General features: G+C 38.4%; 1 protein-coding gene and 1 pseudogene across 1 annotated transcript; both read left to right on the forward strand.

Annotated features, from left to right (window-relative positions):
• Positions 1-16,865: 16,865 nt before the first annotated feature.
• Positions 16,866-22,532, forward strand: LOC132904085 (uncharacterized; annotated as a pseudogene).
• A 5,604-nt stretch (positions 22,533-28,136) lies between these two features.
• LOC132904086 (uncharacterized) lies at positions 28,137-50,003 on the forward strand. The gene is made up of 2 exons (XM_060954010.1): positions 28,137-28,683; positions 49,891-50,003. Exons 1-2 carry the CDS (start codon positions 28,137-28,139, stop codon positions 50,001-50,003), a joined length of 660 nt encoding a protein of 219 aa, XP_060809993.1.
• Positions 50,004-72,089: the final 22,086 nt, after the last annotated feature.

A 72,089-nucleotide genomic window follows, 5' to 3' on the forward strand; every position in this document is an offset into this window, starting at 1 on the left:
AGTGTGCGCTCCGTTTATCCTGACACAAGCACTCGAATCCTCATATAAGGATTTCAGTGCTCGTATCAAGAGACTGCTCACCCCATGCATAGAAAGTGCTGACCACAATTCATTCCTCTCAACTCTGTCATAGGCCTTTTCCAAATCCACGAATAAGCAATAGACTTTTTGACTCTTGGCCAAAAACTTTTCGGCTATGCACCGCAAAGAAAAGACCTGATCAGTACATCCCATTCCCTTTCGAAATCCCGCTTGAGCATCCCATATTTTATCATCAGTTTCATTCCTGACTCTATTAATCAATACCTTAGCATACAATTTGCCGACGACGCTAAGCAGGCTTATACCACGATAATTTTTGCAGTCCAGTTGTGACCCTTTTCCTTTGTAAAGTGGCACAATAACAGCCTTACACCAATCTTTTGGTACTCGGCCGCTTCTCCAACACAAATTGAAAAGGCAGTACAACTGTCTAGCTACGACGCCTTTTCCTGCTTTAAGCATCTCGACCGATACTCTATCATACCCGGCAGCCTTACCCGCTTTCATACTCTTAAGTGCTTCCACAATTTCAAACATTTCAATTTCGCCTTCCATCCGCCATCTCATTCTCTTTTTCTTCGCTATAGCAGAACTCTTTCTTATTTTCTTCCTTTTTTTCAAATAAACTCTCAAAATAGTCCTTCCATATCTTTAGCACACATTCTTCTCCTTTCACAACGCTACCATCCTGGCATCTGATCCTAGTCAGCTCTCTGGTTATAGTTTTTCCTCGGGCTGACCTTACGGATTTCCAGAATACTTTCAGATTTGACTGAAAGTCTTCTGATAGCCTTTTATCAAAATCCTCTTTATACTCTTCTTTCTTTCTAATCACAGCTTTCTTAACCAAATCTTTCATTTTTGTTTTAAATTCCTTACGTGCTTCATTCACATCCTCATCTATAACCTCTTGCATTCTTAAGTTAGCTTTTGCTGCTAACAAATCCAGCCATGCTTTTTTCTTTAATCGCACAAGTTCTTGCACATCTTTACTCATCCACGCATTTTTGTGACTTTCCTTCTTCTACTTACACCACACACTTCAACAGCTACTTTCACAATTCTTTCTTTAAATTCCTTCCATCCATCTTCAATATTGCTCCTCTCATCTAAATCTTCAATTTCATCCTTCAGTCTATTAATATACTTCTTACCTACATCCATATCTTGCAAATTTTCTACTTTCACTCTTTCCAAAGCGCTGGTTTGCTCCTTTACCCTGTGCCGCCAGCGATTGAAGATACCCCTTATCCGGGATATCACCAGTAAATGGTCCGAGTCAATGCCAGCACCGCGATATGCACGGGTATCCAGCACTTTGTTCTTCAATCTTTCATCTACAATCACAAAGTCTATCATACTTTTTAAAATACCTTCCACTCTTGTATAGGTGTGGATCTCTTTATGTTGAAACATTGAGTTCGACACAAAAAGATCCCACTCTAGACAAATTTCTAATACACTTCTTCCATTATCATTCACCTTTTCGTCACCAAACGCACCAAGCACCTTTTCATATCCATCACGCTTTACACCCACCCATCCATTAAAATCACCTAACATAATAATCTTCTCATTTGGCTTGGTAACTTTCAATACTTCTCTTACACTATTCCAGAACTCCTCGTTTTCGCTTTTTGCTGATGTTGTACCCCTCGAACCCACATCCCACGGTGCATAAACACCTAAAACGAAGATCCGAGTGATTCCAACTTTCAGCTTAATCCATAGAAGACGAGGGCTGACACACTTATACTCATTCACACACTCAGCCATTCGTGCAGAAAGGATTAGACCGACCCCTTGACAGCCTCGGCTGGTACTGGAAATTCCAGACCAATACGCCGTGTAAGGGCCGTGCTGCGTCGCGTCGCATCCTTTCCGCTTCGTTTCATTCACGCACAACACATCCAACCGTCTTTCACCCATCATCTGACATACTTCCTCAATTTTATCCTTTATTCCTCCTCTTACATTCATCGTCGCAAAGCGGCTTTCAGCAGACCGCATACCGCTCCCGCCGGGAACGAGACGTGATGGGGTGCGGACACCATCGCCGCCATTTAGGTGCTCTTTCAAAAAATTTGCATCCATGCGATTCCCACGAGACGCAAGGGAACAATTTTGTCCGCCCCAGCAGAGCCCCGCATGCCAGGGTAAGGCTAGCCATTACCTGGGGGTCGCCCAACCCCATGGCGGAAGTGGCACGCTCGAGACTAGGCTCGCCCCTAGCCATGCATCCATCGGCGCGGCAGACCTTAGATTGGCAAATTCAATGAACATCTTAGAAGATATTACTATTTTAAAGTAAAGTATCAGCCTGTAAGATCCTAAAGGTTTTTTTTCGGTAAATAACAACTTTGATTAGAAATAATATTTAGTTTATTGCAAACACAACTATAGTTCGGTTACAAGTACCGCGGAGAGAGAATACCACATGACAGACCATTTCTATCGTACCGTAGACAGTTGGCGCCACGTAGTGGCAGCTACATGAACTAAACAAGGGTTGCGTTCAATTACTAACAGATCCCACTACTGGGCAAAGGCCTCTCATCTCACTATACGGTCTCCGTTCCGTCGCGGGTAATGATGTGGGCCAAGTCGTCGCCAAGTCGCATAACAATTAGCAGCTATAATTGATAAAGCCGAGGAGGATGTTTGCAAAAATAAATATGATGCCCAAAATAACTATTCCACGCGGACGAAGTCGCGGGCACAGCTAGTCATAGATAATATTGTTTGTTATGAATAGAAAATATTTTTATCGCATAAACTATTCAACCGATTTATATAGGATATACATACATATGTATACTCACGTCCATATCTCTTTTGGGGTAGACAGATCCCACAATTTTTTCAAAATATAGATTATATAATTTATGAGAACGATGGAGATATAGGATTTATAATGATTACCATACCCCATTCAAAATCAATATTAATTAGATTAAAATGAAGAAATTCATGAATAAGGTTTTAATGTAAAATGTATGCGTTGAAAGCTTTGAGAAACATTTAATATTGGTATAAACAAAATATAGCGGACCCCGAGCTCCCAAGCCATACCCTTGAGGATGCAGCCAGCAACACGCTCTAATGAGAAATAGTCCATCCATCCATATAATCACGTCTACATCCCTGGCAGGGTAGACAGAGCCAACAACCTTGAAAGGCTGACAGGCCACGCTGAAGCCTATTTCTTACTCGCCTCTTGCGACATCCATGGGAAAGAGATAGAGAGGTCCTATTTTTCATTGGTGCCAGGAACCACACGGCGCATGAGAGATCGGTATAAACAAATTATGTATTTTGTTACAAAACTTACTTTGATATTCGATCACCGTCATTCGACAAAGCACATCCGCTAATGCTTAGACATAATTTTTATTATATTGCATTTGCATGTCTGCATATTGTTATTAGGACGACTACACACTTAATTTACTTACAAACTCAAAGTATGGTATTGATATTCTGTGTTACATACATACCTATGAAATCCTAAAATAGGCAGCGGTTGCCCAATTACATCTACAAGTTTCAATAGGGATTCATGTTATCCATACATCCATACATATAATAAAACTGTAACTGAACATTGTCTGTACATTGAAGATATTTAAGAAAAAATATTGTAAGGGGTCTTTTTCGGATCAATAGAAGGCAAAACAATTTTTTTTTTAATTTTTGTCTGTCTGTCTGTCTGTCTGTCTGTATGTTTGTACGCGCATCACGCAAAATCTACCGAACGGATCTGAACGAAATTCGGCACAGATATAGTTAGTAACCTGGATTAGAATATAGGCTACTTTTTATCCTGAAATTCTATCCCAAGGGGATGAAATAGGGGGTGCAAGTTTGTATGGAACTTCGTCATTTTTGAATCGATATAAAAAGCTATAAATAATTAATTATCATATTTATTATGATTGAAAAAATAGCATTTTATTGATTAAATTAATAATTATGCTTTGTTTATTTATTTAGTTCCCGTGATTTAGATATTTATTTTTTGCCCACCCGATACGAGATGGCGCCTCATGAGAATTTAACAAATAACACAATTGTAGCCGCTGGCAAAATTTTTAATTAATTATATAATTAAAACTTCTTTTATTCATTGATTTAGTTTCGCCAGCACTTACTGTTTCACCACATCTTTGAGAAGAATTTTTTTTTTATGTAGGTAGGGTTTGACGCGCCCCGCATCGGCGACGGTTGCCATGCTCCTCAAGATTAGCAGGAATAACACACATGTAGTAACGCCAGTACTTACCATTTCACCATTGATTTAGTTCCCGTGGTTTAGATATTTATTTTTTGACCATCCGATACGAGATGGCGCCACGAGAATTTAAGAAATAACGTGATTGTAGCCGCTGGCAAAATTAGATAGTACCGATGCTTGCAGCATCGGTACTTGTTCGGTATAGTTCCTTAATTCACTTTCGGCATCTGGACTGCCCGCGCATACAATTGCTCTAAAAGTAGACATTCCATTTTGTAATGGGACTGCCTTAAAGTGGTGTCGCTTCATAACATTATAGTAGAAGCTAAAATTCTTACTGGTTGTGCAGCGGGTGAAATTGTTTTTATACCGCGCATTCCGCTCATTCCCAACAATTTTCCATTTCAAATTAAGCGTGTACAGTTTCCAATGGCTATATGTTTCGCGATGACAATTAACAAATCGCAAGGTCAAACACTTGGAGCAGCCGGAGTCGACCTCAGGACGATTTGCTTCTCACACGGACAGCTCTACGTCGCTTGCTCGCGGGTCACCAGCTGTGACAGTTAATTTGTGATGTCTCCAATGGGCAAGACAGCAAATGTTGTAAACAAAGAGATAGGTACTTTAACTTTCCATTATTATAATTTCCTTTTTTTGTCTTTAGAATTTATTCGTTTTTCAACAGCTGCGCTTCCGAGCTTTGCTTTTGTAAGAAAAATAAACTATGTTCTATTCCAGGCATTATTCTTCCCGTGTACGTAAGTTTCATCAAAATCCATCCAATAGAATTTGCGTGATTGAATAGCATCCTCAAACAAGCACTCACGTAGGTTCATCAATTTTTTTGCATAATCTATACTAACATTATAAAGCTGAAGAGTTTGTTTGTTTGAACGCGCTAATCTTAGGAACTACTGATTCGAAATGAAAAATTATTTTTGCGTTGAATATACCATTTATCGAGGAAGGCTTTAGGCTATATAACATTACGCTGCAACTTTAACGAGAAAACAAAAAATGGACTATGTGAAAAAAAACGGGGAAAATTATTCATCCTTGTTAGTGTAATTAGTTCAATGATGCTCAAAATAACAATTCCACGCGGACGAAGTCGCGGGCACAGCTAGTGTTAGTATAGATTATGCAAAAAAATTGATGAACCTACGTGAGTGCTTGTTTGAGGATGCTATTCAATCACGCAAATTCTATTGGATGGATTTTGATGAAACTTACGTACACGGGAAGAATAATGCCTGGAATAGAACATAGTTTATTTTTCTTACAAAAGCAAAGCTCGGAAGCGCAGCTGTTAAAAAACGAATAAATTCTAAGACAAAAAAAGGAAATTATAATAATGGAAAGTTAAAGTACCTATCTCTTTGTTTACAACATTTGCTGTCTTGCCCATTGGAGACATCACAAATTAACTGTCACAGCTGGTGACCCGCGAGCAAGCGACGTAGAGCTGTCCGTGTGAGAAGCAAATCGTCCTGAGGTCGACTCCGGCTGCTCCAAGTGTTTGACCTTGCGATTTGTTAATTGTCATCGCGAAACATATAGCCATTGGAAACTGTACACGCTTAATTTGAAATGGAAAATTGTTGGGAATGAGCGGAATGCGCGGTATAAAAACAATTTCACCCGCTGCACAACCAGTAAGAATTTTAGCTTCTACTATAATGTTATGAAGCGACACCACTTTAAGGCAGTCCCATTACTAAATGGAATGTCTACTTTTAGAGCAATTGTATGCGCGGGCAGTCCAGATGCCGAAAGTGAATTAAGGAACTATACCGAACAAGTACCGATGCTGCAAGCATCGGTACTATCTAATTTTGCCAGCGGCTACAATCACGTTATTTCTTAAATTCTCGTGGCGCCATCTCGTATCGGATGGTCAAAAAATATATATCTAAACCACGGGAACTAAATCAATGGTGAAATGGTAAGTACTGGCGTTACTACATGTGTGTTATTCCTGCTAATCTTGAGGAGCATGGCAACCGTCGCCGATGCGGGGCGCGTCAAACCCTACCTACATAAAAAAAAGTTCTTCTCAAAGATGTGGTGAAACAGTAAGTGCTGGCGAAACTAAATCAATGAATAAAAGAAGTTTTAATTATATAATTAATTAAAAATTTTGCCAGCGGCTACAATTGTGTTATTGCTTAAATTCTCATGAGGCGCCATCTCGTATCGGGTGGGCAAAAAATAAATATCTAAACCACGGGAACTAAATAAATAAACAAAGCATAATTAATTTAATCAATAAAATGCTATTTTTTCAATCATAATAAATATGATAATTAATTATTTATAGATTTTTATATCGATTCAAAAATGACGAAGTTCCAAACAAACTTGCACCCCCTATTTCATCCCCTTGGTATAGAATTTCAGGATAAAAAGTAGCCTATATTCTAATCCAGGTTACTAACTATATCTGTGCCGAATTTCGTTCAGATCCGTTCGGTAGATTTTGCGTGATGCGCGTACAAACATACAGACAGACAGACGGACAGACAGACAGACAGACAGACAGACAAACAAAAATTAAAAAAAAAATGTTTTGGCTTCTATTGACCCTAAAAAGACCCCTTACAATATTTTTTCTTAAATATCTTCAATGTACAGACAATGTTCAGTTACAGTTTTATTATATGTATGGATACAATGCCTTAAAGTGGTGTCGCTTCATAACATTATAGTAGAAGCTAAAATTCTTACTGGTTGTGCAGCGGGTGAAATTGTTTTTATACCGCGCATTCCGCTCATTCCCAACAATTTTCCATTTCAAATTAAGCGTGTACAGTTTCCAATGGCTATATGTTTCGCGATGACAATTAACAAATCGCAAGGTCAAACACTTGGAGCAGCCGGAGTCGACCTCAGGACGATTTGCTTCTCACACGGACAGCTCTACGTCGCTTGCTCGCGGGTCACCAGCTGTGACAGTTAATTTGTGATGTCTCCAATGGGCAAGACAGCAAATGTTGTAAACAAAGAGATAGGTACTTTAACTTTCCATTATTATAATTTCCTTTTTTTGTCTTTAGAATTTATTCGTTTTTTAACAGCTGCGCTTCCGAGCTTTGCTTTTGTAAGAAAAATAAACTATGTTCTATTCCAGGCATTATTCTTCCCGTGTACGTAAGTTTCATCAAAATCCATCCAATAGAATTTGCGTGATTGAATAGCATCCTCAAACAAGCACTCACGTAGGTTCATCAATTTTTTTGTATAATCTATACTAACATTATAAAGCTGAAGAGTTTGTTTGTTTGAACGCGCTAATCTTAGGAACTACTGATTCGAAATGAAAAATTATTTTTGCGTTGAATATACCATTTATCGAGGAAGGCTTTAGGCTATATAACATCACGCTGCAACTTTAACGAGAAAACAAAAAATGGACTATGTGAAAAAAAAACGGGGAAAATTATTCATCCTTGTGGGCTTCAATGATGCTCAAAATAACAATTCCACGCGGACGAAGTCGCGGGCACAGCTAGTTCTTAATAATTTTTTATTTTATGAATCTTATTATATTATTTTTTCCGCTTTAGTTAATATTGAAATCCACTACTATTTACGCTACTCTATGAGTGATTTCCTTTTATTTTTCTTTTGAGAAAGCGATGTTTCTCAAGGCGCCGGAGGATGAACGCGCCGCTTTATTTTACTGTTCCTATCCCTTTTCATTCCGCACAATACGATAGTGACGTCGTATGTGGTTTCATCGGAGCTCGACAACACTCGACGGCTTACGAATGGAGCCATAGAACATTTCAATTCAAATTTGAAGACTAGTGATTGAAGAAAAAATATGGCCGCAAATTGACCGCTCAGCTCATATAATAAAAATTGAAAAAGTGCGCATCTTTGAAACAAGAAGAACCCTGGCCAGGGCCCAAGAAGCCAAAGTACAAGAAATTAAGGTAGGTGTTGTGCGTTTACATTCCCGCTTCCCGCTTCTTCCTTTCACAATATTCTCTTTACCAAAAATCCAGCGACCTACATAATTATTTGTTCCGCTATCCCACCTTGCCTTTATTTATTACATTCTTATTCTCTAATAGCCTCTACTAATAATTACTTACTAATTTAACTTTGTGTGTTTTAATCTTATTCCTATTTTGTTAACCTATATTTTATAAAATGATGCGTACTTATATTTTGCAAAATATTGTGCCATCATGTTTTGTTACAGTGTCTTTTGTTTACTACATCTACTATCTCCACACAGTAATCCAAGAATCTATTATATTTGTTTCCTATTATTATTTTTTGTAAACTGTCCTTCGTAACTTTTGTGTCTAATATGTACTCCAAGTCCATTCTTTTATTTGCAAAGATGGGGCACTCCGTCAGCAGATGTATCACATTCTCATCCTTATCTGGGTCGCACAAGCATGATGGTCTATTCAGTCTCTTGAATCTGTGCAGATATTCTGCGAATCCACCGTGTCCCGTGAACACTTGTGTGGTTTGGCTGCAAGCTTCAATTCTTTTCATTGCTTTGTATGCTAAGGTGGCTGTGGGGAAGAACAATTTCGTGACTGCTGCCGTTTCTCCCGTTCTGTATCTTTCCTCCCATCTGTCCAGTGTGCTCTCTCGTAGGGCACTCTTGACATACGAGACCGGGCACAAGTCATAATCGGCCTTTCTCTTGGAGTTCGCAGCGGCCTCCTTTGTTAGTCGGTCTGCCCTTTCATTGCCCTCCAGTCCAGCATGCGCCTTTATCCAGAACATTTTTAAGATTTTGTTTTGGCCACAGATATTACTAATATTTGTTTTGGCTGCTACTGCCAGCGGATGGAGGGATCTTGCATTGGCAACGGTTTGAAGGGCAGACATGGAGTCGCTGTAAACCCCAAAAGAACCCGCTTTATGCTTCCCCATTCTTCTCGCCGCCTCACTTATCGCCAGGAGTTCGGCCTGATAGACCGAGCAGTAGGGCGGCAGACAAAGCTTGACGGCCTGATCCTCTGTCCCTTTCCTCCATATGGAGAGAGCGGCGCCGACCCGTCCGTCAATCTTGCTGCCGTCCGTGTAGATCCTAATGTCGAAGTCGCTGTTAGCATCCACCTGCTGCTGATCTTCCAGACCGACGATGTCCAGGTCGATGCATTTGGCTGGATGAGGAGCCTCGAGTGCCGAAGTCGGTCGCTCGATCTCCCTTCCTGGTAGTTCCGGCAGAGGTCCCTCTTGATCCGGTACAATGAAGCAGTTTCTTGCACCCGGAGGTCAAGGGGGAGCAGCCCCGCCAGAGCCAGTGTCGCATTGAGGGAGACCGTGCGATAAGCGCGGCATATCTTTTGCGCGAAACCTCTTTGCACTGCATCGAGTTGTTTACGCACTCCGATTTTTTCGGCAGCTGTCGACCAGACACTCGCCGCATACAGTATGACGGGTTCCACGGCTGCATGATATATAGTGCGAATTATTCTTGGGTTCAGTCCCCAGGATACCTTTGCCGCTCTAGATAGCTGTTTGTATATATTAATAGCTTTCCTACAGATATTGGCAACGTGTTTGTTGAAGGTCAATTTCCTGTCGATTGTGACACCCAGCAGCTTTATTTCGTCCACAGTGTTGATGGCAACTCCACCCATGGTTAGGCGTGGTGTGTCATGTTTCAATTTCCTGGTTATGACTGATATGATAATTTGTTTCGGACACCCCACGCCCTTATGTGTTCCAATATTCCGCTTGCCTGTTGTTCAATGGCAAGGGCAGTGTCTCCGTGGAACGCCAAGGTCACATCATCAGCAAATGCTTGGCAGTGCACTCCCCTTTCTTCTAGACTTTTGAGTAAGGGGTCCAACAACAAGTTCCACAGGATCGGTCCAGCTATAGATCCCTGCACGCATCTCTTACCGGTTGCTGTTGCGACCTCCGTACCGCCATACCGAACTCTCACCGTTCTTTCTTCCAGGTAGCTGTTTATTAACTTTTTGATGTTGTCCGGGCACTCCTCCTCCGCGAGTCTAAGTTTTAGCGCGGGCCACCATGCATTATCGAAGGCGCCCTCTATGTCCAGAGACACCACGGTTACGATTTTCTTTTCTTCCAACTTTGCTCGTATGTGCTGCATCAAGACACAGAGGGCGTCCTCCGTGCTCCTTTGTGGCATGAAGCCATATTGGCGTTTGCTCATTCGAGGGAGGAGATGGTACTTAAGTCGGGCAACCATCATTTTTTCAAAAATTTTCCCCAGAATCGATAGTAGACCAATAGGTCTATATGACTTTGGGGATGTATAATTATCTTTCCCTGGTTTCTTTAGAATAATCACTATTGCTTCTTTCCATTTGACAGGGTAGTAGTGATATTCCAGACACTTGTTGAAAAACTGTAGGAAGAGTTCCGGATCGTTTTCTATTGCACCCTGACAGATGTCAGCCGTGAAATGATCTCCACCCGGAGCCTTTTTGGGATTAAAGGATTTTGTGGCATTTTTTAATTCTGCCATGGTGAATGCTGGGTCGCAATTTTTATAATGTTCTGCACCATTCGTTTTCTTGGCTCTTTCCCTTACTTCCCGATGGGAATCATTATCGTTTGCCACATCATCCTTTGGATAGAAGGTTCGAGCTGCTGATTCTGTCATGGTCAACGTTCTTCCCTCCTTCTCCAGCGGTACATCCTCCACCCGATGTGCCGTTCTCTGTAGGACTCTATATAGGCCATCCCATACACTTTCACCCTCTTGTTTCTCGCAAAACGCCTTCCAACTACTAGACTGGGCCTCCATAACCTCAATTTCATAATTCTTTTTCTTTTCTAGGTATTCCTCTACCACGGACGTTCTTCGTACTGGCGCAGCGTTCCTGATTCTTCGCTTCAGCGTCGCTACTTCTGCCTTCTTCGCTGCGAGATGGTCGGACCACCATGGCACGGTAAGTTTTTCTTTCTGTTTTTTTCCGGGTATTGCATGGTTGCAAGCTTCTGTTATTATTCTACTTATTCTGTGTACTGCAACTTCTATTTCCTTTGTTCCTTTGATTTTTTCTATTTCTGTTTTATTTACTTTGTGTACTTCCTTTAATTCATTTATTTTATCTTTAAATACTTGCCAATTTGCTTTACTTGTGTTATATAATCTAGTTGTTCTTTCCACTTGCATTCCTCCGGCTTTTCCTAATTTTATATTAAATGTGATACCATTGTGGTCCGATCCCGTTAAGTCCTCTACGACCTTCCAGTCATCTATTACCCCCAGCATATTTGTCGAGCAAGCTGTTACGTCGACAAAGCTCTTATACCTTTTGTTTCCTCTAATCGTGTCGAAACTTCGCCGTTTCGACACGATTAGAGATATTAACTTCGCCGTTGCCGGTCCCAAGCCCGGATGAGAAAGAAGGAGGGTTGGTATGGATAAGAGCTAACCAACCGTAAAATAGCAACGCCGAGTATCGGGCGGCGGTAAACTAACCCGACCCCTCTATGCACACCCGCTGCTGCACAGAGAATGGCCTATAGAGACCATGAGGGACTAAATCCCCTCACAAAGTCTACCGTGGAAGGACCCGGGCGCCCACCACGATGTTCCTGCCCAAGAAAACCCCCCAATGAATGAATGGATAACACGAAAGATAGTGCTAGCTCGTTGGGCGATCCGGCTAACCACCGGCGCCGTTCAGTTACCGGGCTGGACGGTGTGAAATTGACGACCGAAGCCGCTGCTAGAACGGGTCACCAGGCCCTGGCAAGTGGTCATGCTACTGGTGATACAACAGATCGGATCTCAATTAGGGATCACCGACGTATCGCCACCTGGAACGTCCGTGGACTGCTGTGCTCAGGAAAGCTGGACATAGTGGAGAGAGAAGCGGAATCTCATGGTTTGGCCTTGCTTGGAATGACCGAGACTCATATGAGAGGCCAAGGGCATCACAGAACACCCAGGGGTAACACCCTATATTTCTCAGGCCCCACAAACTCCAGCACCAATGGAGTTGCCATCTGGCTACCCCGTCACCTAAATAACTGTGTGATAGGCTACAACCCAATCTCTGACAGGATTATATCCTTGAAACTAAACACACGTCCCTGCACCCTTAACATAGTCACTGTATACGCCCCTACATCTAACTCGGAGGAGAGCGTGTGTGACAACTTCTACTCAGACCTTGAAGCAGCACTCTCTAAAATACCTAACCGGGAAATCACATTGATCATTGGTGACTGGAACGCAAAAGTAGGCAACACCTTGGAAGACGACCATATCAGGGCCATTGTCGGTAAACATGGCCTTGGCGCTAGAAATGCCAGGGGAAGCCGGCTTCTTGAGTTCTGTATCGGTAGGAAACTGACAATACTGAACACATGTTTCCAACATCATCCCAGACGTCTCTATACCTGGATATCGCCTGGCGATCGCTGTCGCAACCAAATCGACTATACACTAATTAACAGTCGGTGGAGAACATCAGTCACAAACGTGAAGACATTCCCGGGCGCTGATTGCGGCTCTGACCACAGTCTGTTGGTTGCAAATTTCGCCTTACGCCTGAAAGCGATCAGGAAAAAGTGTGCGGGACGACTTCCAAACTTGGGACCAACAGAACAACTGCACTTCCAATGCACACTTGACAATAAAATCACAGACAATCCCCTGCCTGCAGACGCAAACCCTAATGAACAGTGGGAACATCTAAAAGAGCAAATTTGCAGGTCAATGAATGACGCCACTGTCGCCAGGCCCAACACCAACTGCAAACAAACGTAGTTATCCAAAAGTACCTGGAAACTAATACAAGAGAGGAAAGACCTTAAAGCTCGCGGTCTCTCGAGCCAGGCTGACAGGGAGAAGTACTCAGAATATTGCAGAATGATCCAAAGACAATGCAGACATGACAAAAACAACTTTGTTGAACGCATTTGCCACGAGATAGAAGAACATGCATTCAAAATACAGACCTCAGACCTCTTCAAGAAGGTAAAGCTGCTTTCCAAACAGTTTAAACCCAAAACATGGCTGATTGAGGACGAGGATGGTACTCTCATACAAGACCTAAAGGCTGTAACAGGCAGATGGCGACAATACTGCAAAGATCTCTACGAAAATCCACATGAGCACCGATCACCGCATGACTCAACGGCATGGAGTGAAATGACTTTGGAACCTCCTATTCTTCGATCAGAGATCACTGCAGCCATAAACGCGCTCAAGTCCAAAAAAGCCCCTGGACCAGACCAAATCACAGCAGAGATACTAAGGGCTATGGGCCCTGGAGGTATAGACGCTCTACACAAAATATGCGAAAACATCTGGCGGACTGGAGAATGGCCCTCTGACTGGGCTAACTCTATTATACTGCCCCTTCATAAAAAGGGCTCCACCTCTAAATGTGGCAACTACAGAACGCTAGCACTGATATCACATGCCAGTAAAGTTATGCTCCATATCATCAACAGCAGAATTAGACACTTCCTGGACTGGCAAATTCCACAAGAGCAAGCGGGATTTGTTAAGGGCAGGGGCACTCGCGAGCAAATCCTAAACATACGCCAGCTGATCGAAAAAGCCTACGAATTCAACGTACCTATCATCTTGTGCTTCATCGATTACAGCAAAGCCTTCGACTGTGTCGTGTGGTCAGACCTCTGGAATATACTGGGAGAACTGGGAGTGCCTCAACATCTTGTGGCGCTTATCCGCTCGCTGTACCTACATAACCAAGGCATCGTCAAAATCGAGGATTGCACATCGGAGCCATTTAGTTTTGCTAAAGGCGTTAGGCAGGGCTGCATCCTGTCTCCGATTCTCTTCAACGTTTACGGAGAATACATCATCAGGCGGGCTTGCGAGGACTGGGACGGCGGAGTCACGGTTGGTGGCACCAGACTGACAAACCTTCGTTACGCAGACGACACCACATTAATAGCTGCAAGTGAAAGCGAAATGGTGGAATTCCTTGCCCGTATTGAGAACACCAGTTTGCAATTAGGTCTCAAAATCAACCACGCCAAAACCAAACTAATGGTGGTAGATCGTGCCGGAAGACTTGAACTGACGAATGCTCTCAACTTAGACATCGTCAATGACTTTGTCTACCTGGGGGCCAACATCAGTGACAGGGGATCCTGTGAGACGGAAATAAGGAGACGAATAGGGATGGCCAAAAATGCCATGTCTCAACTACAAAAGATATGGAAGGACCGAAGCATTTCACGGAAGACAAAAAAGAAACTTGTCCACACTCTGGTCTTCTCCATATTTAGCTACGGCGCCGAGACATGGGTCCTGAAAAAGGCTGATAGAGACCGCATAGATGCCTTCGAAATGTGGTGCTGGAGGAAGATGCTACAGATACCCTGGACTGCCTTCCGTACCAATGCATCTATCCTGCGTGAACTCCAAATCAAAACGAGACTGTCCACCACCTGTCTCCGCAGGATACTGGAATTTTTCGGCCACATTGCACGAAAAGACGGTCACAACATGGAGCAGCTAATGGTGACAGGCAAGGTTGACGGAAAAAGACCTAGAGGTCGCAGCCCTACAAGATGGTCGGATCAAATCCGATCGTCACTAAACACCGATCTCCATAAGGCCCTCCACGACGCAAAGGATCGCAACAGGTGGAAGGAAGAGATCAAAGAGAAAGTGATTCGGCGGGGGAGTCACGACCCTCAGCAATGAGGTATACGACGCGAGGAGGAGGAATCGTGTCGAAAGTGGGCGTTTCGCCTGAATTGAGGACATGAAGACCCAGCTCATGCAGTGTACTAGCCATGTCTTCTCCCCTGTGGTCTATCTGTAGGCTACCCCACCATAAGCTTTTGGCATTCGCGTCTCCTCCCAGTATCAGGTTCTCCGGCCTGAGCGTGTTAGTTATTTTATTCAGCTGTTCTAAGTATGGATCTATTGGCTTATCTGGCTCGAAGTAATAGGAGATGAGGGCTATTTTCCTAGCTTTGGTTTGTATTTCCACTACTGTAAAATTCGCGCTCCCCCGTAGCTCCTCATCCTACCCTCTCTACCGACATACGGTTCCTGCAGAAGGGCCACCGCAATGTCGCGCCTCTCTGCCTCGATCATTAGTTCCGTTGTTGCTAACTTTTTCCTCTGCAGGTTCGCCTGCACGAACCTACACAGGCCGTTCCTGCCTGGGGCGCCCTTAGGAGTATGCTACTGTTGATCTGGCCAATGCATCCCATTTTCGTCGCACTGGGCAGGCTTGGTCGAATGCGTTGTGTTCCCCGCGCTCGATCTTGCTTCTAACGCAGTTTTTGCATTTTGGTGGCTCTCCCGCCAACCAGTCCGCACATTCAGTTTTTTGATGTGGGCCGCCACAGTGGCCGCAAAAGTCCTCCTGCTCTGTGCAGAACCTTTTGCTATGTCCGTATCCCAAACAGCGCGTACACTGCACCAGGGGTGATTGGTCCTCCACTCTCACCCTCTGCAGGTCTATTAGCACTGTCTGTTTGGCCACAGCTCTCTGCCATATGGTCGGCGAGACGCTAATAACGATGTGACCAGTGTGCGGGTTCCGGGCTCTTTTCCTATACTTGACTTCGGCTCTGTCCTCCCCCTCGCCGAGGCCATGAAAAACGCCCCTGTTCTGGTTTCTCAGGGCCCTCAGGATCTCTTCATCTGTATGGACGTTGAGAACCCCCCTGAGAACCAGCAACGGGTCCCTGTTCCTGACCTCCTCAATGTTCAGGTCTACGGCATCCGTTTGTAGTCTCTTTTTGAGTTTTTCCCGTTCCTCTTCCGTGCTAAGTCCCACTATTATTTTCCTTCCTTTCGCTTTTCTCACCCTCTGGACCTCAATCCAACCCTCTTTCGCATCCATTGCTCAATACGCCGTCTCCCGTTTCTTGATCATTTTTGGAAGTAACGACAATAGAATGCAGCGTCCCTCTGCCATCGCGTGTTTTTTCCCCTTGGGATGTTCTAGAGTTTGCGGTGACACTGGCGTAGGTCGCTGTCACCCTCTGCAGTGTCTCCTTTTGTTCTCCCAACATTTCTTTGAGCTCCACCATCCTATTATTGTTTTCAATCAATAGTCTGGTGTGCTCCTCGAGTTTTGCCGTGTAGTTACCCATTCCCTTATTCTCGTTGGTACTAGTGGTACTGCACTGGTCACGACTTGACTCCCGATCATCCCCTTTACTTTTAGCCAACTTCCTATCCGCCTCTGATTCCTTTACCAAGCTAAGAAGTTGGTCCAGCAAATTGAGAACTTTTATTTTTATTTCTGTTCTCATGTTCCTCGCTTCATTAAGGGAATCCACCGCCGCTTTGTGTACCCTTTGTGCCTCTGCTGCTCTCTTTGAGAGGATCCTTGGGGACAGGGTCGAAGTCATCGCTGTTTTGGGTGAGGTCAGTTTTGTACCTTGGGGCGATGTTATTTTGGTATTAGCGAGGCCTGCCCGCTTTGTTATTGTTGTGGGCTGTGACGCAAAAGAGAAGGTCTTGTCTCTTGCAGCTTCCTGGACATCAGTATCCTCCCCTATACTGTGCCTTCCTGTCATTTTAGGAGATGTATTTTTCCCCATCCTTGTCTTGGCGGGAGTGCGGCTGGCTGCATACATAGTTGTAATAATATTTAGTAGTCAATGCAGTGTGTAAATGATTGTTGGAGGCTTCCCCGTGTTAGTTGGTTAGTGAATACAAACCAATGTCAATATTTATTGCAGCCCTGTATATGGGGGCTGTAATATGTGAGTGTATAATAATTACTAAAATATTAAAAGCTAGTAAGATTTCTAATAACGCTTAACTAATAGGTGTTTTTGTAATTTAACAATTCAAATGGGCTAACAATGCAGTCCTATATTTTTACTAATCTTCTAATTATTATGTCTGTGTACTACTTGTGATTTTACTACTATTTTTGCGGTATAGTAATTTGTATAATAATCAATATACCACCCAACAAAATGCAAAAAGTCAAAACTTAAAATTATCTTGTTAGGCTATGTCCAACCCGTAAAGGTCCCATGCAGTTCAACGCGCTCCGGTATCAAAACAAACGACGAGACAATGGCATTCCAACGGGCCGAGAACAATAGCCTCGTTCAATGCCGTGTGACGTCACAATGAAGGCGTGACCTACTTACCGGCGGACGACGGCCGCACTCGACCTATTATGTGTCTATTTAATATTTATTTCTAGCTTATTTAGCGGTTATATAATAAATAGATAGTTTCAAGTCAATATAGTACTACAAGCTACAAAATACAAAAATTTTTTCGTTAAGTTTATTATTTATATTTAAGTTTGTTAGGCTCTGTCTACCCCGCAAGGAAGGAACCCGCGCAAAGCAACAATAATACGGTTCAAGTGCACGACCTTGGCATTCCTTAGCGAGCCGAGAACAATAGGCTCGTTCGATGCCTTCTGTCGCTCACCCGTTACAAATTTGTAATTGCGGTCTAGGCCTATTTCGACTTTACACAATTTATCGATTTTCTTAAAAACTATAGACCTTCCTGTTTTAACAATTTGGTATAGTCAAGATATTAAACTGTTGTTTATATATTCGGTGTATTTTTATACCAGTCAATAAGTTCTCAGTGCAATTTCGAACGGTTTTTCCTTTATTCACTACTAGCTTTTGCCCGCGGCTTCGCCTGCGTTAATTTCGCTTCCATAAAAATATTGCTTAGATAAAGAGCCTTGCATTGACATCCATACATACTACTCTGTCAAGAAAGTAGCAGGAAAAGATCAATAATACACAAACTGTTTGTTATTCATCCAAATTTATTTTATCACCTTCAAAATATGCTCCTTTAGAAACGATACACTTACGCCAACGAATAATCCAATCATCAAAACATTTTTTAAACGCTGTTTCCGGAATTGAGGTCAGTTCTCGCCGCGAATTCTCTTTTATGTCTTCTACCGATTGAAAACGGGTGCCACGAAGTGGTAATTTGAGTTTAGGAAAAAGAAAAAAGTCGGCTGGAGCCATATCTGGTGAATATGGTGGTTGCTCGATGGTATTTGTTGAGTGTTTGGTTAAAAATTCGTTCACAATGATGGCCTTGTGCGAAGGTGCATTATCATGGTGCAAAATCCAAGAATTTTCTTTCCACAAATCTGGCCTTTTTCGTCGGATTTGCTCTCTTAAACGCCGCATAACACTCAAATAATATTCCTTATTTACCGTTTGACCTTCCGGCAAGAATTCCGAGTGCACAACACCGCGATAGTCAAAGAAAACAGTCAACATGACTTTGACTTTTGAACGACTTTGGCGTGGTTTTTTCGGTTTCGGTTCAGTTGGAAGGCGCCACTCCGAAGCTTGTTGACTAGTTTGCATGTCAAACTCGTAAACCCACGTCTCGTCACCAGTAACAATGCGTTTCATGAATGTTGGGTCGGAATTGACTCGTTCTAGCATGTCCTCAGCGACTCTCATGCGATTGAGTTTTTGAAAAAAATTCAGGTCTTTTGGGACTAGCCGAGCGGCAACATGTTTCATACCCAAATTATTAGTTAAAATGGTACGGATCGACTCGTGAGATACAGAAAGTTCGGTGGCTATCTCTCTCAAAGTTGAATGAGGATTTTCAGTCACTATTTCCTTCACTTTTGCGATGTTAACTTCAGTTGCAGACGTTGATGGCCTACCAGAGCGAGGCAAATCTTCCATCACATCTCGACCGCTTTTGAACGCTTTGTACCACTCATAAGCACGAGTTTTTGATAAAGTCGATTCACCGTAAGCCTTCTGTAACATTTTCAGTGACTCCGAACACGATATTCCATTGGCAATGCAAAATTTAAGACAAACTCTTTGTTCGATGTTTTTATCCATTATGAAATTAGCAATACACACTAGATATGATATAACTAAAAATAGCACTGTATTTAATGTAAACAACAGATGCAACTCAAACTCCGCGCCAAAATGGAAAACAGTTGTGCCAATCTAACAACAAAAAAAAAACAAAAATTTGAATTTGGAACCATAAATAAATAATCCATTCCCGATACTTTTCTGACTGAATTGTTGTATAATAAAACTGTAACTAAACATTGTCTGTACATTGAAGATATTTAAGAAAAAATATTGTAAGGGGTCTTTTTAGGGTCAATAGAAGCCAAAACAATTTTTTTTGAATTTTTGTCTGTCTGTCTGTCTGTCTGTCTGTCTGTCTGTCTGTCCGTCTGTCTGTCTGTATGTTTGTACGCGCATCACGCAAATTCTACCGAACGGATCTGAACGAAATTCGGCACAGATATAGTTAGTAACCTGGATTAGAATATAGGCTACTTTTTATCCTGAAATTCTATCCCAAGGGAATGAAATAGGGGGTGCAAGTTTGTATGGAACTTCGTCATTTTTGAATCGATATAAAAAGCTATAAATAATTAATTAAGTATCATATTTATTATGATTGAAAAAATAGCATTTTATTGATTAAAATAATTATGCTTTGTATATTTATTTAGTTCCCGTGGTTTAGATATTTATTTTTTGCCCACCCGATACGAGATGGCGCCTCATGAGAATTTAAGAAATAACACAATTGTAGCCGCTGGCAAAATTTTTAATTAATTATATAATTAAAACTTCTTTTATTCATTGATTTAGTTTCGCCAGCACTTACCGTTTCACCACATCTTTGAGAAGAATTTTTTTTTATGTAGGTAGTTTGACGCGCCCCGCATCGGCGACGGTTGCCATGCTCCTCAAGATTAGCAGGAATAACACACATGTAGTAACGCCAGTACTTACCATTTCACCATTGATTTAGTTCCCGTGGTTTAGATATTTATTTTTTGACCATCCGATACGAGATGGCGCCACGAGAATTTAAGAAATAACGCGATTGTAGCCGCTGGCAAAATTAGATAGTACCGATGCTTGCAGCATCGGTACTTATTCGGTAGAGTTCCTTAATTCACTTTCGGCATCTGGACTGCCCGCGCATACAATTGCTCTAAAAGTATATATAGACATTCCATTTTGTAATGGGACTGCCTTAAAGTGGTGTCGCTTCATAACATTATAATAGAAGCTTAATATTCTTACTGGTTGTGCAGCTGGTGAAATTGTTTTTATACCGCGCATTCCCCTCATTCCCAACAACTTTCCATTTCAAATTAAGCGTGTACAGTTTCCAATGGCTATATGTTTCGCGATGACAATTAACAAATCGCAAGGTCAAACACTTGGAGCAGCCGGAGTCGACCTCAGGACGATTTGCTTCTCACACGGACAGCTCTACGTCGCTTGCTCGCGGGTCACCAGCTGTGACAGTTAATTTGTGATGTCTCCAATGGGCAAGACAGCAAATGTTGTAAACAAAGAGATAGGTACTTTAACTTTCCATTATTATAATTTCCTTTTTTGTCTTTAGAATTTATTCGTTTTTTAACAGCTGCGCTTCCGAGCTTTGCTTTTGTAAGAAAAATAAATTATGTTCTATTCCGGGCATTATTCTTCCCGGGTACGTAAGTTTCATCAAAATCCATCCAGTAGAATTTGCGTGATTGAATAGCATCCTCAAACACGCACTCACGTAGGTACATCTATTTTTTTTTGCATAATATTAGTTTATGTCAATGCAAGGCTCTTTATCTAAGCAATCTTTTTATGGAAGCAAAATTAACGCAGGCGAAGCCGCGGGCAAAAGCTAGTATCTTATAATGGTGAGGTCCAATATAAACTTTGCTTCGAATCTATCTCGCGTAGTGTTTCCTGTGCTTCAACAGAAATTTTACGAGCTGATGAAGGTACTCAGCTTACACCAGCCGAGCGACAAGCGCTTGCTGGAGTCATCGCCAGGTACACTCACGTGTTTAAAGTAGAGGGAGGCCCCACACCACATGCAGAACATCGCATTGATACTGGTGAGCACCCACCAATAGCCGTACCGCCTTACCGTCTCAACCCCGCTACGAAGGAGTTGATGAAAAATGAAATAGAAAAGATGTTGCAAGACGACATCATCGAAGAGTGTGAATCAGCTTGGTGTTCACCGGCGCTAATGGTGCCGAAGTCCAATGGTGGTATTCGCTTCTGCGTCGATTACAGGCGTTTGAATGCAGTTACCAAACCTGACACATACCCAATGCCACGCATTGATGAATTGCTTCAGAGTACAAAACGAGACTGCTACATGAGCACGCTGGACCTGCGCTCATCGTACTGGCAGGTAAGTGTACGCAAGGCTGACAGGGACAAAACAGCTTTTGTCTGCCCCTTGGGAACCTACAGGTTTAAAAGGATGCCCTTTGACCTTCGTAATGCGCCAGCTACGTTCCAGCGTCTCATCGATCGTCTTCGTTCCTGCTCTGCTCTTAAAGACGTAACTGTTCTTGCATATTTAGATGAATTTGCTCGTCATTTCTCAAGGTTACCAACGCCATCTACAGGATCTTGATGCAGTTTTCAAGCGGCTCGCCGAATTCAACCTCCACGTTAACAGGGACAAGTGCTTTTTCGCTAGAGACAGCGTCATATCTAGGGCACGTAATAACGCAAGAAGGCGTATCCACAGACCCTGCTAAAGTGAGTGCCGTCCTTGAAATGAAAGAACCAAGTATGTTAAAACACTTGCGAACTTTCTTGCAAAAATGCTCATGGTTCAGGAACTTCATTCCGACCTTTTCTAAAGTCGCCGAACCTTTGACACGTCTAACTAGGAAAAGCCAAGCCTGGTCATGGGGCATAGAACAGATACAGGCATTTAATGAGCTTAAGCGTCTATTGACTACAGCTCCAATACTGGTTCAAGCCGATTTCAGTCGTCCTTTCATTCTGCGTACAGACGCAAGTAACTACGCTTTAGGTGCGGTTTTATTACAGGGTGATAACAATCAGGAAAGGCCGATCGAGTACGCTAGCCGTCTCCTTAACGCTGCAGAGCGGAATTACTCCACTACTGAACGAGAGGCACTCGCCGTAGTGTGAGAGCGATTTCGATCTTACCTAGACGGCCAACCAGTTATAATCGGCAGCGATCATCAACCTCTCCGCTGGCTGCTGTCTTTGAAATCGCCAGCCGGTTCATTAGTTCGTTGGGCCCTAAAGCTCCAATCCTTTGACATCAAATTCCAATATACTCCAGGTAAGGCGAATGTTGTGGCAGACACACTGAGTAGGCCGATATGTTCTGAGGAATTTCGCACTGACTGTGGTCTATGCTCTGTTATTTGTAATCTGCCTGCTAAATCACCCAGCCAGCTCCGCCAAGAACAGACTGCGGACCCTGAATTGGAAAAGGTTATTAAAGAGCTCGAGGGAACGGATGACGTCGCAGCGCAGCGATGGCTAGATAGAGGCTATTTAATGGATCAGGGAGTCTTGTACCGTTTTAATCCAGATTCTGACACTGAAACCCCTCCACTAGTCATTCCGGCCAGCCAAGTTGCAGATATTTTGAAGGAGTTACATGACTCCTCAACAGCTGGTCATCAAGGTATTGATAGAACTTATCAAAAGGTAGCTCAGTTGTTTTATTTCACAGGGATGCGGAAAATAATCACCGATTATGTCAAAGCCTGCATCCACTGTCAACGCTACAAAGCTAATAACTCCAAGCCACCTGGTTTACTTCAAACCCCCGTTATGAACCAACGTAACGAAGTGTTGGCCATTGACTTGTTTGGCCCGGAAGGAGACCAGGTCTTACCGGAAGAAGACCAGGGGGAGCGATTGATCCTATTAGTAGAAGACACAGCAACTCGATGGACTATATGCTTTAAAAGATGCCACAGCCGAAGCGTGTGCCAAAATCCTCATCGAGGAATAATTTCTGAGATTCGGACTACCTCGCAGGATCATTTCAGACAACGGAGTACAATTTATTTCCGCTGTCATGCGACAGTGCATGACAGTGCTCCATATTAAACAAAATTTTGTTCCTCTCTACCACCCGGAGTCTAATCCTGCGGAGCGTAAAAACCGCGATTTGAAGGCAATGGAGGCTCATCTCGTCGAAGAAGACCATACCTCCTGGCCCAAAAAGTAACCTTTAATCAGGTTTACCATGAACGGTGCAAAATGTCGAACCACTAAACAAACGCCGGTATACCTCACATTTGCCAGGGAAATGAGGTCTCCCACCGAGGTCATACATGACCTCCGCACAATTTTAGACAAAGGTAATTTTGTCCCACAAATTACGCCTTACCTTAGAAAATTTATCAGTTCGTTGTCAGCGATTCGTGAACGCGTGGAATCCCAACAGGACAAAACGAAACAATATGTTGATGCATCTCGCCGACCATCAGAAAATTTTGAGGTAGTTACTAAAATCTCACCTGTTGAGCAAAGGCTCACAAAACCTTACGTCTAAATGCTTCCCACGCCGCGACGGACCATATAAAATTTTTGAAACACTTAGTCCAACCACTTTCACTATCGCTAGTACTGAAAATCCTGACGTCATTATTGCTAAATACCACTCCCAGGATCTTACGCGCTATCGCAGTAATAGTGACTCTCTGCCTAAATTCTGAATTCTGCGCGGGATTGGTCCAGCAGGAGGTAGATAGCGCGACAACGCCTGCGCTGGCGATGAGCGCGGCAGAATGTGTTTACATAACGTTAAATATTGCAGGTGAGCAGTTACATATTATTTCTATTTACAGACCTCCAAAAGTTAATAAAAAAGATAAAACTGTACAATTCTTATCAGAACTTAATATGTTATTAAATAGTCTACCAACTAATTCCAAAGTAATATTATGTGGAGATATAAATATAAATTTGTTGAACAGTCAAGATAACAATGTGATTACCTACTTATTACTATTACTATTACTATTATTACTATTTAATGACAGAATATGGTTTTACTAATTCTACTATTCATGATATAACAAGAAAGGAAATACTTAATGGTAAAGTAGTAGAATCATGCTTGGATCATATATATGCTAGACATAGTTCAGCTGCAATTTGTTCAGCGGTAATTGAACATAAAATATCGGATCACTATTATGTGACTGTATTGATAAAATGCAAAGATAACGCAGGCGGGCCGGGCGCCGCGGGTCCCTCCACTGCTGCGCGCCGCGTGTTAGATAATCGCCTAGTCAGGGAAAAACTTTTAGCTACTGATTTTCAACACCTGTTAACAATTGACTGCCCTATAAAATTGTACACTGCTTTATGCGAAATTTTTACTACCATATATAGTTAATGTTAAAAAAACATAGTGATTAATAATAGTATGAGAAATAAAAACTGGGTGACAGAAATATAAAAAAAGACGATATTAGAAAGAGATAGACTGTTTAAAATATGGAGCAAAGAACCAAATAATATGATAAATAGACTAATTTATACCAAATATAGAAATAAATGTCATAAGGCGATAGCTAAATCCAGGAATAATTATGATAAACAGTGTATTATAGATTGTAACAAGAATATTAGGAAAATTTGGGAAAAAATAAATAGTATGCTAGGGAAGAGTAAAAAATCTTTAGATACAAATATAGTTAATAGTATGAGGATCCAAGGTGGTACTGAATATATATGTAATGAGTTTGCAAGAACTTTTTCTAAAGAGATAGACTCAATTAAACATGACTGTAAATATAAATGGCTAAATCGAACAAGTTATGTATATAAGTCGGACAGGTGTATGAGATGGCAACCAGTTGATGCAAAAATAGTTAAAGGTATTATAGATAAAATGGATGCGAAAAAATCAGCTGGAAGCGATCTCGTACGCATGTGTGACCTGAAGTTAATATCTGAAAGAGTAAGTCCCGTTATAGCTAGACTAATTAACTTATCTGTAAAACTAGCTGTGCCCGCGACTTCGTCCGCGTGGAATTGTTATTTTGAGCATCATTGAAGCCCTCAAGGATGAATAATTTTCCCCGTTTTTTTCATATAGTCCATTTTTTGTTTTCTCGTTAAAGTTGCAGCGTGATGTTTTATAGCCTAAAGCCTTCCTCGATAAATGGTATATTCAACGCAAAAATAATTTTTCATTTCGAATCAGTAGTTCCTAAGATTAGCGCGTTCAAACAAACAAACTCTTCAGCTTTATAATGTTAGTATAGATTATGCAAAAAAATTGATGAACCTACGTGAGTGCTTGTTTGAGGATGCTATTCAATCACGCAAATTCTATTGGATGGATTTTGATGAAACTTACGTACACGGGAAGAATAATGCCTGGAATAGAACATAGTTTATTTTTCTTACAAAAGCAAAGCTCGGAAGCGCAGCTGTTAAAAAACGAATAAATTCTAAAGACAAAAAAAGGAAATTATAATAATGGAAAGTTAAAGTACCTATCTCTTTGTTTACAACATTTGCTGTCTTACTCATTGGAGACATCACAAATTAACTGTCACAGCTGGTGACCCGCGAGCAAGCGACGTAGAGCTGTCCGTGTGAGAAGCAAATCGTCCTGAGGTCGACTCCGGCTGCTCCAAGTGTTTGACCTTGCGATTTGTTAATTGTCATCGCGAAACATATAGCCATTGGAAACTGTACACGCTTAATTTGAAATGGAAAATTGTTGGGAATGAGCGGAATGCGCGGTATAAAAACAATTTCACCCGCTGCACAACCAGTAAGAATTTTAGCTTCTACTATAATGTTATGAAGCGACACCACTTTAAGGCAGTCCCATTACAAAATGGAATGTCTACTTTTAGAGCAATTGTATGCGCGGGCAGTCCAGATGCCGAAAGTGAATTAAGGAACTATACCGAACAAGTACCGATGCTGCAAGCATCGGTACTGTCTAATTTTGCCAGCGGCTACAATCACGTTATTTCTTAAATTCTCGTGGCGCCATCTCGTATCGGATGGTCAAAAAATAAATATCTAAACCACGGGAACTAAATCAATGGTGAAATGGTAAGTACTGGCGTTACTACATGTGTGTTATTCCTGCTAATCTTGAGGAGCATGGCAACCGTCGCCGATGCGGGGCGCGTCAAACCCTACCTACATAAAAAAAAATTCTTCTCAAAGATGTGGTGAAACAGTAAGTGCTGGCGAAACTAAATCAATGAATAAAAGAAGTTTTAATTATATAATTAATTAAAAATTTTGCCAGCGGCTACAATTGTGTTATGTCTTAAATTCTCATGAGGCGCCATCTCGTATCGGGTGGGCAAAAAATAAATATCTAAACCACGGGAACTAAATAAATAAACAAAGCATAATTAATTTAATCAATAAAATGCTATTTTTTCAATCATAATAAATATGATAATTAATTATTTATAGATTTTTATATCGATTCAAAAATGACGAAGTTCCAAACAAACTTGCACCCCCTATTTCATCCCCTTGGTATAGAATTTCAGGATAAAAAGTAGCCTATATTCTAATCCAGGTTACTAACTATATCTGTGCCGAATTTCGTTCAGATCCGTTCGGTAGATTTTGCGTGATGCGCGTACAAACATACAGACAGACAGACGGACAGACAGACAGACAGACAGACAAAAATTAAAAAAAAAAATGTTTTGGCTTCTATTGACCCTAAAAAGACCCCTTACAATATTTTTTCTTAAATATCTTCAATGTACAGACAATGTTCAGTTACAGTTTTATTATATGTATGGATATGTATGGATGTATGGATTAAAAATTTTGCCAGCGGCTACAATTGTGTTATGTCTTAAATTCTCATGAGGCGCCATCTCGTATCGGGTGGGCAAAAAATAAATATCTAAACCACGGGAACTAAATAAATAAACAAAGCATAATTAATTTAATCAATAAAATGCTATTTTTTCAATCATAATAAATATGATAATTAATTATTTATAGATTTTTATATCGATTCAAAAATGACGAAGTTCCAAACAAACTTGCACCCCCTATTTCATCCCCTTGGTATAGAATTTCAGGATAAAAAGTAGCCTATATTCTAATCCAGGTTACTAACTATATCTGTGCCGAATTTCGTTCAGATCCGTTCGGTAGATTTTGCGTGATGCGCGTACAAACATACAGACAGACAGACGGACAGACAGACAGACAGACAGACAAAAATTAAAAAAAAAAATGTTTTGGCTTCTATTGACCCTAAAAAGACCCCTTACAATATTTTTTCTTAAATATCTTCAATGTACAGACAATGTTCAGTTACAGTTTTATTATATGTATGGATATGTATGGATATATGGATTAAAAATTTTGCCAGCGGCTACAATTGTGTTATGTCTTAAATTCTCATGAGGCGCCATCTCGTATCGGGTGGGCAAAAAATAAATATCTAAACCACGGGAACTAAATAAATAAACAAAGCATAATTAATTTAATCAATAAAATGCTATTTTTTCAATCATAATAAATATGGTAATTAATTATTTATAGATTTTTATATCGATTCAAAAATGACGAAGTTCCAAACAAACTTGCACCCCCTATTTCATCCCCTTGGTATAGAATTTCAGGATAAAAAGTAGCCTATATTCTAATCCAGGTTACTAACTATATCTGTGCCGAATTTCGTTCAGATCCGTTCGGTAGATTTTGCGTGATGCGCGTACAAACATACAGACAGACAGACGGACAGACAGACAGACAGACAGACAAAAATTAAAAAAAAATGTTTTGGCTTCTATTGACCCTAAAAAGACCCCTTACAATATTTTTTCTTAAATATCTTCAATGTACAGACAATGTTCAGTTACAGTTTTATTATATGTATGGATAGACAAAATAATTGAAAAGAGCATAACAACTCAACTCGGATCTTATTTATCACAAAATAATATTTTAAATGACTGTCAACATGGCTTTCAGAAGGGTAAAAGTACTAGCTCATTATTGTCCATTTTTACAGATGAAATCAATTCACATTTAGCAGATAAAAAAAATTGTTGTTGCAGTATTGTTTGATTATAAAAAAGCGTTCGACACCCTAGGTACAGATACTCTTTTGAAAGCTATGAGCGAATGTGGAGTCGACAAGCCACTTAACGACTGGTTCCGCGACTATCTAACCGGGCGCTCATATCGTGTCAGGGTTGGAGATGCGCTCAGCGCGATGACGGCGGTACGCTGCGGGGTACCGCAGGTCTCGGGGTGTGGTCCCGTGAGCTACCTAATGCACGTTAACAGCCTGTGTGGTGCACTGCAGCACTGCACAGCGCACATGTTCGCGGATGACCTCTGCATGCTGCTCGCCGGCGCTGACCTGGCGGAACTCCTATCTTTGGTACAATGTGATGTGGACGCGGTCGTTAAGTGGTCGCTCGACAACGGAATTCTATTGAATGCCTCTAAAACTAAATATATGATAATACACTCTCCCTATATTGATCTTTCCAAACAACCATCAGCATTGCCTATAACAGCTCATTCTTATTCCTGTATTCATAACAAAAATATATACTGTACTTGTGAACCCATAGATCGTGTAAATTATATAACCTACCTTGGAGTTATTGTAGACGATCGTTTTTCCTGGACACAACATGTCAATTACATATGCAGTAAATCCATACATATAATAAAACTGTAACTGAACATTGTCTGTACATTGAAGATATTTAAGAAAAAATATTGTAAGGGGTCTTTTTAGGGTCAATAGAAGCCAAAACATTTTTTTTTAATTTTTGTCTGTCTGTCTGTCTGTCCGTCTGTCTGTCCGTCTGTCTGTCTGTATGTTTGTACGCGGATCACGCAAAATCTACCGAACGGATCTGAACGAAATTCGGCACAGATATAGTTAGTAACCTGGATTAGAATATAGGCTACTTTTTATCCTGAAATTCTATACCAAGGGGATGAAATAGGGGGTGCAAGTTTGTTTGGAACTTCGTCATTTTTGAATCGATATAAAAATCTATAAATAATTAATTATCATATTTATTATGATTGAAAAAATAGCATTTTATTGATTAAATTAATTATGCTTTGTTTATTTATTTAGTTCCCGTGGTTAAGATATTTATTTTTTGCCCACCCGATACGAGATGGCGCCTCATGAGAATTTAAGACATAACACAATTGTAGCCGCTGGCAAAATTTTTAATCCATATATCCATACATATAATAAAACTGTAACTGAACATTGTCTGTACATTGAAGATATTTAAGAAAAAATATTGTAAGGGGTCTTTTTAGGGTCAATAGAAGCCAAAACATTTTTTTTTTAATTTTTGTCTGTCTGTCTGTCTGTCTGTCCGTCTGTCTGTCTGTATGTTTGTACGCGCATCACGCAAAATCTACCGAACGGATCTGAACGAAATTCGGCACAGATATAGATAGTAACCTGGATTAGAATATAGGCTACTTTTTATCCTGAAATTCTATACCAAGGGGATGAAATAGGGGGTGCAAGTTTGTTTGGAACTTCGTCATTTTTGAATCGATATAAAAATCTATAAATAATTAATTATCATATTTATTATGATTGAAAAAAATAGCATTTTATTGATTAAATTAATTATGCTTTGTTTATTTATTTAGTTCCCGTGGTTTAGATATTTATTTTTTGCCCACCCGATACGAGATGGCGCCTCATGAGAATTTAAGACATAACACAATTGTAGCCGCTGGCAAAATTTTTAATCCATACATATAATAAAACTGTAACTGAACATTGTCTGTACATTGAAGATATTTAAGAAAAAATATTGTAAGGGGTCTTTTAAGGGTCAATAGAAGCCAAAACATTTTTTTTTAAATTTTTGTCTGTCTGTCTGTCCGTCTGTCTGTCTGTATGTTTGTACGCGCATCACGCAAAATCTACCGAACGGATCTGAACGAAATTCGGCACAGATATAGTTAGTAACCTGGATTAGAATATAGGCTACTGTTTATCCTGAAATTCAATACCAAGGGGATGAAATAGGGGGTGCAAGTTTGTTTGGAACTTCGTCATTTTTGAATCGATATAAAAATCTATAAATAATTAATTATCATATTTATTATGATTGAAAAAATAGCATTTTATTGATTAAATTAATTATGCTTTGTTTATTTATTTAGTTCCCGTGGTTTAGATATTTATTTTTTGCCCACCCGATACGAGATGGCGCCTCATGAGAATTTAAGACATAACACAATTGTAGCCGCTGGCAAAATTTTTAATCCATATATCCATATCCATACATATAATAAAACTGTAACTGAACATTGTCTGTACATTGAAGATATTTAAGAAAAAATATTGTAAGGGGTCTTTTTAGGGTCAATAGAAGCCAAAACATTTTATTTTTTATTTTTGTCTGTCTGTCTGTCTGTCTGTCCGTCTGTCTGTCTGTATGTTTGTACGCGCATCACGCAAAATCTACCGAACGGATCTGAACGAAATTCGGCACAGATATAGTTAGTAACCTGGATTAGAATATAGGCTACTTTTTATCCTGAAATTCTATACCAAGGGGATGAAATAGGGGGTGCAAGTTTGTTTGGAACTTCGTCATTTTTGAATCGATATAAAAATCTATAAATAATTAATTATCATATTTATTATGATTGAAAAAATAGCATTTTATTGATTAAATTAATTATGCTTTGTTTATTTATTTAGTTCCCGTGGTTTAGATATTTATTTTTTGCCCACCCGATACGAGATGGCGCCTCATGAGAATTTAAGACATAACACAATTGTAGCCGCTGGCAAAATTTTTAATCCATACATCCATACATATAATAAAACTGTAACTGAACATTGTCTGTACATTGAAGATCCATACATATAATAATCCATACATATAATAAAATTGTAACTGAACATTGTCTGTACATTGAAGATATTTAAGAAAAAATATTGTAAGGGGTCTTTTTAGGGTCAATAGAAGCCAAAACATTTTTTTTTTAAATTTTTGTCCGTCTGTCTGTCTGTCTGTCCGTCTGTCCGTCTGTCTGTCTGTATGTTTGTACGCGCGTCACGCAAAATCTACCGAACGGATCTGAACGAAATTCGGCACAGATATAGTTAGTAACCTGGATTAAAATATAGGCTACTTTTTATCCTGAAATTCTATACCAAGGGGATGAAATAGGGGGTGCAAGTTTGTTTGGAACTTCGTCATTTTTGAATCGATATAAAAATCTATAAATAATTAATTATCATATTTATTATGATTGAAAAAATAGCATTTTATTGATTAAATTAATTATGCTTTGTTTATTTATTTAGTTCCCGTGGTTTAGATATTTATTTTTTGCCCACCCGATACGAGATGGCGCCTCATGAGAATTTAAGAAATAACACAATTGTAGCCGCTGGCAAAATTTTTAATTAATTATATAATTAAAACTTCTTTTATTCATTGATTTAGTTTCGCCAGCACTAACTGTTTCACCACATCTTTGAGAAGAATTTTTTTTTATGTAGGTAGGGTTTGACGCGCCCCGCATCGGCGACGGTTGCCATGCTCCTCAAGATTAGCAGGAATAACACACATGTAGTAACGCCAGTACTTACCATTTCACCATTGATTTAGTTCCCGTGGTTTAGATATTTATTTTTTGACCATCCGATACGAGATGGCGCCACGAGAATTTAAGAAATAACGTGATTGTAGCCGCTGGCAAAATTAGATAGTACCGATGCTTGCAGCATCGGTACTTATTCGGTATAGTTCCTTAATTCACTTTCGGCATCTGGACTGCCCGCGCATACAATTGCTCTAAAAGTAGACATTCCATTTTGTAATGGGACTGCCTTAAAGTGGTGTCGCTTCATAACATTATAGTAGAAGCTAAAATTCTTACTGGTTGTGCAGCGGGTGAAATTGTTTTTATACCGCGCATTCCGCTCATTCCCAACAATTTTCCATTTCAAATTAAGCGTGTACAGTTTCCAATGGCTATATGTTTCGCGATGACAATTAACAAATCGCAAGGTCAAACACTTGGAGCAGCCGGAGTCGACCTCAGGACGATTTGCTTCTCACACGGACAGCTCTACGTCGCTTGCTCGCGGGTCACCAGCTGTGACAGTTAATTTGTGATGTCTCCAATGGGCAAGACAGCAAATGTTGTAAACAAAGAGATAGGTACTTTAACTTTCCATTATTATAATTTCCTTTTTTTGTCTTTAGAATTTATTCGTTTTTTAACAGCTGCGCTTCCGAGCTTTGCTTTTGTAAGAAAAATAAACTATGTTCTATTCCAGGCATTATTCTTCCCGTGTACGTAAGTTTCATCAAAATCCATCCAATAGAATTTGCGTGATTGAATAGCATCCTCAAACAAGCACTCACGTAGGTTCATCAATTTTTTTGCATAATCTATACTAACATTATAAAGCTGAAGAGTTTGTTTGTTTGAACGCGCTAATCTTAGGAACTACTGATTCGAAATGAAAAATTATTTTTGCGTTGAATATACCATTTATCGAGGAAGGCTTTAGGCTATATAACATCACGCTGCAACTTTAACGAGAAAACAAAAAATGGACTATGTGAAAAAAAACGGGGAAAATTATTCATCCTTGGCACAGCTAGTTTAGAATATTGTTAAGTAAATTTTATCACTTAAGTTTCAAAGTTCCTAGGAATATCTTAAAATGTGTATATTTATCACTAGTAGAACCTATAATTAGCTATGCTCTTGATTGTTATGGACTTACATTTAAAACCAATTTAGATAAAATAGAAAAAAAAATCAAATTAGATTTCTAAAGTTTATGGTCAATAGTAAAACTAAAAATAAAGTTAAAAAAGATTATTATCTACTTTTTAAAATATGTAAGATTCTTCCAGCTAGTGTAAAGCATAAAAATCTTATAATATTGAATAACTAGCTGTGCCCGCGACTTCGTCCGCGTGGAATTGTTATTTTGAGCATCATTGAAGCCCACAAGGATGAATAATTTTCCCCGTTTTTTTTCACATAGTCCATTTTTTGTTTTCTCGTTAAAGTTGCAGCGTGATGTTATATAGCCTAAAGCCTTCCTCGATAAATGGTATATTCAACGCAAAAATAATTTTTCATTTCGAATCAGTAGTTCCTAAGATTAGCGCGTTCAAACAAACAAACTCTTCAGCTTTATAATGTTAGTATAGATTATGCAAAAAAATTGATGAACCTACGTGAGTGCTTGTTTGAGGATGCTATTCAATCACGCAAATTCTATTGGATGGATTTTGATGAAACTTACGTACACGGGAAGAATAATGCCTGGAATAGAACATAGTTTATTTTTCTTACAAAAGCAAAGCTCGGAAGCGCAGCTGTTAAAAAACGAATAAATTCTAAAGACAAAAAAAGGAAATTATAATAATGGAAAGTTAAAGTACCTATCTCTTTGCTGTCTTGCCCATTGGAGACATCACAAATTAACTGTCACAGCTGGTGACCCGCGAGCAAGCGACGTAGAGCTGTCCGTGTGAGAAGCAAATCGTCCTGAGGTCGACTCCGGCTGCTCCAAGTGTTTGACCTTGCGATTTGTTAATTGTCATCGCGAAACATATAGCCATTGGAAACTGTACACGCTTAATTTGAAATGGAAAATTGTTGGGAATGAGCGGAATGCGCGGTATAAAAACAATTTCACCCGCTGCACAACCAGTAAGAATTTTAGCTTCTACTATAATGTTATGAAGCGACACCACTTTAAGGCAGTCCCATTACAAAATGGAATGTCTACTTTTAGAGCAATTGTATGCGCGGGCAGTCCAGATGCCGAAAGTGAATTAAGGAACTATACCGAACAAGTACCGATGCTGCAAGCATCGGTACTGTCTAATTTTGCCAGCGGCTACAATCACGTTATTTCTTAAATTCTCGTGGCGCCATCTCGTATCGGATGGTCAAAAAATAAATATCTAAACCACGGGAACTAAATCAATGGTGAAATGGTAAGTACTGGCGTTACTACATGTGTGTTATTCCTGCTAATCTTGAGGAGCATGGCAACCGTCGCCGATGCGGGGCGCGTCAAACCCTACCTACATAAAAAAAAATTCTTCTCAAAGATGTGGTGAAACAGTAAGTGCTGGCGAAACTAAATCAATGAATAAAAGAAGTTTTAATTATATAATTAATTAAAAATTTTGCCAGCGGCTACAATTGTGTTATTTCTTAAATTCTCATGAGGCGCCATCTCGTATCGGGTGGGCAAAAAATAAATATCTAAACCACGGGAACTAAATAAATAAACAAAGCATAATTAATTTAATCAATAAAATGCTATTTTTTCAATCATAATAAATATGATAATTAATTATTTATAGATTTTTATATCGATTCAAAAATGACGAAGTTCCAAACAAACTTGCACCCCCTATTTCATCCCCTTGGTATAGAATTTCAGGATAAAAAGTAGCCTATATTCTAATCCAGGTTACTAACTATATCTGTGCCGAATTTCGTTCAGATCCGTTCGGTAGATTTTGCGTGATGCGCGTACAAACATACAGACAGACAGACGGACAGACGGACAGACAGACAGACAGACAGACAGACAGACAAAAATTAAAAAAAAATATGTTTTGGCTTCTATTGACCCTAAAAAGACCCCTTACAATATTTTTTCTTAAATATCTTCAATGTACAGACAATGTTCAGTTACAGTTTTATTATATGTATGGATATGATAATTAATTATTTATAGATTTTTATATCGATTCAAAAATGACGAAGTTCCAAACAAACTTGCACCCCCTATTTCATCCCCTTGGTATTGAATTTCAGGATAAAAAGTAGCCTATATTCTAATCCAGGTTACTAACTATATCTGTGCCGAATTTCGTTCAGATCCGTTCGGTAGATTTTGCGTGATGCGCGTACAAACATACAGACAGACAGACGGACAGACAGACAGACAGACAGACAAAAATTAAAAAAAAAAATGTTTTGGCTTCTATTGACCCTAAAAAGACCCCTTACAATATTTTTTCTTAAATATCTTCAATGTACAGACAATGTTCAGTTGCAGTTTTATTATATGTATGGATGTATGGATTAAAAATTTTGCCAGCGGCTACAATTGTGTTATGTCTTAAATTCTCATGAGGCACCATCTCGTATCGGGTGGGCAAAAAATAAATATCTAAACCACGGGAACTAAATAAATAAACAAAGCATAATTAATTTAATCAATAAAATGCTATTTTTTCAATCATAATAAATATGATAATTAATTATTTATAGATTTTTATATCGATTCAAAAATGACGAAGTTCCAAATAAAGTTGCACCCCCTATTTCATCCCCTTGGTATAGAATTTCAGGATAAAAAGTAGCCTATATTCTAATCCAGGTTACTAACTATATCTGTGCCGAATTTCGTTCAGATCCGTTCGGTAGATTTTGCGTGATGCGCGTACAAACATACAGACAGACAGACGGACAGACAGACAGACAGACAGACAGACAGACAAAAATTTAAAAAAAAAATGTTTTGGCTTCTATTGACCCTTAAAAGACCCCTTACAATATTTTTTCTTAAATATCTTCAATGTACAGACAATGTTCAGTTACAGTTTTATTATATGTATGGATATATGGATGTACAGACAATGTTCAGTTACAGTTTTATTATATGTATGGATATGATAATTAATTATTTATAGATTTTTATATCGATTCAAAAATGACGAAGTTCCAAACAAACTTGCACCCCCTATTTCATCCCCTTGGTATTGAATTTCAGGATAAAAAGTAGCCTATATTCTAATCCAGGTTACTAACTATATCTGTGCCGAATTTCGTTCAGATCCGTTCGGTAGATTTTGCGTGATGCGCGTACAAACATACAGACAGACAGACGGACAGACAGACAGACAGACAGACAGACAGACAAAAATTAAAAAAAAAATGTTTTGGCTTCTATTGACCCTAAAAGACCCCTTACAATATTTTTTCTTAAATATCTAATTGTTTTTGATTATAAAAGATTTGAAAATAAATGTTTTGTTTTCTACCTGTCTGATACATATCCATACATATAATAAAACTGTAACTGAACTTTGTCTGTACATTGAAGATATAAAAAAAAAAATTTAACAGGGGTCTTTTTAGGGTCAGTAGAAGCCAAAACAATTTTTTTTTTATTTTTGTCTGTCTGTCTGTCTGTCCGTCTGTCTGTCTGTATGTTTGTACGCGCATCACGCAAAATCAACCGAACGGATCTGAACGAAATTCGGCACAGATATAGTTAGTAACCTGGATTAGAATATAGGCTACTTTTTATCCTGAAATTCTATCCCAAGGGGATGAAATAGGGGGTGCAAGTTTGTATGGAACTTCGTCATTTTTGAATCGATATAAAAAGCTATAAATAATTAATTATTGTATGTATGGATAATGATTAAAAAAAATTATAAAAAAATTGCATTTTATTTATTTAATTCAATTTGCTTTGTTTATTTAGTTCCCTTGGTTTAGATATTTCTTTTTTGACCACCCGATACGAGATGGCGCCTCATGAGAATTTAAGAAATAACACGATTGTAGCCGCTGGCAAATTTTTTAATTAATTAAAAATTCTTATGGAGATAATGTAACTGTATCTGATGAAAGAGTTATCAATCATTGCCTTTGTTCGCTTTAAGATGTTGTCTTATCAATTGATGGCCATTCTTTGAGTCACTACGGTCTTCCGGAACCACAGGAAACCTCTGACGATCCACAAGTGAGTCGCAAATATTCAGCAGATACAAGTTATGACGCTGTTGCAATGGCTGAGATCGTAAATAATGATATTGGGATGATTTCCGATGAGCAAAAGTCTGTGTTTGACAACGTATTGAGAAGTGTTAACGAAGAACAGGGTGAAACATTTTTCCTTGACGCGCCCGGTGGTACAGGCAAAACCTTTTTGACTCGCTTATTACTGGCTGAGGTCAGAAGGCAAGGAAAGATAGCGTTAGCTGTTGCGTCTTCGGGGATAGCTGCCACCTTATTACCTAGAGGGAAAACAGCGCACACTATGTTCAAGATCCCTTTGGACCTGGATATAAATGAGACTCCAGTTTGTGCAGTGCAGTGTCGCGGAACAGCGACAAAGCAAAAATACTAGCAGAATGTAGCCTAATCGTTTGGGACGAATGCACCATGGCTCATAAAAAAGCAGTGGAAGCAGTCGACCGTACGCTTAAAAATATCCGGCGAAACAATCACATTATGAGAGGTACCACTGTATTATTTTGTGGTGATTTCCACCAGACTCTACCCGTCATAAGCCGAGGTACTAGAGCTGATGAAGTAAGCGCATGTCTCAAACGTTCCATACTCTGGCCTCAGGTTAGGAAATTAAGTCTAACACGTAATATGGGAGAATATGGGTGGTAATCCTCGAGCGCAAGAATTCTCAGATGTATTATTAAAAATCGGTTATGGTACGTTGCCTGAATCGAACGGATTGGTGACTCTGCCAGAGAACCTCTGTCAAGTAGTTACTTCGGTGGAGGAACTTATTCATTTCGTTTATATCTCAAACCTATCTCAAATAATTCATCACGAGGATTCTTGGATATGCGAGCGAGCATTCCTAACACCCAAAAATGAGCAAGCAGCTGCTATTAATTTAAGTATTTTGGAAAAAATTGATGGGAGCAAGGTGGTATATCAATCCATAAATACAGTTTTAGATAGTACCGATGCTACAACTTATCCGGTAGAGTTCCTTTATTCACTTTCGGCATCTGGACTGCTCGCGCATACAATTGCACTAAAAGTAGGCATTCCAATTATGTTGCTACGCAACTTAACCCCGCCGAAACTTTGTAATGGGATTCGTCTTAAAGTGATGTCGCTTCAGAACAATATTATAGAAGCTGAAATACACTGGTTGTGCAGCTGGTGAAATTGTTTTTATACTGCGCATTCCCCTCATTCCCAACAACTTTCCATTTCAATTTAAGCGTGTGCAGTTTCCAGTGGCTATATGTTTCGCGATGACAATTAACAAATCGCAAGGTCAAACGCTTGGAGCAGCCGGAGTCGACCTCAGGACGAATTGCTTCTCACACGGACAGTTCTACGTCGCTTGCTCGCGGGTCATTAGCTGTGACAGTTTATTTGTGATGTCTCCAATGGGCAAGACAGCAAATGTTGTATACAAAGAGATACTTTAACTCTCTATTATTATAATTTCCTTTTTTTGTCTGTAGAATTTATTAGTTTTTTAACACCTCCGCCCCGGGACTTTGCTTTTGTAGGAAAAATAAACTATGTTCTATTCCAGGCATTATTCTTCCCGGGTACGTAAGTTTCATCAAAATCCATCCAGTAGAATTTGCGTGATTGAATAGCATCCTCAAACACGCACTCACGTAGGTACGATCGCGTTCATATCTGCAGTCATAGTTTTAAAATTCTTACGGGTTAAAATAGCGTGCACTGTGGATCCAATAGATACACACACACTTGCATATTTAAAAAGAATAAATATTCCATTAAATGAATACGGTCTTTAATACCAATGATTACCAAGTAAAACAGTTTTTTATTCTATGACATATAACATAACAAAACAGAAAGAGACGGTAATCAACGATAGCCGAACTGGGCCCGATAATTGTCGATCGAGATATCGTCGTCTCTCATTATTTGCATAAGATTTGCCTATAGAGGGAAGCCTGCGACTGCCAGACTTATGACATTTCAATAAGGTTGAAAGTTTATCTGCACACGACCCTAACATAGGTAGTGGTTCCTTTGAAAGTTATTGGGTAGCAATTTTATTACTTGTGTGAGCAAGTGAGATCTAAGATATATTAGATAATCTCGCTTGCTCACACTTGCTTGTTCTAGTTACTAGCGTTACTTGGATTTCGAAGTTATTCAAGGATTTTTTCTGCCTATTAAAAAAAAATTGTGTTACTGACAATTTTTAATGTTTCAAGGTGCCATTTGAACTAAGTAACTGACTGACTAACTGATATCTAAGAATTACAAACACGGAAAGTTGTCTTCAAACACGGAAATCAGCAAGAAATATTAAACAAGAGGGAGAAAATAAAACATTCAATAATTAAAATTAGTAAATTTTATTGAAACAGTTTACCTATAGCTTTGTTTACATATTGATGATTATATAAAGCTATACATACAGCATATTACACTAATTGTATCATCTACTTATCTCCTGTTATTAAGGTTACAGCTTAATTATTCGTTTTCATAAAGAAAAGATATTGAAGCTGTCCTTAAATACTATCTAAGTAATTAGTAGTTTTAATATAAACTGGCAGAAAGTTTCACGCACTATATGGACTCGATGCACAGGACACAAATGATATTGTTGGCATATCATCAATCGGATAAATATACCGCACAGTTGGTAACATGGTTTCTTCCAGCACTTGCACATAATGAGCAGCTGTAGCGCGTCCTGCTATCCACACCTGTTCCCCAGGTCCAGCAGCACTCATCCAGCCCCACATATTTACAGATATGTGTCCAGACTCCATATTTGGCACAATATTTTTTTCTTCATACCGAGTTGCATTTCTTCGCCATAAATGAAGCCTACCGTGTAGTGATGACATAAACGAACTTTTCGTCCGTAAATATCGCTTCTTTCCAGGTAAAATCCAAATACTGCGTAATAGATAGATAGATAAAACTCTTTATTTATATAGTAAGTATATAAATAAAGAGTTTTATCTATCTATCTATTTACTGCCCAGCAAATTCTAAACGTCTTTGCTTATTTATTTCGGATAAATACGGCTTTCTTGCTGGCTGTCTGTGGTGTAGTCCCTCACGATGCAAACTCAACGAACAGTAACCACTAATGTGTCGAACTGTTACGCAAATATTCTGGTCGGTATGAAGCCACTATTTTCGTGCTGTTCCACCATGGATCTCCACTGTGTGGCTGTCGCTGTGTTGATTATTAGCGGACGACGGCCGCTGCGCGGCGACTTTTTACACTACCCTCTTCTTGATGGCGCGTTACCCAACGTTTCACCGCTTGTTGTTTATTGTGTTATTTGTGTGAATGTGTGAGTGATAGCAGCGGTGCAAGCTATAAAGTTTTGCGAACTATGACTGCAATTATGAACGCGACCGTACATCTATTTTTTTTTTGCATAATATTAGTTTATGTCAATGCAAGGCTCTTTATCTAAGCAATCTTTTTATGGAAGCGAAATTAACGCAGGCGAAGCCGCGGGCAAAAGCTAGTACATACATAAAATTACGCCGCTTTCCCGGAGGGGTAGGCAGAGACTACCTCTTTCCACTTGCCACGATCTCTGCATACTTCCTTCGCTTCATCCACTATAACTCTCTTCATGCAAGCTCGGCGGTTTCAGGTACTTTTGACCTGACCCTTTACCAGGACGTCCTTAATTTGATCAAGATACGTTCGTCTAGGTCTTCCCACTCCGACCTTTCCCTCCACACTCTCCTTGTATTTCTGCTTAGTCAACCTGCTTTCATTCATTCTCTCCACATGACAGAACTATCTTAACATACCCTTTTCTATTCCTGTAACTACATCTTCTTTCACATCACAACATTTCCTTATCACGCTGTTCCTTATCCGGTCACTCAATTGCACACCCATTATACTCCTTAACGCTCTCATTTCCACTACATTTATTCTGCTTTCGTGCTTCTTTTGCCATACCCAAATTTCACTCCCATACATTAATGTCGGGACCAACACGCCCCTATGCACAGCCAGTCGAGCCTTTTTGGATAATTTCTGACTGCTCATAAAGGCATGCAAAGCTCCATTCACTATGTTCCCCGCGTTCACTCTCCATTCAATATCACTATTACACTTGCCATCTGATGTAAACTTTGATCCTAGATATACAAACTCTTTCACTTGCTCAATTTTTTCTCCTCCAATCAAAATATTACATGCTGTCATTTCTTTCTCCATTTCAAAAACCAGTGTTTTAGTTTTACTTACGTTCACTTTTATTCCTTTCTCTTTTAAAGCTTCATGCATACAGTTTACCATCTCCTGTAACTCCTCCGCTGATGACGCCAGTATAACCTGATCGTCGGCATAGAGCAGACATTTGACGAGTAACACATTCATCCTTTATCCACTTTCAGACTCTTTCAAATCTGTCAAACAACTATCCATAAATAGGTTGAACAGCCACTGTGACGCAACACATCCTTGCCTAACGCCTTTCTTAATCTTAAACCACTCAGTGTGCGCTCCGTTTATCCTGACACAAGCACTCGAATCCATCCATACATGTAATAAAACTGTAACTGAACTTTGTCTGTACATTGAAGATATTTAAGAAAAAAATTTATAAGGGGTCTTTTTAGGGTCAGTATTAGCCAAAACATTTTTTTTTTTTATTTTTGTCTGTCTGTCTGTCTGTCCGTCTGTCTGTCTGTATGTTTGTACGCGCATCACGCAAAATCAACCGAACGGATCTGAACGAAATTCGGCACAGATATAGTTAGTAACCTGGATTAGAATATAGGCTACTATTTATCCTGAAATTCTATCCCAAGGGGATGAAATAGGGGGTGCAAGTTTGTATGGAACTTCGTCATTTTTGAATCGATATAAAAAGCTATAAATAATTAATTATTATATGTATGGATAATGATTAAAAAAAATTATAAAAAAATAGCATTTTATTTATTTAATTCAATTTGCTTTGTTTATTTAGTTCCCGTGGTTTAGATATTTATTTTTTGACCACCCGATACGAGATGGTGCCTCATGAGAATTTAAGAAATAACACGATTGTAGCCGCTGGCAAATTTTTTAATTAATTAAAAATTCTTATGGAGATAATGTAACTGTATCTGATGAAAGAGTTATCAATCATTGCCTTTGTTCGCTTCAAGATGTTGTCTTATCAATTGATGGCCATTCTTTGAGTCACTACGGTCTTCCGGAACCACAGGAAACCTCTGACGATCCACAAGTGAGTCGCAAATATTCAGCAGATACAAGTTATGACGCTGTTGCAATGGCTGAGATCGTAAATAATGGTATTGGGATGATTTCCGATGAGCAAAAGTCTGTGTTTGACAACGTATTGAGAAGTGTTAACGAAGAGCAGGGTGAAACAATTTTCCTTGACGCGCCTGGTGGTACAGGCAAAACCTTTTTGACTCGCTTATTACTGGCTGAGGTCAGAAGGCAAGGAAAGATAGCGTTAGCTGTTGCGTCTTCGGGGATAGCTGCCACCTTATTATCTAGAGGGAAAACAGCGCAGTACAGACAAAAAAAGGAAATTATAATAATAGAGAGTTAAAGTATCTCTTTGTATACAACATTTGCTGTCTTGCCCATTGGAGATATCACAAATAAACTGTCACAGCTAGTGACCCGTGAGCAAGCGTCGTAGAACTGTCCGTGTGAGAAGCAATTCGTCCTGAGGTCGACTCCGGCTGCTCCAAGCGTTTGACCTTGCGATTTGTTAATTGTCATCGCGAAACATATAGCCACTGGAAACTGCACACGCTTAAATTGAAATGGAAAGTTGTTGGGAATGAGGGGAATGCGCAGTATAAAAACAATTTCACCAGCTGCACAACCAGTAAGTATTTCAGCTTCTATAATATTGTTCTGAAGCGACATCACTTTAAGACGAATCCCATTACAAAGTTTCGGCGGGGTTAAGTTGCGTAGCAACATAATTGGAATGCCTACTTTTAGTGCAATTGTATGCGCGGGCAGTCCAGATGCCGAAAGTGAATAAAGGAACTCTACCGGATAAGTTGTAGCATCGGTACTATCTAAAACTGTATTTATGGATTGATATACCACCTCGCTCCCATCAATTTTTTCCAAAATACTTAAATTAACTTCAACAGTGACTGGCTGCTCCGTGTGTTTTATGATATCCTGGTACTTGCTAGCGCTGTAGTGGAAGCATTCTGAGACTAAAGAACATAGTGCGTTTTTAACCAAAAAAATGGGAGACAAGACATCTGGTAGACGGAACTTAAATATGGATAAATCATTATCGGATACTGAAATTGACTGCGGTGGTTCCCAGCCCCAAGACACCCCTCCTAACTATATATCGACCAGATTTAAACGAAGAAGAAAGGATGACCACAGTAGTGAACTTTCCAAATTGAGGGCAGAAATGCAAAGTATGTTTGCGAACTTGATGAATTCTCAGAAGCGGGAATTTGAAAAAAACACAGTTGCTTTACAAAGTATCCAGCAGATAAATAGCAATATTGAGAGCTCGGTTGCCTTTCTAGCAACACAAAATGAGGAGTTTAGGAAAAAAATTGAATCATTAGAAAAAAAATCTAGAGAAGATAGAAAATATATTCCTATATTAGAAGAGAAGTTGGAAGTTTCGCAGCAGGAAAGCAGAAAAACCAATTTCGAAATAAAAAATTTGCCTAAACAGCAAAACGAAACCAAGGAGGACCTCATCTCTATTGCAGAAAACCTGTCCAAATCTGAAGGTAGCAAAATCGAGAGATCAGATATCCGCGATATTCACAGGATTCAAGGGAAGCGTGACTCACACATAAAAAACACTCCAATCATTGTCGAAACAAATCCACTCTTGTAAAAAATGATATTCTGAGGTCCTGTAAAGCCTTTAACACAAAACAGAAAACAAAGTTATCCGCCAAACACTTGGGCATGCGCACCCAGGAAGACACGCCAATTTTCGTGGCTGAGAAATTGACCGCCAAAGCTGCCCGCCTACACTTCCTCGCTCGGGACCTGGCAAAGGCGAAAACGTACAAGTACTGCTGGACTGCATATGGTCGTGTATACCTGCGAAAAGAAGACAACTCACCAGTTATTCTGGTAAAGAGCGAAGCCCAAATCCAACTACTTATAATGGAAAAGTGACTAAGCCTAGCCACTTATTATTGGTTCTGCTACTTATATTTATTAACTAGCTGTGCCCGCGACTTCGTCCGCGTGGAATTGTTATTTTGAGCATCATTGAAGCCCACAAGGATGAATAATTTTCCCCGTTTTTTTTCACATAGTCCATTTTTTGTTTTCTCGTTAAAGTTGCAGCGTGATGTTATATAGCCTAAAGCCTTCCTCGATAAATGGTATATTCAACGCAAAAATAATTTTTCATTTCGAATCAGTAGTTCCTAAGATTAGCGCGTTCAAACAAACAAACTCTTCAGCTTTATAATGTTAGTATAGATTATGCAAAAAAATTGATGAACCTACGTGAGTGCTTGTTTGAGGATGCTATTCAATCACGCAAATTCTATTGGATGGATTTTGATGAAACTTACGTACACGGGAAGAATAATGCCTGGAATAGAACATAGTTTATTTTTCTTACAAAAGCAAAGCTCGGAAGCGCAGCTGTTAAAAAACGAATAAATTCTAAAGACAAAAAAAGGAAATTATAATAATGGAAAGTTAAAGTACCTATCTCTTTGTTTACAACATTTGCTGTCTTGCCCATTGGAGACATCACAAATTAACTGTCACAGCTGGTGACCCGCGAGCAAGCGACGTAGAGCTGTCCGTGTGAGAAGCAAATCGTCCTGAGGTCGACTCCGGCTGCTCCAAGTGTTTGACCTTGCGATTTGTTAATTGTCATCGCGAAACATATAGCCATTGGAAACTGTACACGCTTAATTTGAAATGGAAAATTGTTGGGAATGAGCGGAATGCGCGGTATAAAAACAATTTCACCCGCTGCACAACCAGTAAGAATTTTAGCTTCTACTATAATGTTATGAAGCGACACCACTTTAAGGCAGTCCCATTACAAAATGGAATGTCTATATATATAGTTTTAGAGCAATTGTATGCGCGGGCAGTCCAGATGCCGAAAGTGAATTAAGGAACTATACCGAATAAGTACCGATGCTGCAAGCATCGGTACTATCTAATTTTGCCAGCGGCTACAATCACGTTATTTCTTAAATTCTCGTGGCGCCATCTCGTATCGGATGGTCAAAAAATAAATATCTAAACCACGGGAACTAAATCAATGGTGAAATGGTAAGTACTGGCGTTACTACATGTGTGTTATTCCTGCTAATCTTGAGGAGCATGGCAACCGTCGCCGATGCGGGGCGCGTCAAACCCTGCCTACATAAAAAAAAATTCTTCTCAAAGATGTGGTGAAACAGTTAGTGCTGGCGAAACTAAATCAATGAATAAAAGAAGTTTTAATTATATAATTAATTAAAAATTTTGCCAGCGGCTACAATTGTGTTATTTCTTAAATTCTCATGAGGCGCCATCTCGTATCGGGTGGGCAAAAAATAAATATCTAAACCACGGGAACTAAATAAATAAACAAAGCATAATTAATTTAATCAATAAAATGCTATTTTTTCAATCATAATAAATATGATAATTAATTATTTATAGATTTTTATATCGATTCAAAAATGACGAAGTTCCAAACAAACTTGCACCCCCTATTTCATCCCCTTGGTATAGAATTTCAGGATAAAAAGTAGCCTATATTCTAATCCAGGTTACTAACTATATCTGTGCCGAATTTCGTTCAGATCCGTTCGGTAGATTTTGCGTGATGCGCGTACAAACATACAGACAGACAGACGGACAGACAGACAGACAGACAGACAGACAGACAAAAATTAAAAAAAAAATGTTTTGGCTTCTATTGACCCTAAAAAGACCCCTTACAATATTTTTTCTTAAATATCTTCAATGTACAGACAATGTTCAGTTACAGTTTTATTATATGTATGGATACAATGCCTTAAAGTGGTGTCGCTTCATAACATTATAGTAGAAGCTAAAATTCTTACTGGTTGTGCAGCGGGTGAAATTGTTTTTATACCGCGCATTCCGCTCATTCCCAACAATTTTCCATTTCAAATTAAGCGTGTACAGTTTCCAATGGCTATATGTTTCGCGATGACAATTAACAAATCGCAAGGTCAAACACTTGGAGCAGCCGGAGTCGACCTCAGGACGATTTGCTTCTCACACGGACAGCTCTACGTCGCTTGCTCGCGGGTCACCAGCTGTGACAGTTAATTTGTGATGTCTCCAATGGGCAAGACAGCAAATGTTGTAAACAAAGAGATAGGTACTTTAACTTTCCATTATTATAATTTCCTTTTTTTGTCTTTAGAATTTATTCGTTTTTTAACAGCTGCGCTTCCGAGCTTTGCTTTTGTAAGAAAAATAAACTATGTTCTATTCCAGGCATTATTCTTCCCGTGTACGTAAGTTTCATCAAAATCCATCCAATAGAATTTGCGTGATTGAATAGCATCCTCAAACAAGCACTCACGTAGGTTCATCAATTTTTTTGCATAATCTATACTAACATTATAAAGCTGAAGAGTTTGTTTGTTTGAACGCGCTAATCTTAGGAACTACTGATTCGAAATGAAAAATTATTTTTGCGTTGAATATACCATTTATCGAGGAAGGCTTTAGGCTATATAACATCACGCTGCAACTTTAACGAGAAAACAAAAAATGGACTATGTGAAAAAAAACGGGGAAAATTATTCATCCTTGTGGGCTTCAATGATGCTCAAAATAAAAATTCCACGCGGACGAAGTCGCGGGCACAGCTAGTAATAAATATGATAATTAATTATTTATAGATTTTTATATCGATTCAAAAATGACGAAGTTCCAAACAAACTTGCACCCCCTATTTTATCCCCTTGGTATAGAATTTCAGGATAAAAAGTAGCCTATATTCTAATCCAGGTTACTAACTATATCTGTGCCGAATTTCGTTCAGATCCGTTCGGTAGATTTTGCGTGATGCGCGTACAAACATACAGACAGACAGACGGACAGACAGACAGACAGACAGACAAAAGTTAAAAAAAAAATGTTTTGGCTTCTATTGACCCTAAAAAGACCCCTTACAATATTTTTTCTTAAATATCTTCAATGTACAGACAATGTTCAGTTACAGTTTTATTATATGTATGGATATATGGATTAAAAATTTTGCCAGCGGCTACAATTGTGTTATGTGTTAATTTCTCATGAGGCGCCATCTCGTATCGGGTGGGCAAAAAATAAATATCTAAACCACGGGAACTAAATAAATAAACAAAGCATAATTAATTTAATCAATAAAATGCTATTTTTTCAATCATAATAAATATGATAATTAATTATTTATAGATTTTTATATCGATTCAAAAATGACGAAGTTCCAAACAAACTTGCACCCCCTATTTCATCCCCTTGGTATAGAATTTCAGGATAAAAAGTAGCCTATATTCTAATCCAGGTTACTAACTATATCTGTGCCGAATTTCGTTCAGATCCGTTCGGTAGATTTTGCGTGATGCGCGTACAAACATACAGACAGACAGACGGACAGACAGACAGACAGACAGACAGACAGACAGACAGACAAAAATTAAAAAAAAAATGTTTTGGCTTCTATTGACCCTAAAAAGACCCCTTACAATATTTTTTCTTAAATATCTTCAATGTACAGACAATGTTCAGTTACAGTTTTATTATATGTATGGATAATATCTCTATTTTGTCAATCACAAACCATATATTACTGTCTCCATCCAGTGTACGGCGCTCTGATAAAAAATGCACTTAATAAAAAAAACAACACAAGCTTTGACCAAAACAATCGTATAATAACATTAGGTCATATACATATTACGGTGTAAACTTTTATTACATTACCTAGAAACTTGAATAGCACCGCTGACGTAATGAATCCGAGTCTTATACTATCGGATATTTATAATTTTTTTCTTTACCTTGTTTATTATTATCAGCCTGCATGTTACTACTTATTTGTAAATATACAATTACATTCGCTCTTATGTATATAATTATGTATGTAAGAATACTACGCCTAAAATAATATATTTAAGTGTACATTCAGTTATCATTTATATATATAATGAACTTAAAGAAATTTCTGTAGCATTGCATAAAGTGTGTATAAAACCTTGTTCGCTTATAAAATACAGTACAGATTCACTCGTATATATTTTCTCTTACCAACATGATAGTATTACCCTATTGCTCATCACGCACCGAGTATTCACTTATATATATATAAATGTGTGACACAGCTCAAGCTATTACCGACTTAGACCATTTCAACATAGCACGATTAGTAGAATGTGATACTACAGAGCTAATTAATCATTATAAAAATAATAAAACTGATCTTACTGTGATCGCTCAAAATATTCGTAGTATTTACAAAAATTTCGACGATTTTATGGCAAATATGTCCACACTTACCTTTGACGCTGATATTATAGTACTAACTGAATGCCATCTTGACCCTAAAAAACCAATACCCAGTTTAGATAACTACTGCTCCGGGTTTACTACTTTTCACCTTAATCAATGCGACGGTACAGTCATATATGCAAAACAAACACTCAAACCTAAAATTAAAGAAATAAAATTAACCCATGCGTCCTGTCTACAAGTAGACGTACTTAGTCACACCATACTCGGTATATATCGGTCTCCGTCAATATCTAACCCTGATAACTTTATTAAATCACTCTGTAATCATTTAAGTACCATAAAATCATGCAATATTATTGTAGCGGGTGATATAAATATTAATACAATACCGAGCCCAAAAGACCAACTACATGAAATAAGAATGACTTACCTTAACATGTTATCTTCCCATGGAATATTGCCCGGGCATAATAAAGCGACCACTTTATGTTAAAAATAAACAGAAAAAAACATACAGCATTCATATCTATCTTACACACTACTATAACTGATCACTACACAACATTTCTATCAGTAGCTAAAATAAAAGTAAATAAACCTATAATCCAAAACAGTAAAAAAACTAAATTTTGAAAAGGCAGCAATTTACTTACATAAGAAAAATTTACCTGATCTACTTTTTTGCACAGACCCCAATATAATTACGTATTTCTTAACAAATTTTATTATTGAATCCCTAAATGAAACTTCCACTACTATACAAATCCCTAAAAGTCAGCGTACTATAAAACCTTGGATGACAAAAGGAATTTTGAAATGCATTAAAAATCGTAATAGTTTACAAAAACATTTTCGCAGTGATCCCACAAATATCATTAAAAAAATTACTTACTCCAGATACAGAAATTTCTGAAATAAAAAAATTAAGAAAATTAAAAAAATTACGAAAGAAATTTAATAAATAATGCAATGAATGATAATAAAAAAATATGGAAAAATATTAAAACGATAACTTGTAATTGCAAAAATAGTAACTTAAATTCTGAACTAAATGATTTAAAACCTACAATCCTCGAATCAGCTAATCACATTAATAACTACTTTTCCGAAATCGGCAGTCAACTAGCAAATGATATTCAAGCCACCACATCACAAGATAATATAGATAAATACCTACATAACCTACCTAGTCAATCCTACTCTTTTGGTCTCTTGGAGACGGACTGTGAGGAGGTTATAAATATAATTGACCACCTAAAACAGGATAGTGCTCCTGGGTGGGACGATATCCCCACAAAATTGATTAAATTTATTAAAATTGAGATTTCGCCAATCATTGCACATCTTTCCAACTTGTGTTTCGAAAAGGGCATATTTCCATTTTTACTTAAAGAGTCTGTCCCTATACATAAGGGTGGGAACAGACAAGACATCAACAATTATAGACCTATTTCCGTTTTAACTGTTGTAGCAAAAATATTAGAAAAGCTTTTAAATATTAGGCTAATAAATTACCTAAATATGTATAACATTATTTCAAATAATCAGTTCGGTTTTCGAAATGGAACCTCTACCGAAGATGCTATAAAATCACTAACCTCAACAATAATTAGTCACTTAGACAAAGGTACAAAATGCTTATCTTGTTTCATAGATCTTAAGAAAGCTTTTGACACTGTTTCCATCCCCATCCTTGTACACAAGTTGGAAAAGATTGGAATTAGAGGCACACAACTCTCCATTTTCAAGGACTATCTCGCGGGCTGAACCCAAAGAGTAAAACTTAACGGTACCATAAGTGAAAGTGATAACGTAAACTACGGTGTCCCGCAAGGAAGTGTGCTTGGTCCAACCTTATTTCTCATTTATATAAATGATCTATGTAACCTAGCACTAAAAAACGCAAAAATTGTCACTTATGCGGACGACACCTGTATCGTTTTTACTGGATCAAATTGGATTAATGCTTGTGTAAATGCAGAAAAAGGCATGGTTTTGCTAGCTGAATGGCTTAAAAATAACCTTCTTACTTTAAATATGGCTAAAACAAATTATATCTGTTATAGCATCTACACTAACTCGCAACCCACTCAAAATTTCGATATAAAAATTCACTCATGTGGCAATATTTCTAACTCTGCCTGCAATTGTCCTTCAATTGATAAAGTCAACCAAACTAAGTATCTGGGTGTAGTTGTTGATGAGAGGTTAACGTGGTTCCAACAGATTGAAATAATAACAGCTAGGATCCGTAAATTCATATGGATGTTTAAGACATTACGCCATATAGTTTCTAGAAAACTTCTAAATAATATATATATCTCACTAGTTCAGTCTGTCATCACATACTGCATCTCGATCTGTGGCGGTGCTTTAAAAACTCGCTTCCTGGAAATTGAACGAGCACAAAGAATGCTATTGAAAGTTATGTATTTAAAAAAAAAAGACTTCCCAACTTCTGAACTATATTTGACATGTAATCTTCTGTCTATTAGGAAATTGTACGATCGCGTTCATAATTGCAGTCATAGTTCGCAAAATTTTATAGCTTGCAGTCACCGCTGTCACTCACACATTCACACAAATAACACAATAAACAACAAGCGGTGAACCGTTGGGTAACGCGCCATCAAGAAGAGGGTAGTGTAAAAAGTTGACCGCGCAGCGGCCGTCGTCGATTATCAACACAGCGACACGCCACACAGCGGAGATCCATGGTGGAACAGTACGAAAATAATGGCTTCATACCGACCAGAACATTTGCGGAACAGTTCGACACTTCAGTGGTTACTGTTCGTCGAATTTGCACCGTGAGGGACTACACCACAGACAGCCAGCAAAAAAGCCGTATTTATCCATACATATAATAATATAACATATAATAAAACTGTAACTGAACTTTGTCTGTACATTGAAGATATTTAAGAAAAAAAATTATAAGGGGTCTTTTTAGGGTCAGTAGAAGCCAAAACAATTTTTTTTAGATTTTTTTTCTGTCTGTCTGTCTGTCTGTCCGTCTGTCTGTCTGTCCGTCTGTCTGTCTGTATGTTTGTACGCGCATCACGCAAAATCTACCGAACGGATCTGAACGAAATTCGGCACAGATATAGTTAGTAACCTGTAGAATCGATATAAAAAGCTATAAATAATTAATTATTATATGTATGGATAATGATTAAAAAAAATTATAAAAAAATTGCATTTTATTTATTTAATTCAATTTGCTTTGTTTATTTAGTTCCCGTGGTTTAGATATTTATTTTTTGACCACCCGATACGAGATGGCGCCTCATGAGAATTTAAGAAATAACACGATTGTAGCCGCTGGCAAATTTTTTAATTAATTAAAAATTCTTATGGAGACAATGTAACTGTATCTGATGAAAGAGTTATCAATCATTGCCTTTGTTCGCTTCAAGATGTTGTCTTATCAATTGATGGCCATTCTTTGAGTCACTACGGTCTTCCGGAACCACAGGAAATCTCTGACGATCCACAAGTGAGTCGCAAATATTCAGCAGATACAAGTTATGACGCTGTTGCAATAGCTGAGATCGTAAATAATGGTATTGGGATGATTTCCGATGAGCAAAAGCCTGTGTTTGACAACGTATTGAGAAGTGTTAACGAAGAGCAGGGTGAAACATTTTTCCTTGACGCGCCTGGTGGTACAGGCAAAACCTTTTTGACTCGCTTATTACTGGCTGAGGTCAGAAGGCAAGGAAAGATAGCGTTAGCTGTTGCGTCTTCGGGGATAGCTGCCACCTTATTACCTAGAGGGAAAACAGCGCACACTATGTTCAAGATCCCTTTGGACCTGGATATAAATGAGACTCCAGTTTGTGCAGTGCAGTGTCGCGGAACAGCGACAAAGCAAAAATACTAGCAGAATGTAGCCTAATCGTTTGGGACGAATGCACCATGGCTCATAAAAAAGCAGTGGAAGCAGTCGACCGTACGCTTAAAAATATCCGGCGAAACAATCACATTATGGGAGGTACCACTGTATTATTTTGTGGTGATTTCCACCAGACTCTACCCGTCATAAGCCGAGGTACTAGAGCTGATGAAGTAAGCGCATGTCTCAAACGTTCCATACTCTGGCCTCAGGTTAGGAAATTAAGTCTAACACGTGATATGGGAGAATATGGGTGGTAATCCTCGAGCGCAAGAATTCTCAGATGTGTTATTAAAAATCGGTTATGGTACGTTGCCTGAATCGAACGGATTGGTGACTCTGCCAGAGAACCTCTGTCAAGTAGTTACTTCGGTGGAGGAACTTATTCATTTCGTTTATATCTCAAACCTATCTCAAATAATTCATCACGAGGATTCTTGGATATGCGAGCGAGCAATCCTAACACCCAAAAATGAGCAAGCAGCTGCTATTTATTTAAGTATTTTGGAAAAAATTGATGGGAGCGAGGTGGTATATCAATCCATAAATACAGTTTTAGATAGTACCGATGCTACAACTTATCCGGTAGAGTTCCTTTATTCACTTTCGGCATCTGGACTGCCCGCGCATACATAAACTATGTTCTATTCCAGGCATTTTTATTCCCGGGTACGTAAGTTTTATCAAAATCCATCCAGTAGAATTTGCGTGATTGAATAGCATCCTCAAACACGCACTCACGTAGATACATCTATTTTTTTTTGCATAATATTAGTTTATGTCAATGCAAGGCTCTTTATCTAAGCAATCTTTTTATGGAAGCGAAATTAACGCAGGCGAAGCCGCGGGCAAAAGCTAGTCCGAAATAAATAAGCAAAAACGTACAGAATTTGCTCGGCTGTATTTGGATTTTGACTGGAAAAAAGCGATATTTACGGACGAAAAGTTTGTTTATGTCATCGCAACATGGTAGGCTTCATTTATGGCGAAGAAATGCAACTCAGTATGAAGAAAAAAAGATTGTGCCAAATATGGAGTCTGGACACATATCTGTAAATATGTGGGGCTGGATGAGTGCTGCTGGACCTGGGGAACAGGTGTGGATAGCAGGACGCGCTACAGCTGCCCATTATGTGCAAGTGCTGGAAGAAACCATGTTACCAACTGTGTGGTGTATTTATCAGATTGCTAATAAGCCAACAATATCATTTGTGCAAAGCAACTGCCCTGTGCATCGAGTCCATATAGTGCATGAAAGGTTCTGCCAATTTATAATAAAAGTACTAATTACTTAGATAGTATTTTAAGGACAGCTTTAATATCTTTTCTTTATGAAAACGAATAATTAAGCTGTAACCTTAATAACAGGAGATAAGTGGATGATACAATTAGTGTAATATTCTGTACTAGCTTTTGCCCGTGGCTTCGCCTGCGTTAATTTCGCTTCCATAAAAAGATTGCTTAGATAAAGAGCCTTGCATTGACATAAACTAATATTATGCAAAAAAAATAGATGTACCTACGTGAGTGCGTGTTTGAGGATGCTATTCAATCACGCAAATTCTACTGGATGGATTTTGATGAAACTTACGTACCCGGGAAGAATAATGCCTGGAATAGAACATAGTTTATTTTTCCTACAAAAGCAAAGTCCCGGGACGGAGGTGTTAAAAAACTAATAAATTCTACAGACAAAAAAAGGAAATTATAATAATAGAGAGTTAAAGTATCTCTTTGTATACAACATTTGCTGTCTTGCCCATTGAAGACATCACAAATAAACTGTCACAGCTAGTGACCCGCGAGCAAGCGACGTAGAACTGTCCGTGTGAGAAGCAATTCGTCCTGAGGTCGACTCCGGCTGCTCCAAGCGTTTGACCTTGCGATTTGTTAATTGTCATCGCGAAACATATAGCCACTGGAAACTGCACACGCTTAAATTGAAATGGAAAGTTGTTGGGAATGAGGGGAATGCGCAGTATAAAAACAATTTCACCAGCTGCACAACCAGTAAGTATTTCAGCTTCTATAATATTGTTCTGAAGCGACATCACTTTAAGACGAATCCCATTACAAAGTTTCGGCGGGGTTAAGTTGCGTAGCAACATAATTGGAATGCCTACTTTTAGTGCAATTGTATGCGCGGGCAGTCCAGATGCCGAAAGTGAATAAAGGAACTCTACCGGATAAGTTGTAGCATCGGTACTATCTAAAACTGTATTTATGGATTGATTTAATTCCTCTTTCCACCAGAATTGAGAAACTTGGAAATTATGTTTCTTTGCTAATGTCCAGAAAATTATATATTATTTAATTTAATTATATATTATTATATTATATTATATTATATTATATTATATTATATTATATTATATTATATTATATTATATTATATTATATTATATTATATTATATTATATTATATTATATTATATTATATTATATTATATTATATTATATTATATTATATTATATTATATTATATTATATTATATTATATTATATTATATTATATTATATTATATTATATTATATTATATCATATTATATGATATCATATTATATTATATTATATTATATTATATTATATTATATTATATTACTAGCTGTGCCCGCGACTTCGTCCGCGTGGAATTGTTATTTTGAGCATCATTGAAGCCCTCAAGGATGAATAATTTTCCCCGTTTTTTTTTTCATATAGTCCATTTTTTGTTTTCTCGTTAAAGTTGCAGCGTGATGTTTTATAGCCTAAAGCCTTCCTCGATAAATGGTATATTCAACGCAAAAATAATTTTTCATTTCGAATCAGTAGTTTCTAAGATTAGCGCGTTCAAACAAACAAACTCTTCAGCTTTATAATGTTAGTATAGATTATGCAAAAAAATTGATGAACCTACGTGAGTGCTTGTTTGAGGATGCTATTCAATCACGCAAATTCTATTGGATGGATTTTGATGAAACTTACGTACACGGGAAGAATAATGCCTGGAATAGAACATAGTTTATTTTTCTTACAAAAGCAAAGCTCGGAAGCGCAGCTGTTAAAAAACGAATAAATTCTAAAGACAAAAAAAGGAAATTATAATAATGGAAAGTTAAAGTACCTATCTCTTTGTTTACAACATTTGCTGTCTTGCCCATTGGAGACATCACAAATTAACTGTCACAGCTGGTGACCCGCGAGCAAGCGACGTAGAGCTGTCCGTGTGAGAAGCAAATCGTCCTGAGGTCGACTCCGGCTGCTCCAAGTGTTTGACCTTGCGATTTGTTAATTGTCATCGCGAAACATATAGCCATTGGAAACTGTACACGCTTAATTTGAAATGGAAAGTTGTTAGGAATGAGGGGAATGCGCGGTATAAAAACAATTTCACCAGCTGCACAACCAGTAAGAATTTTAGCTTCTATTATAAAGTTATGAAGCGACACCACTTTAAGGCAGTCCCATTACAAAATGGAATGTCTACTTTTAGAGCAATTGTATGCGCGGGCAGTCCAGATGCCGAAAGTGAATTAAGGAACTCTACCGAATAAGTACCGATGCTGCAAGCATCGGTACTATCTAATTTTGCCAGCGGCTACAATCGCGTTATTTCTTAAATTCTCGTGGCGCCATCTCGTATCGGATGGTCAAAAAATAAATATCTAAACCACGGGAACTAAATCAATGGTGAAATGGTAAGTACTGGCGTTACTACATGTGTGTTATTCCTGCTAATCTTGAGGAGCATGGCAACCGTCGCCGATGCGGGGCGCGTCAAACTACCTACATAAAAAAAATTCTTCTCAAAGATGTGGTGAAACGGTAAGTGCTGGCGAAACTGAATCAATGAATAAAAGAAGTTTTAATTATATAATTAATTAAAAATTTTGCCAGCGGCTACAATTGTGTTATGTCTTAAATTCTCATGAGGCGCCATCTCGTATCGGTTGGGCAAAAAATAAATATCTAAACCACGGGAACTAAATAAATAAACAAAGCAAAATTAATTTAATCAATAAAATGCTATTTTTTTCAATCATAATAAATATGATAATTAATTATTTATAGCTTTTTATATCGATTCAAAAATGACGAAGTTCCATACAAACTTGCACCCCCTATTTCATCCCCTTGGGATAGAATTTCAGGATAAAAAGTAGGCTATATTCTAATCCAGGTTACTAACTATATCTGTGCCGAATTTCGTTCAGATCCGTTCGGTAGATTTTGCGTGATGCGCGTACAAACATACAGACAGACAGACGGACAGACAGACAGACAAAAATTAAAAAAAAAAATGTTTTGCCTTCTATTGACCCTAAAAAGACCCCTTACAATATTTTTTATTAAATATCTTCAATGTACAGACAATGTTCAGTTACAGTTTTATTATATGTATGGATGTATAGCTTTATATAATCATCAATATGTATCATCAATATGTAAATAAAACTATAGGTAAACTATTTCAATAAATGAACTAATTTTAATTATTGAATGTTTTATTTTGCTCCCTCTTGTTTAATATTTCTTGCTGATTTCCGTGTTTGAAGACACGGGTATTGTAATTCTTAGATATCAGTTAGCTAGTTAGTCAGTCAGTTACTTAGTTCAAATGGCACCTTGAAACATTAAAAATTGTCAGTAACACTAAAATAGAAAAAAAGAATAACTTCGGAATCCAAGTAACGCTAGTAACTAGAACAAGCGAGTGTGAGCAAGCGAGATTATCTAATATATCTTAGATCTCGCTTGCTCACACGAAGTAATAAAATTGCTACCCAATAACTTTCAAAGGAACCACTACCTATGTTAGGGTCGTGTGCAGACCAAACTTTCAACCTTATTGAAATGACATAAGTCTGGCAGTCGCAGGCTTCCCTCTATAGGCAAATCTTATGCAAATAATGAGAGACGACGATATTTCGATCGACAATTATCGGGCCCAGTTCGGCCACTGTTAATTACCGTCTCTTTCTGTTTTGTCATGTGTCGTAGAATAATAAACTGTTTTACTTAGTAATCATTGGTATTAAAGACCGTATTCATTTGATGGAATATTTATTATTTTTAAATATGCATGTGTGTGTGTATCTAGTGGAACACACAGTGCACGCTATTTTAACCCGTAAGAATTTTAAAACTATGACTGCAAATATGAACGCGATCGTACATTCTGGAACTCATTCTCGGTAAACATATAACCTTATCCTTTAAATCTGACACTGCAGGGAGAAGAAGAAGATACGCCGTTGCTGACATTCCGCACACAAATACAAAATTTGCAAGGGTGCAGCTTAACTAGTTACTATTAATAGAACACTGTATATATATAACAAATCCTATTATGAGTGCAAATCTATGTTAATAACATGGTTAAGAAATCAAACCTATGATGAACTGGAGACATTCATCAGTAATAACGTAACTAGTGTAAATTTATTCTCTTTTTATACATTTTTCTATTTATATTCTCAAATTTATAGCATGTAAAAACTTTATATATTACATATATTGGTGACAATGTAATCTAGCGATAAGAAGAGCGGAGCCTCCTGGCACAAGTCTTTTTCGCTTAAAAGGAGGCCCCAGCAATTACTATTATCCATACATATCCATACATATAATAAAACTGTAACTGAACTTTGTCTGTACATTGAAGATATTTAAGAAAAAAATTTATAAGGGGTCTTTTTAGGGTCAGTAGAAGCCAAAACAATTTTTTTTAGAATTTTTTTCTGTCTGTCTGTCTGTCTGTCCGTCTGTCTGTCTGTCCGTCTGTCTGTCTGTATGTTTGTACGCGCATCACGCAAAATCTACCGAACGGATCTGAACGAAATTCGGCACAGATATAGTTAGTAACCTGGATTAGAATATAGGCTACTTTTTATCCTGAAATTCTATCCCAAGGGGATGAAATAGGGGGTGCAAGTTTGTATGGAATTTCGTCATTTTTGAATCGATATAAAAAGCTATAAATAATTAATTATTATATGTATGGATAATGATTAAAAAAAATTATAAAAAAATAGCACTTTATTTATTTAATTCAATTTGCTTTGTTTATTTAGTTCCCGTGGTTTAGATATTTATTTTTTGACCACCCGATACGAGATGGCGCCTCATGAGAATTTAAGAAATAACACGATTGTAGCCGCTGGCAAATTTTTTAATTAATTAAAAATTCTTATGGAGATAATGTAACTGTATCTGATGAAAGAGTTATCAATCATTGCCTTTGTTCGCTTCAAGATGTTGTCTTATCAATTGATGGCCATTCTTTGAGTCACTACGGTCTTCCGGAACCACAGGAAACCTCTGACGATCCACAAGTGAGTCGCAAATATTCAGCAGATACAAGTTATGACGCTGTTGCAATGGCTGTGTTGTTTTTTTAGGTATGGATAACGTAATTTGAATAAGAATTCTTTTGTTTTACTATACACTTTTATTGAGAAAACTTAATCAGACATTTTTGATAGGTGAGTACATATAGCGCCATTAGTGGCAAGAAAAGGAACCTCTTTTTTTTTTTTTTAATATACGTGCAAAGACGTTCCTAAAATTTACATCTTAATACTCCCACTCAAATTTTATACTAAATTTCAATGTAACTTTATAACAAAAAAAAAACTTAACCATAACATGAATCCTTCATCTTAACATATTTATTTTAACTAACTTGACCAAAGTTAATATCTATTTAACACTTGATCTCTATTATAAATAAATTTACTAGAAGGTAAAGCTTTTGTTAAAAAGTCTGCAATTTGATTTGAACTTTCTACATATTTTATGCTAACAATATTCTGTTCTACATTTTCTCTTATGAAATTATACCTTATATCTATATGTTTTGTCCTTCTATGGTAAATAGGATTACGAATGAGTTTAATAGCACTTTGATTATCGACACATAGAGTTATCATTAACTGTGGTTCACCAATATCAATTAATAACTGTCTAATCCATAAAATTTCTTTGGCAGCTTCACTTGCAGCCATATATTCAGACTCTGTAGTTGATAGTGCTACAGTATTTTGCTTTCTGCTAGCCCAAGTGACGGGCCCACCGTTCATCATAAAAATATACCCAGTATTAGATTTTCTAGTATCAATATCTGAGGCAAAATCAGAATCAGAATAGCCTATTAAATCTCCATTACAGTTATAAGTGATACAAAGGTCTTTTGTATTCAACAAATACCGAATAACTCTTTTAACAGCATTCACATGATCTTTACTAGGATTATTTAAATACCTACTAACTATATTCAACGAGTAAGAAATATCAGGCCTAGATACTGTTGACAAAAACATCAGGGCTCCCACTGCTTCCCTGTATGGAAAATCAATATTAAACTCATCAACATTTTTCTTTAAAATTACATTATTATCAGCAGGGGTATTACAAGCGTTAGCTTCTGACATGTTAAATCTATTTATTATTTGCTCTATATATTGTTTCTGGCTTAAAATAATTGAACCATTAACTTTAGTTATCTCAATGCCAACAAAAATATTTGAATTCAACAGTTTTATCTTAAAACTACTTTTTAAATCATTAATAATGTGCAACAAAGTATCTTTACTTTTCGATAGTAATAAGGCGTCATCTACGTACAAGATTAAAATAACTTTGTACCCATTAAAATGACCAACAAAAATACAATTGTCTGAGGGACATATCTTAAAACCATATGTAGTTAAGAAAGAAGAAAATTTTCTATTCCAACAGCGTGATGACTGCTTCAGACCATATAATGATTTTAATAGCTTACAGATTTTTCCTGGCTCAGCATGGACTCCCTCAGGCACCTCCATATAGACATCTTCTAATAACTCACCATTTAAGAATGCTGTCTTTACATCAAATTGTTGAAGTTCATAATTTTCCCGAGCTGCAATAGATAGTACAATTCTTATGGAGTCATACCGAGTTGTCGGTGAGAATGTTTCCTTATAATCAACATCCTTTATTTGTGTAAATCCACGTGCACAGAGACGAGCTTTGTATCTTTCTATATTACCATCTGAGTTTCTCTTCAAACAAAATACCCATTTTGATGTCACCGTCTTCTCATTTTTATAATCTATTAATTTCCATGTTTCATTTTCTTCTAGTGACTGCAATTCTTCTCTGATAGCTTCCTTCCATTTACTACTATTTTTAGAATTAATAGCTTCTTCATATGTAGTAGGTATATCATATTCTATAAAATTTGCTTCTTCATTTCTATTTCTCCTAGGTCTTAATGTCATATTTCTTCTATCAGATTCAAAAATTATTTGTGAAGGCTCATAAGTCACATCATTGGGATCCTCTATTGACTCTATACTTTCAAAGCTAGGTTCTGAAGTATTCTGCTCTCCTGGTGAAACTGGAATATCCTCTACTTCTTCACAGTGTTCTTTCTCATTAGTAATGCAAATCGGAGTGATATTTCTTCTCTGTGTTGGCAAATTGTTCTCATTAAAGCGTACATTTCTACTCACTGTTATCTTCCCAGTTTCAATATCAAACATTCTATAATTGTCATTATCATATCCCACTAATATTAGTTTTACACTTTTTTTATCTAATTTTCTTCTTCTTTCATCAGGTATATGGACATATCCTTCTGAACCAAAAACTCTTATATGTTCAAGGTTAGGTTTTACTCCATTCCACAGCTCATATGGAGACACATTTCTTGTTTGTGTAGAAGAACTTCTATTTAGTAAATAAACTGAACAGTTCACTGCTTCAGCCCATAGATTCAATGAGATATCACGAGAATATAACATAGATCTTGCACTCTCCATAATTGTTCGCATCTCTCTTTCCGCTCGGCCATTTTGCTCAGGAGTGTATGGTGCTGTCCGTTCGTGAGCTATTCCTTCATTGTCCAAATAAGTTTTAAATTCATTATTTATATACTCACGACCATTGTCTGTATGCAATATGCGAACACCATGACCCAATTTATTTTTCACTATGGCATTATACCTTTTAAAGCAATCTAGAGCATCACTTTTGTGCTTAATTATAAATACATGTCTATAACTAGTGGCTCCATCTTTAAATAAAATGAAATATCTTGCGCCAGATATTGAAGAATGTTCCATGGGTCCACACACATCACTGTAGGTTAATTCACCGGCTTGACATTGTCCTCTGCAAGACTTTTGAAATGGCAGACGGCTCTGTTTGCCATATTGACATGCTTCGCAAATAAAGTTGTTATCATCACTCAAACCTACTGGAATTGCACCATTTTTGCTCATATTTTGTATTTCTTTCAAGTTCAAATGACCTAAGCGTTCATGCCAAATTTTCAAATTTGATTGCACTAAGTTGCAATTTATTTGCACTATAGTTTTAACATTTACTTCATATAGGTTATTTTCCTTTAGTGTGGCAGTCATAACAACAACATCATCTTTCAATATCATGGCATCATTTAATTTTTTTATAATAACATAACCTTTCCTTGTCGCCATACCTTCTGAAAATAAATTTCTGCGTAACTCTGGTACATAAAGTACATCTTCTATAATGCTCTGCTCCCACTTTCCATTCACACATCTATTGATTAATATATTTCCATGACCTTGCACTGAGAGTAATTTTTTATTTCCCAATCTCACAGTTTTATCATTATTACTTTGGTTGTATTCTTGTAATTCACAAAAATAATCTTGCCTGTATGACATGTGCGCTGATGCACCACTGTCAAGTATCCATACATCTGTATTGGTTTCAGATTGTAAACATTGTTCAGCACTAAATGCTAACATCTTTTGCTCTTGAGGTTTCTTCTCAGACTTCTTAGGGGCTCGACAATCTCTTGCAAAATGCCCTCTCTTATTGCAATTGTAACACACAAATCTATGCTGATTATGTTGGCCAGGCGTTGAATTATTTTGTATATTTTTATTTTGGAATTTTTGCTTTTTAATATGTTTCACAGCTACTAAAGCATTCTCAGATTCTTCTTCATTTGTTAAGCTAGCTTCTTCATCTAACAATCTCGCAGTTAAATTCTGAATTGTTTGTGAATCTGGATCTAATGACAACCATGCTTGACGTAAATAACGATATTTTGATGGTAATGTGCTTAATATTTTAGTCATGATGGCTGTATCACTTATCTTTTCTCCACTTTCTTTTAATTGTTTCGCCAAATTCTCTACTTTGGAAACATGTTGTGCGATATTGTCGGTAGGTAACATTTTATATTGATAAAATTTCTCATGCACCATCATTTTGTTAAGTTCTGACTTTTGTTCATAAATAGATTCTAGTTTATTCATCACTTCTTTTGCCGTTTCACAGTTTTCAATTAGCGAGATTTGATTTAGCTCCATAGATGAGGTTATTATGAACATAGCCATACCATCGTTTTTCTCCCACTGGTTCGTATCACCCGACGTGGGTCTCGCTGCGTGAATATTCAAACCTTTCGCTTTTAAGGCACAATTTATTTGGAACTTCCATTGCCTGAAGTCCTTGCCATTAAACTTCTCCACTCGCATTGAATTTGTGACTTCCATGTCGAGGCTAATAGGTTAGAAAAAAAAACACGATGCCGGCAATTCACAACTCACAAGTTAGCTTGTACTGCTCTTTATTCAAACTCAATTCGTTCTAAAACGTAACTGGGCACCATAACCTGTTGTTTTTTTAGGTATGGATAACGTAATTTGAATAAGAATTCTTTTGTTTTACTATACACTTTTATTGAGAAAACTTAATCAGACATTTTTGATAGGTGAGTACATATAGCGCCATTAGTGGCAAGAAAAGGAACCTCTTTTTTTTTTTTTTAATATACGTGCAAAGACGTTCCTAAAATTTACATCTTAATAGGCTGAGATCGTAAATAATGATATTGGGATGATTTCCGATGAGCAAAAGTCTGTGTTTGACAACGTATTGAGAAGTGTTAACGAAGAGCAGGGTGAAACAATTTTCCTTGACGCGCCTGGTGGTACAGGCAAAACCTTTTTGACTCGCTTATTACTGGCTGAGGTCAGAAGGCAAGGAAAGATAGCGTTAGCTGTTGCGTCTTCGGGGATAGCTGCCACCTTATTACCTAGAGGGAAAACAGCGCACACTATGTTCAAGATCCCTTTGGACCTGGATATAAATGAGACTCCAGTTTGTGCAGTGCAGTGTCGCGGAACAGCGACAAAGCAAAAATACTAGCAGAATGTAGCCTAATCGTTTGGGACGAATGCACCATGGCTCATAAAAAAGCAGTGGAAGCAGTCGACCGTACGCTTAAAAATATCCGGCGAAACAATCACATTATGGAAGGTACCACTGTATTATTTTGTGGTGATTTCCACCAGACTCTACCCGTCATAAGCCGAGGTACTAGAGCTGATGAAGTAAGCGCATGTCTCAAACGTTCCATACTCTGGCCTCAGGTTAGGAAATTAAGTCTAACACGTAATATGGGAGAATATGGGTGGTAATCCTCGAGCGCAAGAATTCTCAGATGTGTTATTAAAAATCGGTTATGGTACGTTGCCTGAATCGAACGGATTGGTGATTCTGCCAGAGAACCTCTGTCAAGTAGTTACTTCGGTGGAGGAACTTATTCATTTCGTTTATATCTCAAACCTATCTCAAATAATTCATCACGAGGATTCTTGGATATGCGAGCGAGCAATCCTAACACCCAAAAATGAGCAAGCAGCTGCTATTAATTTAAGTATTTTGGAAAAAATTGATGGGAGCGAGGTGGTATATCAATCCATAAATACAGTTTTATATAGTACCGATGCTACAACTTATCCGGTAGAGTTCCTTAATTCACTTTCGGAATCTGGACTGCCCGCGCATACAATTGCACTAAAAGTAGGCATTCCAATTATGTTGCTACGCAACTTAACCCCGCCGAAACTTTGTAATGGGATTCGTCTTAAAGTGATGTCGCTTCAGAACAATATTATAGAAGCTGAAATACTTACTGGTTGTGCAGCTGGTAAAATTGTTTTTATACTGCGCATTCCCCTCATTCCCAACAACTTTCCATTTCAATTTAAGCGTGTACAGTTTCCAGTGGCTATATGTTTCGCGATGACAATTAACAAATCGCAAGGTCAAACGCTTGGAGCAGCCGGAGTCGACCTCAGGACGAATTGCTTCTCACACGGACAGTTCTACGTCGCTTGCTCGCGGGTCACTAGCTGTGACAGTTTATTTGTGATGTCTCCAATGGGCAAGACAGCAAATGTTGTATACAAAGAGATACTGTAACTCTCTATTATTATAATTTCCTTTTTTTGTCTTTAGAATTTATTAGTTTTTTAACACCTCCGCCCCGGGACTTTGCTTTTGTAGGAAAAATAAACTATGTTCTATTCCAGGCATTATTCTTCCCGGGTACGTAAGTTTCATCAAAATCCATCCAGTAGAATTTGCGTGATTGAATAGCATCCTCAAACACGCACAGTTTATGTCAATGCAAGGCTCTTTATCTAAGCAATCTTTTTATGGAAGCGAAATTAACGCAGGCGAAGCCGCGGGCAAAAGCTAGTTTGTAATGATTTTGTTACCCATTAATTTTTTATTTTTTTTTTATTAGCTATTTGGCTTAATGATAGAATTGAGATTCAAAAAGTGACAGGTTGCTAGCCCATCGCCTAAAAAAATCCCAAGTTTGTAAGCCTATCCCTTAATCGCCTTTTACGACATCCATGGGAAAGAGATAGAGTGGTCCTATTCTTTTTTGTACTGGTGCCGGGAACCACACGGCAACTCTTATAACAGTTAAAACTCGCTATAACTGTACCAAATTCTTCTAGAACTTCTTCATATTCTTCCCGAAATAAGATGATTTCCATTTTCTTTATTCTCTTCTCAGCATTACCAAAAACTCTATCTGGTGGTAAGAAAGAATGACCCACAATAGGGAAAATAATTTCTATTTTCTTCAAAGAAGCAGGAACTTGCAAAAACCATTTTAATAGCATTCCAATCATGATAATTTTTGTTCTGCCCTCCACATCCATCTGCTACAAGGCGTAATGTAGAGATCTTCTCATCAAAGTGTGTATTTTGAAGGCTTTGAGCTGCCTCCAAGATATTTCGAAACAACCCTTACATGCAAGGGATAACTTTCCAATTACCCTGAAAATAAGAGAAGCCTTATATAAATGTCACTCCTCCAGTATCAATGTAGTTATTGCTTGGATTCCAAGCCATTCAGGAATCAAGGGTAATGAATCAGTAGATATGTGGGCTAAACAAGCTTCTACTTAAGGCTCTGACTGTCACAAATTTCATTACTCTCTAGACCTTAGACTTCTAGCTAAACCACAATTAATGACTAATTGGAATAGACAATGGCAACATTCTCGTCTGCAAAAAGGTGTCTGGTATGGAAATATCCAACCAAACTTACCCAATGTCTCTTGGTTCTTCCGGCATCGAAACTTGGAGAAGTGGGTAACGTCAGTTATAATCCGAATGCGACTGGGCCATGTGTGTCTGTCTTCCACCATAAACTGCGAATTGGAGATACTTCTATCTGTGAATGTGGCCCGGATGAAGGTAATCTTAATCATAAAATTTCAACTGCCCCAAACTTGTGGTCCATCTTCGTAACATAATTCCGACTAACTTTCCCCATCAAAATTTAGACATTAATTCATTTCTTTCTCTCGTCCACACTCGTGTCTGTTATATTATTACAAAGTTCCTAACTAAAAATAACCTAAAACTATAGTTCCCATTACAGAAAAAATATTTTTTTTTCTCCTACTTCTGAAATCTCTTATTATGTGCCTTGTTTTGCAAAACTCATAACTTACACACTCACTACACATTATAATCATTAACTTGTCTTCTCTTTTACTAACAATACCTACTTGTTGTGTTTGTCTTTTTTGTGTTTGTGTATTTGTTAACCTTCTCCTTTGAGATTGTTTATCGTTCAATTTTGTAACTTCGTGTCTCTTCAAACCATGACATTGGCAGAATCACTGAAAGAAGCCATAATATAGAAAAGAAAGAAAGAAAAGCACTTCAGCACTTTCATCTTTTTAAAACTTGTAAAATTCTTTATATTTCAATGTGTGTCTTCTCTTTTGTGCCATGTAAGTTTGTTTTAAATTTTCATCAGTACATTTTTTAATTTTTTCAGCAAGTTCTGTGCAAGTTGAGCAAACATCCACTCTTAGGACTTTAAATCCCAAATTAAATTTTGTATTTAGAGGTCCGAGCCTTTGCTTGACCCACCTTGAGAATGCATTCTGATTTTTACCCCAGGTAACACTGCCCTACAAGTATATTGACCTACTGTGATCGTTGATAACCGGCAACACTGTGACTTGACAGTGACGTGTACACCATAGTTCGCCGGCTAGCTGCTTGTGTCAGTACGCTTTGATTTTCCCCCCAGTAACGACGTGTGCTCGTTCGCAAAGCAAACATTTATATTATATTGAAATATAACAATTATTCATAAGGTAAGTAAACATTTATTTCAGGCCTACACAAATAAAAAATGCCTCCTCTGGTTGGACGACAATTCTCCACCATTAGAAAATACAATGTTTACTTAACATTGTTATGGCATTGCATAAAGTTAAGTTATTACTGCTTTATGCCATTATCACGACACTGCGCGCAACAGCCAGTATCGTATTTTACTGATGAGAAACTAATTCCGTAAAAAGTCGGGTCGGGAACCTCCCGCTCGTCTTACCGGCAAACCGACACGTCGGATCAAATTTTGACCCGTCGGCTCCTATAGCCACCGGTTCCGTGGTCCTTATGGTTCTTTGACAATACCGATAATTGACCCGACGGATCAATGAATCGATTTGCTGGCCTAACGAACTGCCCGTCGGCTCATAACTGGCCTGATCCGTCGGCTGTCTTGGTCCGTCGTTTCGGTTCGCCCGACGGCTCCTTTGACTCGAGTTTTTTGTTCTTAGGCCACTACGGCTGTTTCGTATAACCTATACTCATGCACAAACTAAATTTTCCTACAGGGAAATGCGGACCATAAGAGACGTCCTGCTCTTCTCATCGACCTCGGCATCGCCGTCTAAAACAGTCATTGATAATATACATGACGCCGTCGCCCCAATCATGCCGCAAGATTGGAAGGACTGGGCTGTGGAGGACGTGGATGTCCATCGCATTATCGGGGATCCACCTGACCCTAAAGTCACCAACAAATTAAGATTTGCAATACCGACTCTAGAAATTGCTAAGGCATTTGACCTGACTGACCTGTCAAAAAAAACTTATAAATCTATAAAACTTAAAATGATCAACTGGCCCTTTACTCAGGCTTTAATATACGCCCCGCATGCTTTGGCAGTGAAGCTACATGGCGACAACCTGGAAAACGTGCTTGATGCAGTCAGAAGCATGAAATCTCAGCTTCTTTCTAGGAAAGAAGCTGACAAGATTCTCCGAGAAAGTCCATCTAGAAAGAGAGCGTCAACACTCCCCAGCCAGACACCAGAGCGAACCAAAAGGCTAAGAACCCCTCAGTATATTTCAGAGGTTCAAGATAAAAAAGAGCCAATCGCAGCTGCTCTTGAGAAACAAACCGAAATGTTCTCCAATATGATGCAGCAGATGATGTCCGTATCGGCTCTCTCTATTGAGAAAATGACCCAGGTCGTCGGCTCCCTAGCAGAGACGCGATCCCAACTGCCTTCCCAACTTAGAAAACACAAATGTGGCCATCGCTGAGGCAGACTCATCCCTCTCGGATATAGATCTCGAATCCGACTCTAACCAGGATGCTGAAGCTGACTACGAACCCGACACTATCGGAGGCGGTCAAACATTCGATCTTGGTTTCGCCAACTGAAACTGGCCCAATGGTTAATCAGTACGACACAAATACGATCTTAAGCTTCGATGCTATTACGACAAAAGCAGAACCTTCAATACCAGCAGCTGATGAAGTAATGGTCAAGTAGGGTACTAATTGTCAGAGCCTCGGATTGGATACTTGGAATAACTTGAGATATAGGGAAGCAGAAAAATCACTCCATAGAACTCCAGTGTTCGCTGCTTTAAAAGTCAACCCTCAGTTACAATCAATTACACCGAAATGATGCAAATCTGAAACTCTTTATAAATTCGACCACACTTTAGGAGTTGTAACTCACGCCCTCCTTCTCCAAAGAAAGGCCATGGAGGAAGGGTTCCAAAAAATCGTGCAAGAAATAAAAGCTCCAGGCTTGATTGAGTCCATACAAAACCATCTTCTGTCAAAAGAATCGGACTTTCGGCGCATATCAGATCAATCGCTACAATACGTCTGTGGCCGACGTGCCGATGTAATGCGACCAGAAGAGCTTCATTTTCATTCCCAAATGTCGGACTTGATACCATATTACAGGGCATTCCACCGTCAACAACACACTTATATGACGAAAGTAAGCTGAACGACGCTTTTAAGCAATACGGAGGGTATTATAAGTTCTTTCCTTCAAAACGGCTCGAAAAGAAACAGACTTACCAGACAAAGTCCAAAACCAACGATACGAAGGGTTTCGACAGAAATAAACAATCCTTTCGTACTCAAAAGACAGGACAGCCAAAGGACCAAGTCAGAAATCGAGCTACCCACTCATCGAACACAAAACATAGAGAATGTAATAAATGCTTCTGTATATAATTTTGTGTACATAAATAAATAAATAAATAGAGATACAAAAAAGTCATCAGGTCATAAACACACCAAAAAATACTGACAAAAAAGTCTTTCGAGCGGGAAATCTACGTCTAAAGGTGCAGAACTGGAAAAACCTCGGAGCCAACAACACCTTACTGAGCATAATAAAGTGATACAAGATCCCCTTTATCAAAAAACCCCCACTAATGACCATCTCCAATCACACCGCCCAGTCTTTGGAAACAAAGACCAGTTCGGACATGGAGACGGAAATTCGTGGGCTTCAAACAATCGGGGCCATAGAACAAACCACGGCTCGCACGGGGTTCCTATCTCCCATATTCCTAAAACGAAAACCGGACAACACCTTCAGACAGATTTTCAATCTCAAGTCTCTCAACAAATTCTTAAAGCCAAGGAAATTCAGACTGATAAATCCACAGAAAGTTCAAAACTTTCTTCAACCCGGCGACTACATGATAAAAATGGACATATCCAAAGCATATTTTCATGTACAAATAGCAAGAAAGCATCGTCAAGGAACCCAAGCTCGACAAATACTGGAATACCTAGGATGGCACCTCAATGGGGACAAAACGAGCAAACCCCGATCACAAGTTCAAGAGTACCTGGGTGTGATTTGGGACACACGTACGAACACAAAAAGCATAAACGAATCAAAAGAGTTGAATATACACAAACAGATCTCAAGGCTACTTACAGAAATGAAAAGCACCTGGACAGAAATGAAACGTGTGCTAGAACGACTATCTTTCGCTTCATTTATCGTACCTCAAGGGAGGCTTCACTGTCGTTTCCTCCAAAGGAACAACAACAAAATGAAGATACATTTAAAAACAAAGAAGTACAATCTAACATCAGAATCTCTAGAAGACTGCAAATGGTGGCTGGAACATCTGTCAGACGATTCACAGATATGCCCGAAACCAACCACAATATTTATTACAACCGATGCCTCAGATGTAGGATGGGGAGCACTGGTAAATGGCCAGAGGATACAAGGCTCTTGGAAAAACAAACAAGCGAAATGGCACTGCAACAAAAAGGAACTATGGACGGTGTATACAGTCCTATGCGAATACAAAGACATCCTCTCCGGTCAGAGCTGTCTAATTCAATCGGACAACAAAATTGTTGTAGCATATGAACGCGCCGCTTTATTTTACTGTTCCTATCCCTTTTCATTCCGCACAATACGACAGTGACAGCATATGTGGTTTCTTCGGAGCTCGAAAACACTCGACGGCTTACGAATGGAGCCATAGAACATTTCAATTCAAATTTAAAAACTAGGGATTGAAGAAAAAAATATGGCCGCAAATTGACCGCTCCGCTCATATAATAAAAATAGAAAAAGTGCGCATCTTTGAAACAAGAAGAACCCTGGCCAGGGCCCAAGAAGCCAACATACGAGAAATTAAAGGTACGTGTTGTGCATTCCCGCTTCCCGCTTCTTCCTTTCGGTTTTTCAATTTTCACAATTTTCATTCTTTACCAAAATTCCAGCGACCTAAATAATTGTTTTTCCGCTATCCCATTTTGTGGTCCATTACGAGCCGCATAAAACCCGCTTCAAACCCGCTTCATGCGTATTGTTATTGACGAAATTTGTTTAAAACCGCGATTTTCTGTAGGTAATCATAACCGCATTGCGCCGACATTCGGCCGGCTTCTGTGTAGAATCTACCTACACAATTAAATAAAAACGTCCGCTCACAGTACTCTCACACCGCTCACCGCTTATTTTGAATAAGATTTTGGTATTAAGTGTTTTATTTCGTAAAATACCTCTATCCGCCATCTTTTACCATGGAATCTAAACTCAAGTTGTTACAAGAGAAAAGTAAGGTTCAATTTGAACGTCTTACTAAATTATACGAGGTAGGCAAACATTTGTCGCCATCTACTACCGAATTGCGCTCGATTGAGACTTTTATGTCCGATAGTCAAACTGTAGACATATTGCGTAATGATTTCATGCAAACTTTGGATGAAATTAACCTATTACACATGGAATTAGATCCCAAATTCCAACCAAATTATAAGTCACTTTCATCATTTGAAGATATTTATGCTCGTGTTGTAAGGTTTCGTGTAAATCTAAAAGGTAAAAAATCTAAAAGGTAAGTGCCGTGTGGTTCCCGGCACCAATACAAAAAAGAATAGGACCACTCCATCTCTTTCCCATGGATGTCGTAAAAGGCGACTAAGGGATAGGCTTACAAACTTGAGATTCTTTTTTTAGGCGATAGGCTAGCAACTTGTCACTATTCGAATCTCAATTCTATCTTAAAGCCAAATAGCTGAACGTGGCCTATCAGTCCGCTCAGGACTGTTGGCTCTGTCTACCCCGTAAGGGATATAGACGTGATTATATGTATGTATGTATGCTAAAAGGTAAATCCGTTTCTTCGAGTGCAGTTCCGCAAACAACGAATAAGGCTCCCTTCAAACTAGCTCCGCTTAATATTCCTAGCTTTGACGGAAAAATTGAAAATTGGCCCGTTTTCTATGAATCTTTTAAAGCTAATATACATTGTAATCCAGATTTAACAGATTCTCATAGAATTCAATATTTAGTTGGAAGGCTCACCGGAAATGCATTTAAAATTATAGCAGGCGTGATTCCTTCTGGCGAAAATTATAAGTCCATTTGGGACAGTTTGACAAAGAAATATCAGGATAAGAGAGCCCTAGGTTCGTATTATGTTTCCACGTTACTTAATATTAAAGCCGCTTCAAATAACTCTGTCGCGTTGAATAATTTCATAGATACATTTGACGCTGCCGCCGCTGCATTAAATCAATTAAAAATTGAAGATACTTATGATTTTATTTTTAACCTGAGGCCAGAGTATGGAACGTTTGAGACATGCGCTTACTTCATCAGCTCTAGTACCTCGGCTTATGACGGGTAGAGTCTGGTGGAAATCACCACAAAATAATACAGTGGTACCTTCCATAATGTGATTGTTTCGCCGGATATTTTTAAGCGTACGGTCGACTGCTTCCACTGCTTTTTTATGAGCCATGGTGCATTCGTCCCAAACGATTAGGCTACATTCTGCTAGTATTTTTGCTTTGTCGCTGTTCCGCGACACTGCACTGCACAAACTGGAGTCTCATTTATATCCAGGTCCAAAGGGATCTTGAACATAGTGTACGCTGTTTTCCCTCTAGGTAATAAGGTGGCAGCTATCCCCGAAGACGCAACATCTAACGCTATCTTTCCTTGTCTTCTGACCTCAGCCAGTAATAAGCGAGTCAAAAAGGTTTTGCCTGTACCACCGGGCGCGTCAAGGAAAAATGTTT

This window comes from Amyelois transitella, chromosome W, assembly GCF_032362555.1.
Source record: "Amyelois transitella isolate CPQ chromosome W, ilAmyTran1.1, whole genome shotgun sequence".
Lineage (NCBI taxonomy): Eukaryota > Metazoa > Arthropoda > Insecta > Lepidoptera > Pyralidae > Amyelois > Amyelois transitella.

Excerpts from the sequence above, each read along its gene's own strand:
- LOC132904086 (XM_060954010.1), top strand. The coding sequence starts at position 28,137 with ATGAGCGAATGTGGAGTCGACAAGCCACTTAACGACTGGTTCCGCGAC. Across the intron at positions 28,684-49,890 it reads ACATGTCAATTACATATGCA|ATCTTAAGAAAGCTTTTGAC; the intron begins GTAAATCCATAC and ends CTTGTTTCATAG.